The sequence below is a fragment of the Benincasa hispida genome, chromosome 3 (genome assembly GCF_027475165.1).
Source record: "Benincasa hispida cultivar pf3 chromosome 3, pf3_genome.v1.1, whole genome shotgun sequence".
NCBI lineage: Eukaryota > Viridiplantae > Streptophyta > Magnoliopsida > Cucurbitales > Cucurbitaceae > Benincasa > Benincasa hispida.
The window spans coordinates 45,132,000-45,204,088 of record NC_143480.1 but is presented as its reverse complement, the minus strand read 5'-3'; the positions used below and the strand labels follow the sequence as shown (position 1 = coordinate 45,204,088).

The 72,089-nt window shown below is 33.8% G+C and overlaps 1 protein-coding gene, 1 long non-coding RNA gene and 1 pseudogene across 5 annotated transcripts; 2 read left to right on the top strand and 1 right to left on the bottom strand.

Moving 5' to 3' along the window:
- The first annotated feature begins 26,121 nt into the window (after positions 1 to 26,121).
- LOC120074069 (uncharacterized) lies at positions 26,122 to 29,107 on the top strand. 2 transcript variants are annotated; one of them, XR_005480880.2, is made up of 3 exons: positions 26,122 to 26,214; positions 26,316 to 26,430; positions 28,769 to 29,107. It is a non-coding gene; the product is annotated as an uncharacterized LOC120074069 (long non-coding RNA). The 2 variants fall into 2 exon arrangements; XR_005480879.2 differs by lacking the exon at positions 26,122 to 26,214 and having other exon boundaries at positions 26,221 to 26,430.
- Positions 29,108 to 43,323: 14,216 nt separating this feature from the next.
- On the top strand, positions 43,324 to 45,219 carry LOC120072724 (alkane hydroxylase MAH1 pseudogene; annotated as a pseudogene). The gene has a single exon (XR_016528285.1). The product of XR_016528285.1 is annotated as an alkane hydroxylase MAH1 pseudogene (transcript).
- Positions 45,220 to 50,276: 5,057 nt separating this feature from the next.
- Positions 50,277 to 56,461, bottom strand: LOC120073204 (ABC transporter F family member 5-like). 2 transcript variants are annotated; one of them, XM_039025887.2, is made up of 9 exons: positions 55,242 to 56,461; positions 54,697 to 55,038; positions 54,006 to 54,146; positions 53,715 to 53,894; positions 53,396 to 53,551; positions 52,172 to 52,273; positions 51,942 to 52,070; positions 51,091 to 51,195; positions 50,277 to 50,560 (listed from the first exon to the last, which is right to left on the bottom strand). In XM_039025887.2, exons 1-9 carry the CDS (start codon positions 56,127 to 56,129, stop codon positions 50,465 to 50,467), a joined length of 2,139 nt encoding a protein of 712 aa, XP_038881815.2. In that variant the 5' UTR covers positions 56,130 to 56,461; the 3' UTR covers positions 50,277 to 50,464. The 2 variants fall into 2 exon arrangements, with proteins under 2 accessions (XP_038881815.2, XP_038881816.2); XM_039025888.2 differs by having other exon boundaries at positions 53,715 to 53,891; positions 55,242 to 56,459.
- Positions 56,462 to 72,089: the final 15,628 nt, after the last annotated feature.

The window sequence follows — 72,089 nt, the reverse complement described above, 5'->3', positions numbered from 1 at the left end:
GGTACGCTTCCCATTTTGGGGCACCATGCTTTAGTTTTGTTTGACTCTGGCTCTTCGCACTCGTTTATATCTTCTGTATTTGTAAGGCATGCCATGTTAGAGTCAGAACCTTTGCCCTTTGCACTATCTATTTCCACTCCATCAGGAGAGATCATGTTAGCTACAAAAAAGATAAAAGCATTTCAAGCAGAGATAACAAACCACGCATTAGATGTGACCTTGATAATTTTAGATATGCAAGATTTTGATGTGATTTTGATGTGATTTTAGATATGCAAACCACACATTGTTATTGCTACCAGATACTTCAATTAAGTGGCATTTTGGTAATTTTGATGACTTATTTGGTTTTGAAGTTTTTAGGCTTCATTTTGATACCAATTTGGGGTGTTTTTCTTCTAAGTCACTACATTGGTTATCGAGATGATTTTACCTATAAAACAAATATTTTATGCATAAGAAGTGTACAAAATTGATGGAATTAGGGATAAAAAAAAACTAGATCTTTTTTAGAGCTATTTATCGTGATGCTACTAAATCAAGTCATAGAACCAAAATTAAGAATAATGACAAAGGAAAGATTGTTCTGCAAGAAAGCCAACCACAAAATTCAACTTTAATTGCTTCACTGTCTATTTAGCAATTGCAGAAGATGATTGGAAACTCCATCAAGACTCAATATGGTGGACCTACTCAAACTTTCCTCTTGTATTCCAAGCCATATACAAAGAGGATTAACAACCTAAGAATGCCAAATAGATACCAGCAACCTAAATTCTAACAGTTTGAATGGGAAGGGCAGCCAAATGCAACACGTTACTCATTTCATTGAAACATGTGAAAATGTTGACACACGAGGAGATTTGATGGTCAAGTAGTTCGTTCGAACTCTAAAGGAAAATGCTTTCGACTGGTACAATGACCTTGAACCTGAAACTATTGATAGTTGGGAGTAGCTTGAAAGAGAACTACTCAACCGCTTCTATAACACTAGGTGTATTGTCAGCATGATAGAGCTTATTGCCACCAAACAATGAAAAGACGAGTCGTCATTGACTACATCAATCGTTGGAGAGCATTATGTCTTGATTGCAAAGATAGGTTAACTGAACTATTAGAAGCGGAAATGTGCACTCAAGGAATACATTGGGGACTTCTATATATCTTACAAGGAATAAAACCCCATACCTTTGAAGAAACAACCCGAGCTCATGATATGAAGCTAAGCATTGATAATAGAGAAAGCAACGATTTACTGATCCTAAAAGTGAAGAAAGAAAAGAAAGAAGTGAAGAGAATCCAGAAAGTATTGAATGGTGCTACTAAAGAAGTTGTGGTCGTCAATAAAATCCCTTTAAAGTTTACGTCCTAAGAGAAAAAGATCGACAAATGCCAAGATGGGGGCGAGAAACAATGTCCAATGTTGAAGGGGAGACAAGAAAAAGGCTACCCTTTTCTAGACTCTAATCTGGCTAATATGTTAGAGCAATTACAGGAAAAATAACTCATCTAACTTCCTGAATGTAAACAATCTGCAAAAAATAGGGAGTAAATGATCCCAATTACCACAAATATCATCGGGTGTTTAGCCATCCAATTGAAAAGTATTTTGTATTTAAGGAGCTAATTTTGAAGTTAGCTCAAGAGAAAAAGATTGGAATGAACCTTAACGATGTGGCACAAGCATATCACGCCGCAGTAATGATTCATCCTGATATTCGATTATCTGCAATGTGGAATTTGATCCAATTTGGAACTCTTAAGCTGATTATTATATATTCCTTACCAAAGGCCTCACAAACGGCTGACCTCTAAGAAGTTGGCTCCCAAGGAAGAGAAGCGCAGGTGGAAGATGCAGATGAAGGTTGGACGTTAGTAACTTATCGGAAGAAGTGTAAACAAAAATTTTGTTAAAAAAGAATCCCGTTCATACTGAGACCATAAAAGGAAAAATAAGTCTCAAAGAAGAAAAATAAGGAAGAATACGAGAAGACTTTGGTCAATCATTGAAGAAAGCGAGGAGCTTTCTCAACCTCACCAACCAATATCCTTAAAATACTTATTTCCAAAGAATTTTTTAGTTGAATTCGTTTCGTGTCAAGTCGTCAGTACATTTAAAGATGATGATACTCCTTCAAATTTTTTAGAAGTAACAACCAAACTGGAGGAACTACCTTCTTGCAGCATAAGTGATTTGTTGTCACTCCTGCTGGAGACCAATAATACGCTTGTTGAGATATTAAAAAATGATGGATTCCAACTACTTCTGTATCCCAAAAAAATACATGTGCTTCATGTTTTATATCGACATCGTTCATTGATGAAGATCTGCTACTTGGGTCAAAGCTTCATAATAGACCCCTATTCGTGTTAGAATTTTTCGAGAGTAAAAACTTGATCGAATTCTCATTGATAATGGTTAAACCATCAACATACTACCAAAGTCAACCATGTATCAGCTGGGCATTTCAACGGAGGAGTTATTAAGTAGTAAATCGGTGATTGAAGGCTTTAATCAAGGAGCACAACCAGTGATAAGAACAATTCGCCTAGAAATCACCATAGGAACTTGCAAACAAACACCATATTTCACGTGATCGATGCCAGGACCACCTACAGGCTATTTTTAGGGTTTCCTTGGATTCATGAAAATAGAGTAGTAGTCTCCATGCTCACCAGTGTTTTACATTCTATCAACAGGGTATCAACAAAGTTGATACTAACTTGTTGCCATTTCAGAGGTTGAATTTCACTTTTCTGATGCAAAGTTTTATCCAAAAAGTGATAATATTAGTGAAGCTATATAGGTAGAAGTTCCTGTGGCGAAAGGCATTTATAAGCCCAAGCAACAAATGATCACAACAATGAAGTCACGTGAAGTAGATGCTTTCAGTAGCCGAGAGAGTGATGACTGGTCACTCAAATCAAGTATGAGGCATCAAAGAATGAAAAGAAGATAAGCCCACAAGAAAATTTCTCAAACCTTCCTATCTTACGCTATTTTCCTCTTTCTCAATGCAAAAAAGGTGAATCACCATTAGCAAAATGCTCCAAAAATCTGACGATATGAGACGTCAAAATTTTGAAGGAAAGCTTCACCACACCGCTTACAAAGATGAATAAAGGAGAAGTCAAAAAGACTGAGAAAGAAGAGGTGAAAGCAATCTTTCTAGAAAAACAAACAAAAGATGGATTCAATCCAAAGGCATATAAGTTGTTGGTAAAAGTAGGTTATGACTTTACAACTTGTATTAATCTTAAAAGCCTAAAGATATTTGACAAAAGGCTCAAGCTTTCTCGATGCAAAGAAGCTTAAAAAAAAGGGTATTTTATACCTAGTTCAACATTTGGACTTGGATATAAGTCCTCCGAGCCGATTCGCATAAATAGAAAAGAAGAAGCAAAAGTTGCAAACACGTATCACATTACCGTAGAAGAGAGCAATAATTCCAAAGAAGACAAGAGAAGCGAAAGTTAAATAACTTCCATCTTCAGTCTCATTGCTTCTTTAGTGGCATGTTCTTTGATTTTTCATAGGTTAAGTGCACTTGCAGTTGAAAATAAAAATCAACATTCAAATTCTGGCTCTACCGGATTTTCAGCTTTTCAAAGGCTAAATACAATCTCGAATAAGGTAAATAACGTGTGTCCAACTCCAACTATGCAGGCATCTGCTTTTGAGAGATTAAGCATGACCACAACAAGAAGCTAGAAGTGACCTCCCATATCGGTCTTAGACAAAGCATGCATAGTGAAAAGTGACGAAAAGTTCACAGTGTTGTTCCATCAAGAATGAAGAATAAGTTGCTTGTTTTTGTAAATACAGAGGGTTTGTTAAAAGTAAAACAACATGATATCATTATCGCTTAACCTAAAGAGAATGACTTAGAGGATGAAGAAGATGTGATAAGTTCTTGTCATGTCACAAAAGAAGAAGCATCGGATTCTGAGCTACTTGAAGAAGACGTGGAAGAAGCTCAATTATCACTTGAGGATGGTGGCCAATCAACAATTGATGAGTTGAAGGAAGTCAATGTTGGCAAGATAAAAGAGCCTTGTCTAACCTTCATAAGTGCACATTTTGATGAAACAAAGAAAAATAATATGTGAACTTACTCATGAGATATAAAGATGTTTTTGCTTGGTCGTATAAAGAAATGCTTAGACTTAATCTAAGAGTAGTTGTCCATCGTCTTGCAATTAAACTAGGGTATTGGCCAATCAATCAAGCTCAGTGATACATGCCATGAAATGCATGTTTTTGGGCCTTTATTTGTGCACTTTTACTTTGAAAATTGGATTTATGCACGTATTTTCTCCTAAATTTAACCATATTCTGTTAAAATGAACTTATGAGGATGTGATTGAGCTTAAAAGATGTTATTTGCTGATTTAGATTTTTTTTTTTTTTTTTTGTGGATTTTGGTAAGGGATTAAGGTTGAATGCTGATTCTTGGCTGATGTGGTTGCATCAAACTCACTGATGCAGTCGCATCACCAGAGTCTACTGCAATCGCATCAATGAGCCCTAGTTTTCTAGATTTCAATCCAATCAAAAGTAGTTGCGATTTTCACGTCCCAAGCTATTGGGAAGCCCTAAATTCGACTGGTGATCCCTCATAGCATAGATTTCGGCCCTTCTCAACGAATTTAGGGATTATATAAAGAGGAAAATGTATCCATTTCAGTAGGCAACTCTCCACCTCAAAATTCATTACTTTCTTCCCACAAATTTGCCATTTCCATCAGTTCTCTTGGACATTTTCTTAACTTGTCAAGTTAGTAGCTTGAAGAAAAAAAGTTCCTCTGAGGCGTAGCAACTCTTGGTCATCTCATCCCGTGAAAGCATGTGGTGAGGAATGATTCTTCCTTGAAAAAAGCGAAATCAACTTAGGGAAAGACTAGGAATTTGAGCATTTGTCCCAAGATCTCTTGGGTTGTATTTTCTAGAAATTCCATTCATTTATTTCTTGTAGTTCTTTTATTTTCATTGAACATTGAACTCCGCATTGTAACAATGATTTATGATGTAATAAAGTTTGTTATTTTGTCATTTATCATGGGCCAAATCTTCACAGGGATCCAACAATTTGGATGCCTTAGGGTTGTTATGGCTTAAGTTATGTTTCACTTCATACCACTTTTTTTACACATTCTTTTTATTGAGTTTAAAGATAAAAATCAGTAAGTTAAACTGGTCACTTAATTTAACGATGTAGTAAAGCTCTGATGCTTAGAAGATTAGGGTGTAAGCGGATGTCACAAAGGGATATGAGAATTAGAGCCTATTAATAAGAATGTTATGTCACCTTAGAAATAAGAGGCAGCATAGGACAAAAAAATCGAACTTGAGTGAATCTAAGATCAAACTAACCATGGAAACATTAGGTTTAGTTGCTTAGAAATCTTAAAGGAACTTGACATAAGACCAAATAGGTGTAGTTTTTTGTTCATACAATTCATGGTTAAGATATGATGTGGTCGCATCACGTAAGGCACAACACCTGGAAGGTTGAAGCATTATTTGCCTTTGTTCGATTATCATTGTTTACTATTTTTAAAGCTTTTCTCTCACTATCACAATATAAACTTTTCTTAGTAGCCTTGATTTCATTGATTCATAGTCATAGTTAAATTAAAAATCAATCTAGTTCTGTGGGATTCGACACTTGGAATACTCCCTGTTTATTACTTCATTGATAGTGTATGCTTGCACTGAGACCACATTATCCATAATACTTTGTTGCTCATACATTCGGTCAATCAAGTTTTTGGTAGCTTTGTCAGGACTAGCAAAAGTTTTTAGTTTATTGTTGAGTGTGACTGATAAATGCAACCGCATTGACTTTTTTTTAAAGAAAAATCTAACTCTTTTTTGTGCTTTTTTTGTTTTTTTTTTTGCAAAGAGGGGTTGGTGTATGAGAAGAAGGAATTTCCTTTTTCAACCATATCCTCAAATAGAAAGGACCTTCGCCATCCGAGACAAGAACAAAGGCGAAAGCGTCGGAAGTAAAAGGAGTTAAACGCACAAGAAAATGTTGTTGAAGTCATATTTGTGCGACAAATTCAAATGGACCACCCTCTTGAAGATGCTTCTCCAAACCTTCCCATGAACAAGATACAACAAAATGGCAACCAATGGTCACCACAACAACCTAACCCCAAAAATCTTATTTTTGTAGTAGAGGATAAAGATAGAGCCACCAGAGATTATGCACCTCCTGCATTTCAAACCTGGGACACTAACATCCTAGATCCACCAACTGAAGCACCCACATTTGAAATGAAACCTCTTATGTTTCAAATTTTGAACTCAGTTGGTTAACTCATCGGGCTACCTAATGAGGACCCCATAAACATCTAAAACATTTTATGAAATCTGTTGTTCTTTCAAAGTTAACAGTTTTTATAAAGATGCATCACGACTTAAGCTATTTCCCTATTCTATGCAAGGAGATGTGGAAGTTTGGCTCGATTCACTACCCCTTTGAAGGAAGTCTTAAACAAGAGTATCCATGAGCGCATTCGAATCTTTCCTATTTCAATGTGACCGAATTATCACATACACATTCTAACAAACAGGTATGCAATTTAACACTAATTAGCGACATGCTTTAACAAAAAAAATAACAATAGATTGAGTTAACTTAGCAGTTGAAGACTATCTTCACTTTGAACTCAACCCAATAGAAGCAACCCTTTACATTCTTTACTACCCAGCAAATAATCGACTACCAGCAGCACGATCGTCTACACGAACAGTAGTGCACAAACAGGTAGGACCAGGGACGACACCACCACTTTGAGCCCTTGGTATTCTCGAAGTGAGAATCCAAAAAGTGGTCTTTGATGGAATTGGTAGATGAAGGAGGAAAGGGATGATCGTGTTGAATGATAAGCAAGTGGGAGAAGGCTATCGTATAGCGGATGCTTATCGTTTAGAGAAAGCTACACGATCGTGTAGGTTTTACTAAGCGATCGTCTAGTAAAGAGTAAGCGAGTGTTTAGAAAACTCGGTGCGCTAAGCGATCATTTAGGAAAACTGAGCGATCGTTTAGATAACGCATGTGATCGTTTAATACGCGAGGTGTGCGATCGTTTAGGCAATAGGGGGCTATCGTATAGGCTCTCAGCTAAGCGATCATTACTTTCCACACCTTTTGCGATTTTTTTCGAACTTTTTGCAAAATGAAACTAATTTTTCATTTTTATTCTCCAGTTATAATAACCAAATATGATTTTCCCAGTAACGCACGATCTAGGAGAAGTTTCTAGCCAATTATCACATAATTAACCAATTAATTAATAAATGAATATAATCATATTATATTATTAACCTATAGTTTGATATCATATATCTATTATAGTAATTTCTCCTCTACTTGATATAAACCATATTTATATCTATTTTCCTCCAAAATAATATATCTTATACATTTAGTCAATTATATCATATATAATTAACCAGTTCAATTATATCATATATAATCTAACTCCCTCTTGTCAATTTGAACACTTCAAACTGACCCAAAAACTGATTCTCGACTTTATCCAAGCTACCTAGGGAACCTTATAGATTTGTGGCTCAAAGCTCCAACGGTACGTGAATAGTTGACTAAACTCTTTAGCCACGAGATCCGTAACTGCCAGACATTCCACTAAAGACCAACAGCTGAACTCTTCTTACCATAGATATATTTATGTTTCCATAGGGTATAACCAATCATGAGTACGATGACCTTCACAGGTGCTCGTAAGTATAGTTGGACCAATTTACCGTTTTGCCCCTATAGTTACATCTCACTCCTTAAGTACCACTGATTTCTCTAACGAACAATACAACATAGTCCAACTATGTTTGAGCACCTCTCGGACTAAGAGAAGGTGTGTGGTGTCACATCATTCAAGACTTGGAATTAGCCCTTAAGGGAGCTATCTATCTACTTACCCCTATTTTGGGGAAAGAGTGAATTCCATCTTGTGTAGCTGAGTTTCCAGCTGCCAAATCAGACAAATCCCCAAAATGGTAGGTTTGAGTCGGCGATCTGGCCATCGCACCCATACAAATCAAAGGAGAGCCCTCAATGATAGGAGTTCCTAACTCATTCAGGATTGAGATCATGTTACCTATGGTCATCCTAGTGAAGTGAAGTATCTATCATGAACAGTGTTATATAATGAAACGTTAACACGTCGTGGTCAGGTATTATACAAACTCTTTGTATAGGATGCCCCTGCTTGCATGTTCCCTATACAAATGATCAGGATCAGACCATCTGTGACAATTCACAACACTTGTGACCATTCCACAAAGCAGGCCGCATCCATAGCGTTACGAAGATAAGATTTTTCCTCTTATATCCATATACTACAGATCATTTTGGTTATCACTTAAGACATCATCCACTTATATGTCACCACATATAAGCTTAAGTTACATACTGATAACTATGATTTTATGTTTATTGGTTTTTGGTAAAGCAATTAAAACAAGCAACTGAATAAAAACAAGAAGTGAAGTAAAATATCATATATTATACATCACAAGCGTTCATACAAACTGTTTATAGAGCATCACGATGACCCTTCACAAATGCTCGTAAGTACAGCTGGGCCAATTTACCGTTTTGCTCCTATAGTTACATCTCACTACTTAAATACCACTGATTTCTCTAACGAACAATACAACATAGTCCAACTATGTTTGAACACCTCTCGGACCAAGAGAAGGTGTGTGGTGTCATATCGTTCAAGACCTGGAATCAGCCTTTAAGGGAGCTATCTATCTACTTGTCTACTTTAGAGAAGGAGTGAATTTCATCTTGTGTAGCTGAGTTTCTAGTTGCCAAATCAAACAAATCCCCAAAATGGTACGTTTGAGTCAGTGACCTGGCCACTCGCACCCATACAAATCAAAGGAGCGCCCTCAATAGCAGGAGTTCCCAACTCACTTAGGATTGAGATCATGTTACCTATGGTCATCCTAGTGAAGTGAAGTCTCCATCATGAACGGTGTTATATAACGAGACGTTAACACTTCTTGGTTAGAACTTATACAAACTCTTTGTATAGGATGCTCCTGCTGCATGTCCCCTACACAAATGATCAGGATCAAACCATCTGTGATAAGTCACAACACTTGTGACCATTCCACAAAGCGGGCCGCATTCGTAGCGTTACAAGGATAAGGTTTTCCTCTTATATCCATATACTACAGATCATTTTGGTTATCACTTAAGACATGATCCACTTGTATGTCACCACATATATGCTTAAGTTACATAATGATAACTAGGATTTTATGTTTATTGGTTTGTAGTAAAGCAATTAAAACAAACAATTGACTAAAAACCAGAAGTGAAGTAAAATATCATATATTATACATCACAAGCGTTCATAAAAACTATTTATAAGGCATCAACCCCAACACCCTTGCCCTTCCCCCCAAACTCCATTACCACATGGGATGACCTTGTGGACAAATGTCTAGGAAAATATTTTCCCTCTGACAAGAATGCCAAATATAGATAAGACATCATTACATCCAAAGAATCTCCATCTGAGTCTGTCGATAGAGCATGGATTAGATTCCAAAAGTTATTGAGAAATGGCCACATCATAGACTTTCAACATACATCATGATGGAGGAATTTGATAATGGGTTGAACCAAGCTTTAAAGACAATGGTAAATGCATTTGCAGGAAGATCTTTGCTCAAAAAGTCTGTAAACGAAGCTCAAGAAATTAGGGATATGATGTGAACAATAACCAGACTTGGGGAGATGCAAATCATACTTCAATCATGAAAACTGTAGTTGAAATACAAGAAGTGGATACATTTTCATCCATGAGCCAATAGTTAATAGCTATCAAAAATATGATCCAAAATTTTCTGATGGGATCACAAAAAGCATCAGCTGTCCAAGTTAAACCTCAAACTCAAACTTGTGGAATTATGTCTTGCTAATCATTTATCTAATGGATATATGTATAACCCTCATTCTGTAAGTTATGTAGGTTACTAGAAAGCGCAAGAACATTGGGATTCTTATTATAATACTTACAACACAGGAAGTGAGTTCACATCCGAATTTTGCATGGGCTAAGTCTAACAACAGTGCAAGTACATCTCAGCAACCTTACAAGGATACTTCCACTAGGATTCCTTCAAGCACCATGGAAGCATTCGTGAGCACAGCCTCCAGCACCTCCCCCTGAAAAGAGTCCTACAATGGTAGATTTACTGAAAGAGTACATGGCCAGAAATTATGTAGCTCTTCGTAACTTGGAGATGCAAGTTGGGAAGTTCGCCAAGGAAATCTAGAGCAGACCTCTAGGGACTTTTCCCAATAGCACAGAGGCACCGAAATCAAATGGCAAAGAACATTAAAGATTCTCACACTCAGAAGCAGACTAGAATATGAAGGATCAAAGATGCCTAGTGAACAACAACAGAGCCGTGAGAAAGGATCAACAAGTGTTAAGTCTAAGGAAGAAATGACCCCAAAAACTATAAAGAAGAAGAAGATAGATGAAAAAGATAAAAAGAGAGATGAACGTAAAACATCAGTAGTTGCAAAATAAAATTGAAGTAAAAATAAGCTCAAACATTCAACCGTATATTCAATAGACTTTTACATTTCTTTTTCTTTATAGTTTGTTTTTTGTAACTACTTGTATCAGAAAAATGTATAAATATGCATCATTTACAATTTGTAAAAAAACTTACAACAGCTTACAAGAAAGGTAAAAATTTGTCGAACCACGTATATCATCGTGTAGATCTCTTCCTCTTCTTTTCTTTTATACGATTGCATGTTCTTCATCTTCTTCATACTCACGGAAATCACTCGAAATAATTAGAAAGAAAGAAAGGGTTAGTAAAGATTTTCTACAAAACGATAAAGAGAACAAGAAAGAGAGAGAAATTAATTGTTCTAAAAAAATCCCATTAGAAATTAGAGAGTTTTCCTTCCATCAGGCAGAAGTTAGTGGATTATTCCACGTGGTGCAAATCAGCTGGAAGATCCTAGAGAAAAGAGGACTAAGTTTTCTACCAACCAATTTAATTTGGGGCAAAATAACTTGGTGGATCACGATTTGGATCAACAAAAGGGCTAGCATTTCATCATTTGGGCTTTCACAATTTAGAATATCAAGTGTGCAGCCCAACAAAGTGGTATCAGAGCAACAGACTTACAAGATTGCAGTTCTTGAAGATTCAAGATTCAAGTTTTTCACTCCAAGATGTCAGTAGCAAGATTCGAAGTAGAGAAGTTCGATGGCAAAGGAGATTATGGCCTATGGAAGGCCAAAATAAAGGCAATTCTCAGCCAACAGAAGGCTCACAAAGCTCTCCTTGACCTATCAACTCTCCCAGCCACAGTGACAACTCAAGAAAAAGAAGATTGGGAGTTAGCAGCTTATGGTGCGTTAGTCCTAAACCTTAGTGATAGTGTTTTAAGACAAGTTTTAGATCAAGAAACAGCCTATAGGATATGGACTAAACTGGAAGAATTATATACTACCAAAGATCTTCCTAGTAAAATGTACCTCAGGGAGAAATTCTTTACATTTAAAATGGATTCATCAAAATATTTAACTGATAATTTAGATGAGTTCAAGAAAATTGTTGCTGAATTCAAAACCTTAAGAGAAAAACTTGGTGATGAAAATGAGGTCTATATGCTTCTTAATTCTTTGCCTGAACCCTATAAGAAGATTAAAAATGCTCTAAAATATGGTATGGATAGTATAAGTACTGATACTATAATATCAGCCCTAAGAACTAGAAAGCTAGAGTTACAAACTGACAAAAAGGATCATCCTAGTGGTGAAGGGTTATTTGCTAAAGGAAACTTTAACAAAATCACTCAAAGGACAGAAAACCATATAATTCAGAAGATAACAACTCTAAACAGAAATTAACATGTAAGTATTGCAAAAAGAAAGGTCATTTAATCAAAGATAGTTTTATTCTAAAGAGGAAGAACCAAGTGAAAGAAAAGGACTCTAAAGATAAACAACCCGAAGCATCTGTTGTAGAAGGTTCCTTTATCTACTCAGATGTTTTAGCCTCAACCTTAGACAAATCCAACCATGTAAATCCTCTAGGAAAACATGATTGAGTCCTAGATTCTGGATGCACCTATTCACATGACCTCAATGAGACCATGGTTCAATACCCTTAATGAAATTAAAGGAGAAATGGTTTATATGGGAAATGATAACTGGCAGAAATGCCAGTTATTATAAACCTTTTATTTAGGATTATGGGGGCTAATAAATAGAAAATGCGGTGATAATACTTAGAATTTGCGAAAAGTTGAGTTTTGCGTCGATTAGCACCTAAATCCTCACTGACCCAATATTATGCGTTATTTCGTGCCAAAGTATCTATTTTTATAGCTATCACAAGAATCAAACGCATGTGTTTATAAAAAGCAAACACAAACATACACATGCGTTAAAGCCAGGCGACCGCAAAAGACGAATGCAGACGGCAACCCCATGCGTCCAACGTATGAAAGTTGCAGTAAACAAATGCGTCCAACGCATGGAGAACGTGGCGAACAAATAGAGATTGCAGCCACGGATTGACAGCCATAATAGAAGATCGCAATATGGGTAGAACGCGTTGATAACTTCAGCTAAATTCAGCTCGGACGCATACCTTGGGAGTATCAACAAGATAAGGCAATGTGGCAATGCCCATACCGCGACAAAAGCAGCAGTGAGCCATACCTCCATCATTACAGCTATCGGTGTCCAAATTCTATAAATAGCCCTTGAGACCTTCATTTTGAGACATCTGAGCTTCTGTCTCAAGGCAGAAGTTTGTGATCACAGATGAAAGCTTGAACGAGATTTTCAATGAGAGTTCTTCACCTCCATAGACCAGATCGAGTGATGACCGAAGCCTTCGTCGGAGATAGAGCTCGAGAGAGACATCTCTACCATTCAACCATGGCACCACCGGCAGCCTTGATGCAAAGTCCTTCATCTCCCTTCTAATCTCTGTATTGTATTACATTTTAGCTTGAGATATTAAGATATTTTGTGATCAATGCAAATCTTAACTCATTCATTACCGTTTCTTCATCATCTTTATCTCTATCACATTTTTTCTTCAGCGTTTATTTATCAAAGTCAATCGCATGCTTAATCGTGTAGCCTAGAGATAAGACGCATGTAGCAACCCATCGAGAGGTGTGCGTTGTGCAAGTATAAGTGAGTTAATCCCCTTTTCTTGTCTATAAGTTAAATAGCCATGTCTAACTGCCTGAGAAGGTAAGAGATGGAATGCACTAAGAAAGGTTCGCATTGTTCCTAGAGACAGGCACAATCTTATGCTCAACGCAACCATGCACTATAAAGATATAGTCATGCGGCTGACCACCGAGAGGTGTGATCCATTATTGCAATGAGTTGGGATTACTCGGGCTATTTAAGATAGTAAACATTACTATGCGTTATTGGTTGTTGTATTTCTACTTATTCTCATTGTAAATCTCCTATTGCTCAATCTGTTTAGTTAGGAGTAGGAGTAGTGTAAAAGTCATTAAACTTTCTTCGCTTTATTTTTATTCCTCGCCTCAAATGTATCACTTCACAAATATTATTGAGTGACAAGTCCCCATGTTCAACCTCGGATTACTCGAGAAACTTGCGTTTGTGTTATACTTGGTGCAAGTGTAAGAAAACTTGTGATAGGAATGCGCGGTTATTGCATGCTAAGATTAACGAATCATCATTCCGACAGATGACCTCAAACGCATGGGTGCAAACGCATAAGCCTTCTCTAATTCATGATTTCATGTTCAACCCCATCTGTCCTTAACAATAAATAAAATAAAACAAAACCCATTCCTAAATTATATGAACGGGAAACAATCAAGGCTGTAGGATAGAAGGCATTGGCTCTATTTCTATGAAACTTAAGGATGGAACTATTAAACTTCTTAGGAATGTAAGATATGTTCCACTTCTTAAGAGAAACCTAATCTCCTTAGGTATGCTTGATGCAATTGGGTGCGGGTACAAGGGTAAAGAAGGAACCCTTGAAGTGCTAAAAGATTCTAAGGTAATACTAGTTGGGGAAAAGATAAATGACTTATTTGTGATCAAAGGAGTTGAAATGATGACAGGGGCATATATTGCCACCACAATGAGATCACAGAGGCTGATGTTTGGCACAAGAGACTGTCTCACATTAGTGCTAAAGGCCTAGAAGTCCTATCTAAACAAGGGATTCTACCTAAAGGTCTATCAGAAAATCTAACTTTTTGTGAACACTATGTTTTAGGAAAGGCCACAAGGCAAAGTTTCACTAAAGCACAACACACCACAAAAGCTATCCTAGATTATATTCACTCTGACCTATAGGGTCCAGCTCCTACACCTAGCCTAAGTGGCTCAAAGTATTTACTTTCTTTTACTGATGACTTCTCTAGAAAAAGTTGGGTCTACTTCCTTAAAACTAAAGACCAAGTGTTTGATAGGTTTAAGGAGTGGAAACTCATGATAGAGAAGCAAACTTCTAGAGAAATTAAATACCTAAGAACTGACAATGGACTACAATTTTGTAGTGAAGAGTTTAATAAGTTTTGTAAAGAAGAAGGAATAACTAGGCATAGGACTGTTAGATTTACTCCTCAACATAATGGAGTTGCTGAAAGACTTAATAGAACAATCATGGAAAGGGTTAGATGTCTTCTTTCAGATGCAATCCTTAGTGAAAAGTAGTGGGCTGAGGCAGCAAGCTACATTGTATTCACCTTAAATAGGTGTCCTCATTCTTCCCTAATCATTCTAACTCATGAAGAAAAATGGACAAAACATCCACCTAACCTAGAAAATCTAAGGGTATTTGGATATGTTGCCTATATTCACCAAAGTCAGGGGAAACTAAAGTCTAGGGCAGTAAAGTGTATGTTTGTTAGGTTCTCAGAAGGTGTTCAAGGCTTTAAGATGTGGAATCCTATTGAGAAAAGGTTTGTCATAAGTAGGGATGTCACTTTCAGAGAAAAATAGATGTTTATGCAAAAAGAAAAGACAACTTATGAAGTTTCTAAAAGCTCTAGTACTGCTAGGATTGAAGTGGAGACACCTAAAAATTCTTCCACTAGTCATAATCCTCCTAATGAAACTGAAGAAGAAGAAGAAGAGGAAAACTCAAATGAGCATTGAGAATACTAAAGTTCTACCTAATTTAAGTCAGTATTCATTGGTTAGGGATAGATGATAACCGATAGAAATGTACGTTATTATAAGCCTTTTATTTAGAATTATGAGGGCTAACAAGTAGAATATGTGGTGATTATACTAAGAATTCATGTAAAAAGTGAGCTTGCATCGATCAACATTGAAAATCTCGGTTAACCCAATATTATGCGTTATTTTGCGTCTAAATGTCTATTTTTGTAGCTATCACAAGAATCGATCGCATGCGATGTATTCCACCATCACAAAGGCGATCGCATATGTTCGTCGCATGGATTTTGTGACCATTAACCGCATGCGTCCATCACATGGAGATTGCGGCTGCAGAGTAATAACCATAATAGAGGGATGAACACAAGGGTGGTGGAATGCGATGGTACTTCAGAAACCAAGCATGAACGCATACCTCGGGAGTATCAAAAGATGACGTTGACATTTCACCTACCATGCTGCTAGTAGCAGAGATTCATAACAGGTCCATCATGCTGTTAGCAGTAGAAATTCAGAGCAGGACCATTAATGACGTCGGCAATTGAGCTCTATAATAGAAGCCTGAGAGCCCAACTTCAAATTATACAAGCTTCTGCCTCAGGGTAGATCCTTATGATCATAGAAGAAAGTGTGAGAAGACATTCTTTGAGAGTTCTTCATTTCTCCAACCATTCCGAGTGATGATCGGAGCTTCACCGGAGATAGATCTTGAGAGAGACTACTCCCCCGCCCATCCATGGCACCACCGGCAGCCTTGATACACATCTGATGGAAGCAAGACATTGCCTACATCTGGCCCTCCATCTCTCTACTATCTCTGTATTGTATTACATTTTGGCTTAAGACATTAATACAATTTGTAATCAATGCATCTCTATATTTCCTTCGATTCCATCTTCATTTACCTTTTCTTATCATCCTTTACTTTTATTGCAATGACTAAGTAAGATTGCTAGAGTATCACATACTTAATCATGCAGCATAGACATATGAAGCATGTAGCAAACCACCGAGAGGTGTGCATTGCGTGAGTATTGTGAGAAAATCCTCTTTGCTTAGTGTGAGGCTATAGCAATGCTTGTCTATGAGCAGTCGCAATGCTTGTCTATGAGATGATCAGCGGCGACTAACTGCCCGAGAGGGTAAGTAGTGGAACTCACTAAGCAAAGTAAACAGTGTTCCTAGAGATAGGAATAATCTTATGTGAACCACGCTTTATGTGATTACCTTGTCTTATGAGTGCATCACATGATAGTATGTGGTCATATCGCATGCGTCCAGAAGTAGGATACGATGGTATGATGTCACCTTGTTTATGTGTTAGGTCGCATGAGTAATAATAGAGACTTAGACATAAGTCCTATCGACACTATCGCATATGCATCGCATGCGTCTTAGACAATTGTGTACAGCATGATCTCATAACTTGTGTTGATTGGGGTTACCCTTGCGATCAAGCTTATTGATACGGTGAAGTCATCCCCTCCACCATTTTATCCATTTTTCCATGCATCTTATTACGCGTTAATAGTTGTCGTGTCTCTATCAACTCTCATAGACACACTTCCATTGCTTAATCTACTTAGTTAGGAGTAGGAGTAGCACATAGTCCTTAACCTTCATTATTCTTTTATTCTTCACCGCAAACACATTACTTCGTAACATTTAGCTACAAGTCCCTGAGTTCGACCTCGGATCACCCCGAGAAACTTGCGATCTCATTATACTTGGTGAGAGAGGAAGAAAACTTGTGGCAGGAACGCATGGTCATCGCATAGATTCTTAGACATATATTACATGTCTCTTAGTCCAACGCATGACCAGCGATGCATGGAGAACAAACGATAAACACATATTTATTTACTCTATTTTCCATTCATCAATAGACAAAGAAGAGTGATAGTTCCTCCGGCTAGGTATAATGAAACTAATTAATGAACCTAGTCTTAAATGCCACAATAGCTCCTAATGACCAAGAACCAGCTACTTTTGAAGAGGCGGTAAATTGTCCTAATGCTAGGTCTTGGATTCAAGCTATGTGTGAAGAAATGGGATCACTCACTGTCAATGATACTTAGACCCTAGCCCCTCTTCCTAAAGGATGCCTCTTCCTAAAGGGTGCAAACCTATAGCTTCTAACTAGATATATAAACTAAAGGAGGGTTCTACCAAAGAAGAAAAGCCTAGGTACAAGGCTAGGTTAGTGGCTAAGGGGTTTACCCAAAGGGAAGGCATAGACTACTCTGAAATTTTTTCACCAGTAGTAAAATAAACCTCTATTAAACTTCTTTTATCTCTAGTTACTCAATACAACCTTGAACTAGATCAACTAGATGTTAAAACAACTTTCCTTCATGGAAATCTAGAAGAGGTTATCTATATGGTTCAACCTAAATGATTTGAAGAAAAAAGGAAGGAAGACCTTTACTGTCTCCTAGAAAAATCTATATATGGTCTTAAACAATCCCCTAGATGCTGGTACAGAAGATTTATTGATTACATAGAGAGTATTGGATTTCAAAGAAGTTCATATGACATTTGTTTTTATGACCTTAAATAAAATGTAGTTTTGAGGGTAAAACGGTTTTTATGACCCAGCCAAGATTACGAACAACTTGTGAAGGATTAGCTTACTAATCATGGTTATATCAAATGGACACAAATAAATCTATAGTGAGGGGAGTGCAACTACGGGACTATAGTGGAATGACCCGTAAGTTAAGAATGTTAATTAGCTCCGTCTAAAGAGTTTAGCTAGCTAATCTCATACCGTTGGAGCCCATGATCTATAGGTCCATTAGGTTCCCCCACTAGCTCATATGGAATAAACTTAGAACAATATGATAGAATAATTCGAATTGTTCGAATTAGGTGAAGAGAGAGAAACCGACAAGTATATGTGATATAGTTGTCGGTTTTTTTGTTTAGAGATACAGCTTTAATATTTAAATGTGATTTAAATATTAAGAATATGAATACTTTCATATTCGGAAGCTCGAAAATAATGGAAATGGTCAAAGATGTAAAAAGTCAAAGAGTTGACTTTTGACTTTGAAAAATCAAACTTTGACCAACCTTATATTCAAATGTGATTTGAATTTCGAGAAAATGAATGTGGATTCAAGGTCGGGAGGTCAAAATTAGCCAACATGGAAAAAATATAAAAACTCAAAATGTTGACTTTTCGGTCAAATTTTGACTTTGACCAAATGATGTGATGGAAAAGTAGGCATGCACAGAGGAATTGAGAATTAATTTTACTCTAATTGCATCTATTAAACATGCAACCCTAAAAAAACTAATTAGGGTTATTTAGAAACATTACCTTTGAAGCTCCCAAAACTCGTCTATCTCCACTCGAACACGAACCGAACAACCACTAGAGCTGACCTACTATCCTCTAGACTCATAACCGGGTTGTGGGACCCCATGGATGAAGAACCCAAGAGAGAGAGAGAAAAAGATGGAAATAGTAAAGTGAAATTTGGGTTGGGTTTGGATTTTTTCAGCCCAATTTGTAAAAACTAATTTTGCAAAATTTCCAAAAGTTTTAATCCAAAATGACAAGCCCATATTTATAGAAAATGACCATGCAAAATTGCATGAAATAACTTCAGAAAAACTCAACATCTAGAATCTACTCACTAAGTGGGCTTAATGTCTCCACTATAAGCCAACACCTAGCCCACTATTTTGTTAGTGGAATTATCCAACAAAAGTTTGGATTTTCCCATTAACTTTAGTCAAAAGGCAAAATAGTCATTTGGTCAAAGTATAGTCAACATTTTGACTTTTTATGATTTTTTCATGTTGACTAATTTTGACCTCTCGACCATGAATCCGCATTCATTTTCTTAAAATTCAAATCACATTTGAATATAAAGTTGGTCAAAGTTTGACTTTTCAAAGTCAAAAGTTAACTCTTTGACTTTTTACATCTTTGACCATTTCCTTTATTTTCAAGCTTCCGAATATGAACGTATTCATATTCTTGATATTTAAATCACATTTAAATATTAAAGCTATATCTCTAAACTGAAAAACTAACCACTATATCACATATACTTGTCGGTTTCTCTTTCTTCGCCTAATTCGAACAATTCAAATTATTCTATCATACTGTTCTAAGTTTATTCCATATGAGCTAGTAGGGGAACCTAATGGACTTATAGGTCATGGGCTCCAAACGATCCGAGATTAGCTGGCTAAACTCTTTAGATGGAGCTAATCAACATTCGTTAATTAAGGGGCATTCCACTATAGTCTCGTAATTGTACTCCCCTCACTATAGATATATTTGTGTCCATTTTATATAACCATGATTAGTAAGCTAATACTTCACAAGTTGTTCATAATCTCGGCTGGGTCATAAAAATCGTTTTACCCCCGAGACTACATCTTATTCCTTAAGTTCCACTGATCCTCTAATGAAAAATTGGTTTAAGGTCCAACCTATAAACCGAACCCCTTTCGGGCCAATGAGAGGGTGAGACCCCTTGTTCAAGACCTGGATTCAGTACTAAAGGGAACAACCTATCTATTATTCCTATAACGGGTAGGAGTGAATTCCATTTTGCACCCTATGTTCCCAGCTATCCACCTGATCTTACCCCTGAAATGGGAGGCTTATTGAGCCAGCGATAATAGGCTGGCCTCATCTATGCAGATCTAAGGATAATTCCGAGTGAACAAGAGTTCATAGTTAGCTCAGGATTAAGATTAAGTTACCTAGATCATCAATTAACGAAATAGTCAGTTTTATACATTAAACGACATTTAGAACGTAAAAAGTGACTATTTCATGATTCAGTCTTATGTAAACTCTTTATATAGGATGCCCCCATTTTCCTATCTCCACATGAACGATTTAGGATCACATCGTTTGTACTAACTATAAAATGGGCCGCATCCATAGTGTCCCCAAAATAAGGCGTCTAACCTTATTCATATACTATAGACCATTTTGGCTATATATATTTGAACTTGATCCATATTTATGTCACTACATAAAGTTCAAACCTAAACTTAATAGCCTCAGAACCTTAGTTTATTGGATTCATGAATATAGAATTTAAATTTACTAAAGATTTTCAATAACAGCTTTATTGAACAAGAATATGATATTACAAACTACGAGTTTTAGGACATAAAATCCAACAAACTCCCACTTAGACTAAAACTCCTAGTAGGATCAAACGATGCTGAATTTAATTGTGAGAAATTAATATTACATATGAGTACAATAAACATATGAATACAATAAACTAGGCATTCATGCCTAACAATGCTACTTGCTGGGAAATCTAAGGTGGATTTAAAACATGTTAAAGATCTCCTAAAGAGAGAGTTTGACATGAAGGATTTAGGTCAGTCTAAAAAGATTCTTGGGATTGAAATAAGTAGAGATAGGGCTTCCTCTATTCTAACCATTAGTCAATTGAGTTACTACGAAAAGGTTATTAACAGATTTAATATGTCTAATGCAAAACCTGTCACTATACCTATTGCTAGTCATTTTAAACTTTCTTTAGAAAACTCACCAAAGGAAACAAGCATAGAACATTTGACTCAAATGCAATTAATTCCATAGAATCAAGCAGTAGGTAGTCTAATGTATCTAATGATATCTACTAGACCAAACCTGTCCTACAACACTAGTTTTATCAGTAAATACACGTCTAACCCTGGAAAAAGGCACTGGGAAGCAACAAAATGGATATTAAGATACTTAATTTGGTCTAAACAGTCAAAATTAACATATCAAAGTACAAAAGAAATAGATCTAGAACTATATGGATATGTTGATTCAGATTTTGCAGGTGATTAAGATAAAAGAAGATCATTTTCAGGTTATCTATTCTTATATGGTCCAAATTTATTATGTTGGAAAGCAAATTTGTAGTCAATCACAGCATTATCAACCATAGAAGCAGAATACATGGCTTTGCAATAAAAGAAGCATTATGGTTAAAGAGGCTGATGAAGAACTTTGGTATTAATCAAACAGTAGTAAAGATCTACTGTGATAACCAAAGTGCCATTCATCTTTCCAAAAACCCTCAATACCATTTAAGGACCAAACACATAGATATTAAATATCACTTTTTAAGAGACAGAATAGAAAAAGGTGAAGTCGAAGTGTTAAAGGTTCAAACCAGCAAGAATGTCACTGATATACTAACCAAACCTATTTCGAAACTCGAGCTCGTGAACTATCTTAGTCAGATCAGCTTCCAGCTTCCTGAAAAAGGGTGAAGACATGTCAAATATGGAAGGAGAAGAGCTTGCATGTTGAGCTTAAGGTGGAGATTTGAAGTGAATTTAAGCTCAAACATTCAACCGTATATTCAACAGCCTAATATTTCTGTTTCTTTATAGTTTGTTTTTGTATCTACTTGCATCAGAAAAATGTATAAATATGCATCATTTACAATTTGTAAAAAAAACTTACAAAAGCTTACAAGAAAGCTAAAAATATGTAAAGAAAAAGTGTGACTTAGCTCTTAAAGAAAAACACTTCTCCTTCCCGTGGATGTAAGCATCATTTGCCGAACCACGTATATCATCATGTAGATCTCTTCCTTTTCTTTTCTTTTACAAAATTGCATGTTCTTCATCTTCTTCATACTCACGGAAATCACTCGAAATAATCAGAAAGAAAGAAAGGGTTAGTAAAGATTTTCTGCAAAACGATGGAGAGAACAAAAGAGAGAAAGAAATTAATTGTTCTAAAAAATTCCCATAAGAAATCAGAAGGAAAATCAGGCAGAAGTTAGTGGATTATTCCACGTGGTGCACATCAGCTGGAAGATCGTGGAGAAAGGAAGACCAAGTTTTCTACCAACCAATTTAATTTGGGGCAAATAACTTGGTGGATCATGATTTGGATCAGCAAAAGGGCCAGCATTTCATCATTTGTTCTTTCACAATTCAGAATATCAAGTATGCAGGCCCAACAAAAATAATACGGTATCGATATATAAACCACTGATACCCTTCCTCAAAGACTTCCGAAGGCAAACTAGAACACATAGTTCGAGAAATTCTTGGATATCCTGAGCATAATTACATATCAACATTCCATTAGTTGAAACATTGGAGGAAATGCCCAACTACGTGAAATTTCTAAAAGACATCCTATCCAATAAGCGAAACTATCAGAGTATGAAACAGTTGCACTAATTGAGTGTTGTAGTATCTTGGTTAGTAGCAAGATCTCACCAAAGCTGAAAGACTAGGAAGCTTTATCCCGTGTTCTATTGAAAGGCAAATTTTAGGCAGAGCATTGTGTAATTTAGGAGCAAACATTAACTTAATGTCGTATTTAGTTTTTGCTCAGTTAGAAATTAGGGAAGTAAAGCCGACCACTATGATCTTTAAATTAGCTGTCAGATCAACTACGAAACCAATAAGGAAGATTGAGGACATATTGGTGAAAGTAGATAAGTTTGTATTCCCTTCAGATTTCATAATTTTGGATTGCAAGGCTGATAAAAAAGTACCAATAAATTTAGGACAACTGTTTCTAGCAATAGGGAGAACTCTGGTCGACTTGCAGAAAGGAGAATTGACTAAGCAAGTTAACGATTAGAAAACCACATTTAATGTATTAAATGCATTGATATTTCTTGGAGATATGGACGAGTGTTCATTATTGAAGATATTGATGCTTTGTTTTCTCATGTGCGGGATTTAGTAATTGGAGAAGTTCAGAAAGAAGTTCCTGAAGAATTTGAAGAAGATTTAGAGCTGGTCATAATAGCAGCAGTACCACCACTGAAGCCATTGATAATTGAACCACTCGAGCTCGAGTTAAAACCATTACCGTCGCATTCAAAATATGCTTATCTTGGTCAGGAAAACACATTGTCAGTAATCATTGCTGCATAACTGATAGAGCAGATTGAACAATTATTATTGTAAATTCTAGGAAGGCATATGCAAGTAATTGAATGAATAATCACTAACATTAGAGGAATCAGCCTTGCATTCTACATGCATCCTATCAACCTGAAAGAATAAGCGAAGAATTCAGTTGAAACTCAAATGTGATTAAATCCGAATATGAAGGAGATTGTGCATAAAGAGATCATTAAATGGTTAGATGTCGGAGTAATTTATCCTATTGTCAATAGCTCATGGGTGAGTCCAGTCCAATGTGGGCTGGTAATTCTTTAAAAGAACTATTTATTTCCATCTAAATCGTGTTAGTTCTTAGGAATGTAATGTTCTATTGCGTGTTTTGATATTAAAATTAGCAAAAGAGACATTAGACATTTCCGTTACAATTTGGATCGAAACGTAGTACTTAACAGTAAGTAAACGGTGAAAAGACCAAAATGTCAGTGGACGCAGCATAGCGACGCCATGTTTTACACTCTTCCTTACGTGTGAAGGCAGAACTTGATGTTTCATGGAGCGTAGTGATGTTGCCTTGGAGTGTAGCTACGCTTCGAAGTTCAACGGAAAAATGCACAGGTGCATGCACTCACACACTACAACAAACAAAAACCAGTCTAGCTACGCTCGGCCAATTTCTGTCAATACTCTGTTGATTTTTAGGGCTGATTAATATGGAGGAGAAGAAGAATAAATAACCTCAGCTTGATTTTTTTTTCTTTCTTTTTCACATCTTAAATTAGGTTTTTTTTTTTTTTTTGGATTGTAAATATGGATTTGAAGCTCTTTCCTCATGTTTCTTTGTCTATGGAGATTTTAAGGTAAGTGTTAATCTAGTTTTAGGAGTAAACCTTATATAATTACTTGAGATTTATTTTTGTATAAATTTCATATTATGATCTATGCCTCTTTGATTCTGTTTAATTTCTTGATGTATGATTTTGGATGATTTGATGCCCTTTCCCTTGGTTGTATGTCATAGCTAATTGATTTAATAGCTTGCATGATGTCTTCCCTTCATCTAGATATAATCACAAGTAGCATGTAATTGAATTATGTATGTTAGGATTTATAGGCTGAACTTAAATCTTAGAATGCATGATTTAATTAGGTTAAAGGAAAAACTGGTTAATCGGTTAGGTTATCCAACTAATTAATCAACACAATGGAACCCTAAAACTTAATGTGCATGCTCTTAGTTTTAACTAATCACTATCGAACCCAACTAGGACTTAAGACTTGTAGTTTAATAGGGTATGTGTTTTAATTGATAGGTAGGCGCATAATTAGCTTAATCTAATGAGTTTGTTGCATGTAGCATCGAAAAATTTGGTTAGGTTAAGTATGTCGTTGTGCAAGCATGTTCAAATATGTGTTTATTCAAGATAATTCAATGACAGAAAATTATATGCAAACCCCTCCTTAATTACATTTACCCATTTTCTTTACTTTTTTACCTTTTAAATTCATGTCCAATTTATATCCATACCAAACCCCTCCATTTACGCTCTAATTAGATAATTAAATTGATGAAACATCAATAGTGCACATCCCTGTGGTTTGACCCGAACTTGCATCGTTACTATGCCATCGTAGTAATAAGAGTAGGATTCGATAGTTTATCAAATTTTTTTTGTCAGAGAGATGTTTACGATACCTATTCTCCTGACACTATCAAAATGGCGTTGTTGTCGCGGAAGGTGATAAATTTTTATTTCGTTTCGTTAACTTTTTAGTTAGGGTTTTTTTTTTGCTTTTGATTTGTTTTTTTTTCTTGTGTCAGGTTGATCATGGATAACGGAGTGCATAGTATGTACTATTTGGCACACGAGGTAAGCTATAGAACAGTTAGAAGAAAAATCTAAGCAGTTTTCTAAGCTCAAAAGTATGCTTGGTGATCTTGTCTCATCTGTTCGACTATTGGTGGAAAGGAAATTGCAAAGTAGCCTAATGCCAACGAGTCATGCCTTGAGGAGCCATCCTAGTCATTGGGAGCCTGAGCCTTGTACCCATTCTAGATGGACTGCTCGCTCCTATGACTATGGTGATTTCTATGTACCGTAACAATACTGCTACCACCCTATCATCCCTGAGTCGTTGGAGTTTGCTCAGCTGAGGAACCAAGGTATGTCTTTAGAAGATATCATTAGGGAATTGACTGATCACCAGGTCTTTATGCAACAAGAGTGTTCCCGTATTAGGAAAGATTTCCTCTATATATAGCAGGTCAATTTTCAATTTTCCATGGAAACTAGAGCTAAGATGTAGCATTTGAGTGATCAGCTTGCTCAAATTGCTGACTTAGCTAGAAGATTGGAAGAGTCTGAGCTGCATCACCATATCTTTGAGACCACCAAGGCGCCCTATCTTAAGGTAACATATTTTTACAATGAGGACGATGACGAGAAGTTATGCCATGGATAGCCCCAATTGTTGAGTTAGAAGAAGAACCCAACCTTACACACGACGAGACCCAGTTGATGGAGTTAGAGGTTGAAAGTCCTCGCTTGTTCCGTCATTCGGTATTTCGTGCATAGTTGAATTTTCTTCTTCTTGTTTTCAAGAGTTAGTTAAGTCTTTTTCTACTATGGACTCGTTTGAGTTCGTCAAGCCTTTTGATTTTTTCTTTTCCCCTTTTTTCATGAATATAGAGAAATCAATATTCGACATGTTTGACGTCCTCCAAAAGATGGAGTTCTTCAATGTGTTAAGTGCTACATCAACTTAAGTAAGAAGGGGCTAAAGAAATACGATAATTTCTTTGTATCTTGACGGAAGACGAGTCACGTCAAGTAACCAACGTTAAAAATTTGCCCTTCCTAAAGGGAGCAAGGTGAAAATATTTTTTTATTGATTTTTTTTATTTTCTTTAATTAGATTAATTTAGTTAAATTTAAGTTAATTAAATTAGGACTTGTTCAATTTTTATTTTAATTTAGCTTAACTTAGGTTAAAATTAATTTATGCTAGTTTAAATTAGTTTTAATTAATTAATTAATTAATTAAAAGATTAGGGCACAATATCGCAATGCTGCCCTGAAGCATTGCAACGTTGTGAGATAGATCTGCTTTAAACAGTAGATTTGTTACCTGGGGGAGGGGGTATGCTTTCACTTTTAAATTTCAATTTCTATTAAAAAAAATTCTCTTCTCTTCTCGATTATTCTTCATTCACACCCAAATCTCCAATTTTTCTTCCTCAGATCATGCATCCTAGTTCATTTCTTCTCTCTTCAAGCCTTATTTTAATGGGCTTCCTTCAACCTTGCGAAATTTGGGATATTTTTCAACAAATTGGAGTTTTTCAGCCAACCTAAGGTATAATTACTCAATCTTTACTTGTCTAAGAGTTTTTTTTGTTGATTATTACTAGATTTAGGTTTTGTTACTCTGTTTTGTTGAATTGTGCTAAAATTTTGAGGGTTGAATAGATTAGGTGTGTTTGGAAGATTTATATTGCATTTTTGTTTGAGATCTTTCTACATGCACTTTGGGGGTAGGTTAGATTTGAATTTTTTTTGAAGAGTTTAGTCGAGGTTTTGAGTTGTTATTGCTTGTTTCTAGTTATTGTCAAAAGTTGTGGTTGTTTATTTTAGAAATTCTTATGGCCCCAAGGAAAAGTAAAGATAAAAGTGTAGCTAGCACCTCTAATACCCATACTGAGTGATCCTCATTTGACCCTAATATATTTGCCTCCCAAGGACCGTTTGTCATTTCTATCATGTTGTAGCTACTAGGAGACTAGTTCCTGAAAGATCTTTGTCATTAGAGCCTAACTTCTTTCCCCACATCATTGCTGAAATATAGGAGCGTGGTTTGGAAGAATTAGTGGGATGACCTGAGGAAGCGGTTATTCCTGTTGTGCATGAATTCTACTGTAATATCAAGGAGGACAAGAATATCTCCATTGTTAGAGGAATCTATGTTCCTTTCTATCACATAAATGACATATATAACTTGGTCGATTTTAGTGATGATGAATATAAGTGTTTTTTTGTCTAAGTCATTTAACGAGATCAAGGCCGTTGAGGCTGTCTATGGGCCAAGAATTGATTAGGTCCGTTCTGATGGTGTGGCAGTATGGATTAGAGGAACCAATTTACATGTCTCTAATTAAAACTGGCATGCATTTATTTGCTCCAGATTGATGTCAGTCACCTATTTAGCTGAAGTGACCAAGGATAGAACAAAATTATTATAATGTTTTAGCACAGGACGATGCATTAACGTGGGAAAGTTCATTCATACCTGATGCGTTCATACCATGTGATGAAATAAATGTTGAAAATTGGGTTCTAACACACTATTTTATATAGTTAAACCAAAGTATAAGCTCAACTAGAGTCTTGGTGAGTTCAAGGTCGAACTCAGGGATTGTGTTGTTGTGAATGCGTTGACAACTAATGTTCTAATCTTGACACAATTTGAACACTAAATACGTGATGGATTTTGATGCTATTCTAATGTTGAGGTTAATTTAGCAATGGACGCAATGGGATTTACACTTCAAGTGAAATAATGTATACGTTGAATGTGAAATTCAAATGAGAGATGGTAGGGTCGAGAAGAATATTCACTAACACTCCCCAAGAAAATATATCTCATGTGTTCAAGTAGTACACTCAATATTATAACCTACACCTTTCAACGTACATAGACATAATATCTTATTTCTAGGACGCATGCAATGAGTGCATGTTGCAAAAGATATTTCTTTATTTCTGAAGAACTTCTCTTCTTGTTTTATGCGTTCTAAATCTTTAGTTCTTTCAAACCTAGATTTAATCTACTTAGAATAATCTCTCGATTTTTTTAAGTTTTTCAATAAGTATGCATAAAACAAACAGAACACATAGTTTAAATATTGCTTAATTCATGTTAGTTAAATTCTTCTCGACCCATCAATGGTTTAGTGACTCATAATGAGAATAGAAAAGATAGATGAGGAATGAACTGAATACGTATTCATATTGAGGAAAGAGGTCTTTCAACGTTTATACAATATAAATACATTGAGATAAGGAAATAGAGATAGAGAAACAAGTTGTAATGTGCAATTTCTTGCTTTCTCCCTTTATCAATGACTGTTTCACTGGGAGTGTTGAGAATAAGGTTCCTATTCTGCCTCCAGAAGTGATTCTTAAGTTTTCCCTCAAGATTTTCAAATGGTAGAAAGCAGAGTAGAATTTTTGTAGAGTTTTCTTTCTATAATCATTTTATTGAGTAGTTTAGGTAGCTTAATGATTGGTGCCCGAGCTAGAAGTAGGGGAAAGATGGATGGAGGTTGTCATAGGATTGTCCTGAGTCCTAGAGTCTACCTAAGTTGGCTATTACACACACACGTAAGAAATTATAGAAAAAGTATTAAATTGTTCATTGAATTGCAAATTTCTCAATTTTTAAGCTTTCTGATATGTCTGAGTGTTGAGGCTTAAGTTACTTTAAATGCAAACTTTTCTGTTTACTATTTGTATGCTTGTATTTTCACTTGCTCGAGGATTAGAAAGGTTTAGGTTGGGGGTGTTTGATAGCTCTCCAAAAGAGCTATTTATTTCCACCTAAATTGTGTTAGTTCTTAGGAATTTAATGTTTGATTGAGTGCTTTGACAACAAAATGAACAAATGAGACCATTGGGACGTTTTTGGTGCAATTCAGATTGAAACGAAGCATTTAAACGCAACTGAATGATGAAAAGACAAAAATGCCACTGGGCGCAGCATAGCAATGGCATGCTTTACACTTTGCCTTACGCTTGGACCTCTTTCCTCATCTTTCTTTGTCTATGGAGATTTTAAGGTAAGTGTTAATCCAGTTTTGTAGTAAACCTATGTAATTATTTGCATTTTATTTTTGTATAAATTCTATATTATGATCTATGCCTCTGTGAATCTGTTTAAATTTCTTGATGTATAATTTTGGATGGATTGACACCCCTACCTTTGGTTGTATGTCATTGCTAATCAATTTAATAGCTTGCATGATGTCTTCCTTTCATCTGGCTATAATCACAAGTAGCATGTAATTGAATTATGTATGCTCGGATTTATAAGTTTGACTTGTATATTAGAATGCATGATTTAATTAGGTTCAAGAAAAATTGGTTAATTGGTTAGCCAATCCAACTAATTAATCAACACAATGGAACCCTAGGATGTAATGCACATGCTCTTAGTTTTAATTGGTTGTTATAGAACCCAATTAGAACTTAAGACTTGTAATTTAATTAGGGTCTATGCTTTAATTAATAAATAGGGCGCCTAATTAGCTTAATTTGATGAGTTGGCTGCCTATAGCATCGATAAATTTGGTTAGGTTAAGAAGATCATCAACGCTTCAGTAGTCTTCTTAGTGTTGTGTAGATGATATCCTACTCATTGGGAATGATGTAGGTCTACTGACTGCAATTAAGAACTAGTTAGCGACCAATTCCAAATGAAAGATTTGGGAGAGGCTCAGTTTGTTCTAGGTATACAGATCTTTCGGGATCATAAGAACAAAGTGCTAGCACTGTCTCAGGCATCGTACATTGATAAGATGTTGCTCAAGTACTCAATGTAGGACTCCAGGAAGGGCCTGCTGCCGTTCAGGCATGGAGTCACTTCGTCTAAGGAAATGTGTCCTAAAACGCCTCAAGAGGTTGAGGAGATGAGACGGATCAGTCTAACCCAAGCCATTTTAATGTTTCTGGCCCATTTACGAAGGCTCTCACAACTATAGTGTTTGAGGGTCACCTACGAAGCATGGGTCTATAGGATCGCCTGCGGCTGGACTAGGGCAAGTGGGAGATTTTCTTGTACTGGGCTTTTATGCCCTAGTTTTTTGTTTTGTACTAAGTTTTTTGTACACCCCACTTCGCTTTAGGAAGAGTGGGAGTTTGGGGTTGATGCCCTAAAGTCTCGTGTTCTGTAGTTTGTAAACAGTATGTACGAATACTTGTGTTGTTAATATATGATATTTACTTCACATCTTGTATTTTGCTCATTTACTTGTTTTATTTTCTTTACCACAAACCAATAAACATAAAATCCCTGGTTATCTGTATGTGAATCAAGCATGTATGTGGTGACATACAAGTGGATCATGTCTTGAGTGATAACCAAAATGGTCTGAAGTATATGGATATAAGAGGGAAATCTTATCCTGGTAATGCTACGGATGCGGCCGATTTTTTAGAATGGTCACAAGTGTTGTGACTTGTCACAGATGGTCTGATTCTAATCATTCATGTTGGAGACATGCGAGTGGGAGCGTCCTATACAAAGAGTTTGTATAAAACCTGACCACAAAGTGTTAACGTCTCGTTATATAACACCGTTCATGACAGAGACTTCACTTCACTAGGATGACCATAGGTAACATGATCTCAATCCTGAGTGAGTTAGGAACTCCTGCCATTAAGGGTGGTTCTTTGATTTGTATGGGTGCAAGTGGCCAGGTCGCCGATTCAAAAATACCATTTTGGGGATTCATCTGATTTGGGAGATGGGAACTCAGCTGCACAAGATGGAATTCACTCCTTCTCCGAGGCAAGGGTAAGTAGATAAATGGCTCCCTTAAGGGCTGATTCTAAGGCTTGAACGATGTGGTGCCACACACCTTCTCTTGGCCCGAGAAGTGGTCACACATAGTTGGACTATGTTGTATTGTTCATTAGAAGAATCAATAGTACTTAAGGAGTGAGATATAACTACAGGATCATAACGGTAATTTGGCCCAACTGTACTTACGAGCATCTGTGAAGGGTCATTGTACTCATGTTTGGTTATATCCGATGGATATAGAAATATATCTGTGATAAGAAGAGTTCAACTGTTGGTCTTTAGTGGAATGCCTGACAAGTAACAGATGGTGGATCTCGTGGCTAAAAAGTTTAATCAGCTATTCATGTACCGTTGGAGCTTCGAGCCACATGTCTATTAGGTCCCCTGGGTAGCTTGGATAAAGTCGAAAACCAGTATTTGGGTTAATTTGAAATATTCAACATAACAAGAGGAAGTTCGATTATATATGATATAATTGGACTGGTTATATATGACATAATTGGCAAATGTATGAGATACATTATTTTGGAGGAAATTAGATATAAATATATTTATATCAAGTAGAGGAGAAAATACTATAGTAGATATGTGATATCAAACTTAGGATATAAATATAATATGATTATATTTATTAATTAATTGATTGATTAATTATATGATAATTAATCCTTTTTCCACGTTCAGACGTGGGTTAGTGGACAGCATCGGTTATAGTAACCGATGAGTTAAAATGAAAAAAGTTTTCATTTTGAATCGTGCAATCGATCGTCTGTCATTCTCCCAGGATTCAAAAGCGCATTGGTAATTTGTAAAACGATCGCTCGAGAGACTATGCGATAGATCTTCTCCACCTAAAAGATCGTCCACCTCGCGCTAAACGATCGCACACTCTCGCTTACACGATCGGATAGCTTCTCTAAACGATCGTATAGTGTGCCAATTTAACTAAACGATCGTACACTTTTTCCTAAACAATCATTTAATAAATCCTACACGATTGTGTAGCTCCTCTATGCAATTAGCACTTCTGCTATGCGATAGCGTTATTTTCTCTCCCACTTGCTTATCGTCTATACGATTCGTATTTTCTCTGTCCTCTACCAAATTCACCAAAGCCCACCCTTTGGGTTTTCACTCCGAGAATACCCGGGGCTCCTTTGCAATTGTGTCGTCCCCGTTGTGGTCGTGAATTCGCATTGTTCATGCTGCTGCAGTCGACGTTTTTCGTTGGGCATTGGTAGAACATTTGGAGGGTTCCGTTACGTTGGAGTTTCGAAGATTGAAGATAGTCTTCGACTGGTATGGAACTCTTTTCCTTTATAATTTTGTTGTTCATAGCATGCCATTAATTAGAGTTTATTTGCATAACTGTATGTGTTGAATGTATAATGTTATATTTTGGTCACGGTGAGATCGGAACGATCGGAACGCGCTCATGGAACTTATCGATATGAGATCCTTCAGAATCATCATTCTCCACTAAACAAGTCTCTAAAACAAGTAAATCATATTTACCTTGCTTGGCCTTCTTTCTTGCCAAGTACTTGGGACAATTCCTCTTCCAATATCTCTCCTGGTTGCAATGGAAACAAATTCCCTTTGCAGCCTTGGCACCCTTGCCCTTCTAGGCAGCAATTGGTGGGTTAGCTTTCCCTTTTCCACTTTCTTCTTGCACTCTTTAGTGCCGAAAGAGGAAGACACAAACTTAGATCCATAGGTCGAACCTTTGAAGAACTTTTTAGAGGACAAGGCAACACCTCTCCCTTCTGTTCCTTGACTTTCATCAAGGATTGGAAAGTCTGTAGCTCATTAAGCAAGGTGGTCAGATTGTAGTCAATCCTATTCATAACAGCATTGCTACAAAACTATAAGAGACTTTCAGGTAAAGTTTCTAGGATTAAGCTAACCTAATTGGCCTCATCAATGACAGACTCATTCATCTCTGTCATGATAAAGTAGACCATCATGTTAAAAACGTGTTCCCAAATAGATGCCCTTATTGCATACGGGCAATGAAGATGTATTTAAGAGTGTCATGCCTGAGCTTAGCGAACAGTTGTCTTAACATTCACAGCAGGGACTCCATGATCTCACGAGCAGTGAGCATGGGCTCATGCTTCTTGGCCAAGACTTTAGTAAGATTTTCTAGGATATACACTCGGACCTTTTCATTTGCTTGTACCCAACACTCATATGCATCTGGAACATTTTGAGCGGCACTTTGAGCTGGTACTGGAAGACATTCCTCTACCAGGACAAATCTCTGGACATTGATGATTAGAACTGTGTTATTCGTGTTTTTCCATTTTATGAAATTATCGCTTATTAACTTATCAGCATTGAGCATGTTTAATATAGCAGAAGTCATTTGTAAATTTGCTAAAACATACAATTTATTTATATTAGTATTCAAGCATTATCCAATTGAAAAAACCAATCAAATTTTATCAAAATAATTTAATGCATCCAATGTGACATCTATTTTACAATGTTGTTTCAGTGAGACAAGGTAAAAGACACCGTAGGGTGATCAAGTAACCCTTCACTGAAATGAGACTATCTCGACCAATATACAGAACAACTTCTTGTTACTATAACTATTAGTCACCATTGTTCGGTCCAAAAACTATTAACTAGCTTAACATTTTCTTGTAAGTGTAACCCCTCATTTTAGATTCTAGAGTTTCGCCCCAATGAGCCAACTAGGAAAAAACCAATTTGGGCAAAAACTAAAGCAATCTTATCTATTTTCAGAGTTTGAGTAAAGAGTCATGCAAATGTCATTGTAGGGGGACACGAGCAATGGTGCCTCGAGATCGAGCATGAAAATTTACTATAAACTAATTAAAGAGACCGTGGAATGTATTGACACACATCCTGCTCCCACTTAGTATAAACACTCTCTCTATTCACCTTGGTATTGACCTATACAAACATCATCCGTAGGGGGACACAAGCAAAACTGCCTCAAGGCCTAGTATAGATCTCACAGTGTGAACTTTGAGGGAGAAATGTAAAAAAAAAAAAAAAAAAAAAAAAAAAAAAAAAAAAAAATGAAGTATCATACATCTCATTTTCCTCCCAAAAGTAACAATTATTTTTTGGGTTAACTTAACTTAGAAAAAATATGGTTACTTTTTTTACTAAGTGATTGTTTAAATTTTCCTAAAAGTAACACTTATTTTAGATAGTTAAACAACTTTGATTAATGTTTATTAAATATTTTAATAAACTTCAATCAAACAATTGCATGTTTATAACAAATCTATCTAATTCACTTATTTAAGTAATATATTTTCAATTATTTAAGTAGTATATGTGTGTGTGTGTGAAAGAGACTTTTGGATTTTTGTATTTTGACCTATAGTGAATGAAATTTTCATTCTTTTTTTTTTTAAACAATATGTAAGGTGAAGAATGTAACATCTAATATCGAAGTTGATGGTACCAAATTTTACATCAATTGAGTTAGGTTCATTGTGACTGAAATTATGATGTTATTTTCTCTTTAATAATTAAAAATAATTTTCTCTTATTTGTGACGGACACATAAATGACTAAACATTAAATTCGAATGAGAGAAATCTAGAAGAATATACTACATCTGTCAAAAGAATTGATTAGATCAACTTGCTTTCTTGATAGCAATCTTGTTTAAAGATAATTTACATTTTTTTTTTAAGAAAAATGTATCCAACAAAGTGATGGATCTAAGTCATAGAGGAAAGATTGAAACTATCTGTTAGCATAATTACTTTATATCCATATTAAATAGATAAACCCTAAGATCATTCATGCCAAATTGTCAAGAATATATATGTACCAAATTCCATTGACGAACTGATAATGACTCCAAATTAATAATGGCTCTAAATGGCTATTGTCTTCCTCAACCAAAACTCTGAATGCCCTAAATGGGATACTCTAGATGGGTTTCAAGAAAGATTGCTTGTTGTTTTGGTATATGGGGACCATAGCCTAAGGTCTCTTTATATACTAGTTCAATTATGGTTCCCATTAAACCCTAATTAACTAGGAAAGGGTTTCTAGCCATTAAGTTCATACTCAACTAGGAATCTAGGGCCTTAATTAATTAGATCATATAATATGGCCCAATCTAATAAAATAACCCAACGTAATAAATTATTAATCCACATACATAACTCATACTTTAATAAAACATATTATTATTTAAATATATCTAACAATCTCCCACTTGGGCTATGTTTGTGTACCTGATATAATTAAATCACATAAATCTTAAGCGCGCATAAACAGGTTATTTCAATAATAGAATTCCCTTTTAGTTCAATCTGATCCATCTCATGCATTAGCGTAGAATAAGGCGGCTTTTGTCACTACCCTCGTAACTAAACCTTTCTTCATCACCAATTCTAATACATTCAATGACATAGATCAAGTATGGATGGATAGCATGGAAACTATATGCAAGGTGATCTAGATCATGCCTGTTTCTAACTGGTCCAGATTCCTTAGTGAGATCATCCTTAAAACTTTATGCAAAACTGCATGCATGATAAACAAGTTCAGATAATAAAACTTAAACCATCAACTTTATTCTATATAGAAAATAAATAAATTAAGGTCAAAGAACATCCTTAATAACAAACTCCCACTAAACCATGGAATTAGAATAGCGGTTGACACCCATGCGAGCAATATGCTCATAAAAACTTTAGATGGTAAACCTTTTTGTCATTGGATCTACCACCATGGAGTTTGCTCCTATATGTTCTATCGAAATTTGACCATTCTAAATTATTTCTTTAACAACCAGAAATTTTACGTCTACATGCTCTAACTTTATATTGCTTCTATTGTTGTTGGAATACATTACTGCTGACTTATTTTCACGAAATAATTTTAATGGTCTTTCTATGCCAACCACTATCTACAACCTAGTGACAAAATTTCGCAACCATATTCCATGACTGGATGCCTCATAACATGCTATAAACTCTGCAACCATGGTATAAAAAGCCATAAATGTTTGTTTAATACTTTTCCAGGATAAAGCTCCTCCAACCAACATGAAGATATAGCCTGAAGTAGATCGCAAAGTGTCTTGGCATCCTGCATAATCGAAATCAAAATAACCAATTATCTCTTAAACTTCTGATCTCCGATAAATGAGCATATAATCTTTTATTCTCTGTAAATACCTTAAAACCCGATTGGCTGCTTTCCAATGATCCATCCCAGGGTTGCATAAATATCTGTCTAACACTCCAACTATGAACGCAATATTTGGACGCATACACACTTGAGCATACATTAGACTTCCAACAACCAATGCATAGGGAATCTTCTGCATCTCCTTAGTTTTGAGTGTGGTCTTGAGGCATTGACCTAAATGAAATTTATCACCTTTAGCGACCGGGTTATCTCTTGGTGCACAATCTTTCATGCCAATTTTACTCAAAATCTTTTCAACGTAGTTCTTTTGTGACAATCTCAAAATACCTTGACAACGATCTCGTAGTATTTCGTCAATTCCTAATACAAAAGAAGCATCACCAAGATTCTTCATCTCAAAATTTCTTTTGAGAAATCTCTTAGTGTCATGCAATAAACCTACACCATTACTTGCTATGAGTATGTCATAAACATATAACACCAGAAAGATTGATTTACTCCCACTGAACTTGTGATATACATAATCTTTCACTATATTCACCTCAAAATCAAAGGAGGTTATGAATTTATGGAATTTTTTATCCATTGACGAGAGCCTTGCTTGAGACTATAGATAGATTTCTTCAATTTGTACACCATAGATTTTGAATTACCAAACACAAAGTTTGTAGTTGCACCATATAAATAGATTTCTTCAATTTGCACGCCATGCCTTCATTTGGAGTAAAACCCTTTGTAACAAGAAGAGTCTTATATCTTTCGATATTGCAATGTGAATCCTTTTTGGTTTTAAATATTCATTTACAACCTATAAGTTTCACTCCTGATGGAAATTCGACAAGTTCCCAAACGTCATTGTCTTTCATCGATTTATTTCCTCTTCCATAGCATTTATCCACTTTTGAGAGTTAGAACTTTGTAGAGCTTGTTGGAAGTTGATTGGATTATCTTTCATTATGTCCACATCATTCTGATGTTCTTGAAGAAACAAAATATAATCATATGGAATAGCACTTCTTCTCTCTCTATTAGATTTCCTTAATGGCACTCCTTGAGATTGTTAAGTTTGAATCTCAGGTTCAACAATGGGGACTTCAATGTTGTCTTGATCTATAATTGGTTCAACAGTGATGTCAGGAATTGGAGCCTGAACATAATCTATAACCACATTAGGAAAAGAAACTAATTCCTTTTCAAAGACCCTCCCCCCCCCCCCCCCCCCACACACACACACACACACAACAAACTCAACATCCTCAAGGAATCTAGCATTTTCTGTTTCAAACAATGATCTAAAAATGGAATCATAAAACTTGAAAACCTGAGAACGCTCAGAATATCCAACAAAATAGCAGCAAATAGTTCGAGTCCAATTTTTTCTATCATTAGATCTGTAAAGCCTAACCTCAGTTGGACAACCCCATATGTGAAAATGCCTAATACTAGGCTTCTTTCGTGTCTACGGTTCGTAAGGGATTTTAACTATTGCTTTACTAGGTACCCTATAGAGGATATATGCTGCAGTCTTTAATGCCTCACCCTAGAGAGATTCTAATAAACAAGAATGGCTAATCATACTTCTTACCATATTCTTAAGTTTTCTATTTCGTCTTTCTACCACACCATTCATGCTGGGTTTGCCCCGCATAGTATATTGTGGGACAATTCCACATTTCTCTAGGTATTTGGCAAAGGGACTTGGACGTGTTCACATAATCCATCATATTTATCGTAGTATTCACCACCACAATCAAATTTAACAGCCTTAATTTTCTTTCCAAGTTGAAGTTCAACTTCAGCTTTGAAAGATTTGAAAACATTCAAAGATTGTTACCCATATTTTGAACAGTCGTCTATAAACGTAATAAAATATTGTTGTCCATTCCAAGAAGCCGTAAGAAATAGACCACAAATGTTTGTATGTATCAGTTCTAAGACGTTTGAGCATCTGTTGGTACCTAAATTTATCTCAATATTAAATGCCTTTAATTTACCTACGAGATTAGACATTTCCATATTGTACTCCCTTATGTTCCCTTTGCCCTTATACCTCATGGAAGTTAAAGAAGAAAAAATAATACTTGCTTCCCCTTTTTCATTTTTAGAAAAATATTTCTCAATTTGAGCTAGGAACTTATTGGCATTTTCACTTTCCTGACAAAGCCCCAAAAAGACTCTAGAATGGAGTGCCTAATGATCATCAGACACATGCGATTTGACTGTTCTACTTCTCTATATGAGCCGCATTTTTTTGTTTCTCAGTAGATGTAAGTGTATCGATCATTAATGCAAGGTCCAAATCCATACACCCGAGAAGTATCTCTAGGTTTTCTTTCCAAATCTTGAAGTTCGATCCATTTAACTTAGGGATTGAACTCAGATTTTCAAATATTTGAGTAAGACCAACTGAACAATAAAGAACAAAACATATGCTCACAATTAAATTATAACAAAATAATTTCACATATGTGGTGGGCCCCTTTAACAAGATACCTAGTACAACATTGATGTCCAGCCTTTGGGCAAAAACCAACTATAAATGGTACTCTCAACGTAGTAATCAAAGTACTGACAATAAACTCTGTCAAAGAATAGTCTTTCTTTGGACCGACTATTTTTCACATGAGCAATTCTTATAATTGTCACATACTCATTACACATGCATACCTACAATTTAGCCAAATAGTTATCTTCCTTTGGGCCGATAATTAACCTCACAAATTCATGAATATGCGCATCTTATATTTTATAACTAAACCGATCTAGATAATAAAAGCTACTCTAGTAACATATTATTTTTTACCAATTCAATCTAAAATATAAGACACAATAATATAATAATATTATTGTACAAAAATAAAGTAGGAAGAACATCAAATAGTCTTTACCAAAAGTTCACTTAATAATTGCATGCACATAATACAATTAAAGCAACATAAACATGTGAATATCACTAAAACAATCAAATTGTAGATTTTAATTCACAAACTTATCAATCAAGATCTAAGAACTCTTTTCAAGAATGTCACCAAATTATTAATCAATAAAACTTAGAAACGCGGGCAAGAATTCAATCAGCAATTAATCCAAATAGTTGACAAATTTAATATATCAAATTATTAAAAAAAAAAATAAATTAACTGAATTCAATCAGTTATTTTTTTAAACCTTAAAAAAACCACTGATATCCAAAATTATCAATCACAATTGAATTTTAGAAACTTATATTCATCAATTAAGCATTAACATAACTTTTCAGTTAAACAAAATAGCGACAACACTAACTTTTCCATTAATAATAAAATATAAAACTGAATTCATAAAGTCATCTGTTAAGAATTAAAGAATAAAAAAAAAAACTGATAATTACAACCAAGAACTGTTGACAAGACTTTAATCGGTAATTGACCGATACCTTCGTCTGGCGGTAATTCCAGTCGATCATTAACCAAAAGTCTTGATAGGCAAAACTTGCAGCGGCAAGAGACTCAACTCCTTCAATCGATCTTTAACCTTTTCCAGTGGATTTCATCACATTGGTGGACTCTTGTCAAGAATGTTGAACTGAACATCCTCAATTTTGACAATAATAGAACTAAGATTTTTTTAAAAAACTTTAGGAAACCACATTCAATCAAAATAATCAACAAAAAAAATCACTTTAATCCACCACTAGCACATCATTCATAATTGGTGATGGGTATGCCAAATACCACCGACAAGAACACAGGTTACAAGAACACATATTGCCAAAGAAAAAAAATGACTGCAGAGATTTCCAACCTACCGCCGGTGAGATTTACAATGTTGTATAGTAAGCCGACTATTTTTTTTTTTTAATTCTTTAAATTCTTTATCGAAACCAAAATTTAATCAACAATACCAATGGAAAATGCATAAAACTAACAATCCAACATGAAATTCATGTTCTGATACCACTTGTTAGCATAATTACTTTATATCTATATTGAATAAATAAACCCTAGGATCATTCATGTCAAATTGTCAAGAATATATACATATTAGATTTCATTGACGAATTGATAATGACTCCAAATTAATAATGGCTCTAAATGACTATTGTCTTCTTCAACCGAAACTCTAAATGTCCTAAGTGTGATCTTTCTCTAGATGGGTTTCAAGAAAGATTGATTACTTATTGTTTTGGTATTTGGGAACCATAGCTTAAGATCTCTTTATATACTAGTTCAATTAAGGTTCTCATTATACCCTAATTAACTAAGAAATAGCTTATACCCATTAAGTTCATACTCAGTTAGGAATCTAAAGCCTTAATTAATTAGATCACATAATATGACCCAATCTAATAAAATAATTCAATGTGATAAATTATTAATCCACATACATAACTCATACTTTAATTAAACATATTATTAGTTAAATATATCTAACACTATCATCCGCCAAATTTGTCACCATCTTTGAAATTTTGCTTCATTGCCAAGTTTTTCTATCTACCTTCTTTTTCAAGCAAATTTCCATCTCTCACATCTTTCTGATTTTGGTAATGTTTTGATAATATTTCTTTTGCTTACACTAATGGTGAGATGTCTTAAATAAAATGAATAGTGTTGGGATAATAAATCTGTGAAAGTATAGTTTGAGAGTGAGACATGTACTCTATGATTGCTATGTTTTAATATCATATACATGTAAAATCACTATTGTACTCCCCAATGGTGTTGGAATGAAATTAAATGGTTTTAAATTTTTGGTATTTCACTTTTTTATAAAAATCATAAGAGAATTTGTTTGGCCATGCATGCTAATTTTTAAATTATCTTCTCAAAATAATATTTTTTGTCTACTCTGATTTAAGTCTTTATATTCTTAAATGTCAATTTTATTTATTCTTTACTTGCCAATTTATTTGTTAAATTCTTTTTTATAAAAATATTGTTACCTATTATCAATTTTACTATAAATTTTGAAAATATATTCACATATTATATTTCTTTATAAAAAATATTATTAATAATAATATTTTAGCCGATTTTGACTTTAAAATTAAATTAGATTTTATTGAAAATTCAAATATTAAAAATAATTGGACTCAAATTGAATAAATCCTAAACTACCAAGCACTAGAATAGTATTTGAACAAAAAAAAAAAGAATATTATATCATTTATTATTTTTATTTGTTCTATTTCATATAATTCTCAGTTATTATTTTGAGTAACCGAATTTAAAATGTTTACTTACATTATTGGAAAAAAGTAAAAATATGTCATGCTAATGTGTCTTTTGGATTATACAAAAATCCAAAATGAACGAATCGAGAGCTCATTAAATTGTCTACGTGGCTTTTAGTTCTCCTCACAACACACAATTTATTTTATTTTTACTTTTTATTATTCTTTTAAATAACAACACACCCCCCTTTTTTTTTCTTTTTGAAAGTACACCCCACAATCAACTAATAATTTGATATGGGCCCAAAATCAAAAGACATATCCAATACTCATAACATGTTTGGAATATCGTGATTTTGAAGAATTTGGACACGTAATGAATTTGAAATAAATTTCATCCTTTGGTATGGGTGAAAATAGAATAAGTTTAAAATCCAAATTATTTCAAATTTCGTTTATATTTAAAAAGAAAAAGAAAAAGAAAAAACCGTTTAGTATTTTACAAGATTTTATAGGATTAAAATTAAATTATTTAATTAACTTTATCTAATTCTAATTTTCAATTAACCTATCATAATTATATATAAGTAAATTCTCAACGTTCTTTTCTTTTTAAGTCATTATCCAAACACAAAATTTTAAATATATTCATTTCAAATTCTTTTCGTTCCAAACAAAATAATTAATTCAAAATCATTTCTCATATTTCAAATCACCGTATTTAAAATCATTTCTTGGATCAAAATAATCAAAGAATCTATGTTGGAGTGATTTTAATAGTTTAAAATAAAGGAAAATTATTTTAAATGACAAAACTATTGAAAATATTTATAAATATAGCAAAATAGCATCGTCTATCTGCGATGGACTGCGATAGACTCCTATCTGAATATTCTAATTCATTTTGTTATATTTAAAAATAGCCCTAAGCTAAATTTTAATATTTACAAAATCAATTCAAACAAGTTCTTCGTTGAATAATTATCTAGATTTTTTTGTTTTATTTCCTTAAATTAATTCTATAAACATTACTTTTATATATAATATTGTATTATCTAAGATTTTAAAAATCTATACAGAAGTTTTAAAAAATAAAGCTTTATTCAGTAACTATTCAATCTTATTATTGAAATTAAACTTAAAAATCTTACTTCCACTTAAGTTTTTATTTTTTATCTACATTTTATATATATATATATATTTTTAATCGTAGTTAAACTTTGAAAACTACAAAATAAGTTTATGAATCTAGTTTGAAAACAATTTCACTTTTTGGTTTTTTGTTTTGATATATATATGTGTGCGTATTCTTCCAAATTTCTTATAAGAAAATTCTAAAAAACTTTTTTTTTTTTTTTAGTTTTCAATTTTTTAATGGGTACTTAATAACATTTATAGAAAGTTATACCAAAACAAAGAAAATTAAATTTTAGAAACGAAAAATTAAAAATCGAATGTTGAATGTTGAATAGAAAATAATTTTTAAAGCAAAAACTTACTTTTTATTCTTTGAGATTTAGATAAGAATTTAAACATCTAAGAAATGAGTAAATTACAATCAACACCATAATCTTCAAACTCATAAAATAAAACAGAATGTCATCAAATTCACCTAAATATATGTCAAATTAATTATATCTCGACATTTGAGTGTCCGAAAATCAAATCCCTCGAAACCTAATTGTAAAATAAATTTTTTTTTAAAAAAAAAAAAAGTCACCTAAATATATAACCTAGTTGCCAAGCCTAGAAATCCTACTTCTAAAGCGATTAGGCACATGGGATGTATGGTATGTTTGTGGTATTTTCAAACTTTATTTTTTATTGAATCATTGAATCTCATTGAATCATCCAATCATTATTTGACACAAAATAAATTCTTATTTTTTTAAATTACAAATTTAGTGTTTAAACTTTGAAGTTTCTGTCTATTTAATTTATGAAGTACTTTTAAAAATGTCTAATAAGAGTTTCAAAGCTTTTAATTTGATATATAATAGATCTTCATATTTTCAATTTGACATATTCAAACTTTTTAAATATTAATTTTGAACTGTAGATACGATATTTGGTCCGACTTAATTTTTACGATTATGTTTAATTTTATTCTTAGTTTTTGGTAATTTTTTAACTATTAATCAAAATTTGAAATTTAATCAAAATTGGAAATGTAATGATTAAAAAAAGTCTAAAAAAAGGTTTTCTTTAGGTTTTTTAAAAAATATATATTATAAAAGAGAATATTGAAGTAATTAAAATAATTAAGAAAAAAGTAACGGTCAAGATCTTTCTATTGCATCCATCCATTGTATAATTGATTATAAAGATTCATTCCTAATAATCCCATCTTCCACTATGTATATATATATATATATACATCCACCCTAATAGCTATCCTCTACCAAGTTTGAGTTTCAGAGCTCCAATGGCTTCCATCAGCTTTTTAGAAATTCCTCTCGTTTTCATACCCTTTCTTTTGGTAATTTTTCTTCTCTCTCTCAAGTGGAACTCTAATGGGCTTCCTTGGAATTGGCCTTTCTTCGGAATGACTCTCAATATTTTCTTCCATTTCCACCGAATTCATGATCATCTCACTCAAATCTTATACCAATCTTCTTCCACTTTCCTTTTCAAAGGTGTTTGGTTTGCTGATCTTGATTTCTTCTTCACAGCCAACCCTTCTAATATTCACCATATTTTGAGCACTAAGTTCGAGCGATACCCCAAAGGCCCTGATTTCAAGTATATTTTTGACATTTTGGGAGATGGGATTTTCAACTCTGATTCAGATGTTTGGAAAAATCAACGCAAAACCGCTCATTCCTTGGTTCGTGATGAGAATTTTCTTCAGTTCTTGGAGAAAATTACATTGAAGAAAGTGAAGGAAGGGCTTGTTCCGATTCTTGAAAGTGTTTGTGAGAATGGGTCGGTGTTGGATCTGCAAGATTTGTTTCAGAGATTCTCCTTTGATTCAACTTGTATGTTGGTCACTGGCTTCGACCTCCATAGTTTATCTCTTGAACTCCCTCAAGTTCCTTTTTCCAAGGCCATGGATGATGCAGAGGAAGTGATTTTTCTCCGACATTTTTTCCCTAAACCAATATGGGAATTTCAGAAGACAGTCCATATTGGTCAACCCAAAAGGCTGAAACAAGCTTGGAAAATCATAGATGAAACCATCGCTAAATTGATAGCCTCCAAAAGGGAAAGCTTGGGAAATCAGGTGAAAGAAGAGGGAGATCATGAGCAAGGAGGAGTTGATTTGATTACATCCTATATTACAAATACAAACAAAGATGATAAGTTTTTGAGAGACACAGTCCTAAATTTCATGATTGCAGGTAGAGACACTCTAAGTTCAGCTCTCTCTTGGTTTTTCTTTTGTCTTTCGAACAATCCCATTGTTGAAGAAAAGATAAGAGACGAGCTCAAGACAACGATTCCATTAAATGAATCTCGTGATGAATGGCGGATATTTTCCATTGAAGAGTTGAAGAGGCTAGTTTACTTTCATGGGGCTTTGTGTGAAGCACTTAGACTGTATCCTCCAGTTCCATATCAACATAAGGTTGCTGTGCAGCATGATACTCTCCCAAGTGGCCATCACATAAATCCCAAAACAAAGATTGTGTTTTCTTTATATGCATTGGGAAGGATGAGTGATGTGTGGGGGAAAGATTGCATGGAATTCAAGCCAGAGAGATGGATTACAGAGAAGGGAAGTATCAAACATGAACCATCTTACAAATTCTTGGCCTTCAATGCTGGGCCAAGAACTTGTTTGGGGAAAGAAGTGGCTTTTATTGAGATAAAACTAGTTGCAGCTACTATTATTCATAACTACAACATTATTCGACAGATGGGGTATAAGGTTGTTCCAAATCCTTCCATTATTCTTCATATGAAACATGGATTCAAGGTTAGAATTACAAAGAGATGGTGTTGAAACTATTTGAAATGGCGTGCTAAAGAAGCAAGTTTCTCCATTTCTTCAACTCTCAGGTCAACCACATCCTAGTATTGTGTATTAAAAATTTATTTTTTAAAAACCCACCCTTCTAAGAAATAAGAAGTTAGTATATTATCTAGAAAAATACTTACATGTAAACTCTTCTTTCCTTTTTTTTCTTTTTCTTATTATTTTTTTTATATATATGTTATGTAATTGGAGTAGAATGAAAGAAAATAAGTGCATGCAATCCATTGGCTTTAAATTGAATAAAATAAAATAAAATTATTTTTATGCGAATAAATGTGGTCTATTACATCTCATAAATATATTTATGATATTGCAAAATGACAATTTTACTTACCTAGGATCTCATTTTTCCTACCTCATTAATATGATACTATCCTAGTCATGGTCACAGCGAAATATAATGATATGGTGTTTTGTTTTATCTAATTATTGTTTTCTATTTTCGAGGTTATTTCTAAGTAGTGCAATCAATCGTTAGTTTAATTTGCTATCTGTTACAATTCCTAAACTAAATAGTAGATAAATAAATAAAATAGTTTTAGTCTTTATTGTCATGAGATCAATCAACAAAGTACACAGTAGAGAGATCGACACATAGAGATTTACGTAGTTCACTAATAATGTGTTAGCTACGCCCATAGTAAAGAGAGATTAATTGTATTATTAGATAGAAATATCAGATAATTCAGATGCGCCAATAGAGTTCGAAAGTATATATATATACAAAGAACCTTTAAATTCTAGGGTTAAAATTGTAAATAACATAAATACGAATATAACTTAGGTTTTAAGAGCATGGTCCCGAGCCTACATCACGGTGTGTTCCTCCTAAACCCCGATGTCCACGGAGGAGGCAGGGGGCAGGGGCAAGGAAGTCTTCCTCGTCCCCGTCATTGCCCCCCTACTTCAATCCTGGAAATTCCCTGGGAAATCAGGGCGGGGTTATCCACGAAAAAAAATTTCTCATTTGTATTTTTTTTATTTATTCACTTTTTAAAAAATTTATGCTAAACCTTATAAAATTTTCTATATTAAATGGGTCCTTCCCAATACGTTTTTATTAAAACAAGCATAATATTTTCTGATAAAACAATAATATTTTATTTGAAATTATATAATTAAAATACTTAATCTTATAATTTTAAAAAATTTAAATTTAAATATTATTAGTTTAAACTTTCCATTTAACTATTATAATATTTAGGTTTTAAAAGTGATGAAGTCTTAAATATTAAAAATTATAAACATTGTATAAAAACAGTAAAATGAAAATTAGAAATAATTGTTGAAGCATTTTAAACTAAACTAATTAAAACTAATTAGGAAAATTAATTAAAATAAATTTACTCGCTGTGAACTCATAGAATAATAGACTCACGTAACGTGAATTTACATAAATATATAAGAAAAAAAATATTTTTACATAAATATATAAGAAAAAAACATTTTTTCTCGTAAGAACGAGACATGGTTGGAGACGGAAAATGTATTCTATTTAATTAATGGAGAGAAATTTCTCCCGTTCCCTCCCCTATTATCTATTGAATCGGAGATTCCCCACTTTTTTAGAACGATGATCATTCGAAGTACCAGATAATAAATTCAAGACATTTCAATATTTATTATCAATTTTTATAAATTCTAAGCAGGTATGTTTTTTATTTATTTACTATACATTAAAGTGTTTTTATTCTAAAGATAGGGATTTGAATCGTAGACATGTTGGTCACTAACTAACACATATTATATGTTAGTTGAATTACGCATTTTGTCTAGTATAAAACCGTAGGATGTGTATTCGTGTAGTAATCTAAGAACTATAGTTTGGAAACATGATTAATGAAAAAACATAGTCATATTTCATATTTTCACTACTCTATTTTTAAATTAAAAAAGATATATTTTTGTTATTTTAAAATATAAATTCCGTTGTCAATGTAAACATGGAAGACATGAAACGACGCTATTTCAAAATTTTCACTTTGTAAAGTACAAAATTCAAATACAACTTAAAAATCATTTCAAATAGTTAAAATAAATTTAGTTCAACAATAATTGATACACAATTTCTTATTTAAAATTGAATGTTCGATCTTCCCATCCTTATCTTTAAAGCTTCCTTGGAAGTTTCCACCGATTAGGGCTCCGTATCTTCACAAATATCTTTAAATTTATCAAATGTCCTATTTTTTTTATAAAAAAAATAATTTTAGAAATTTAACCAATTAAACCTCACAAGTCACAATCTCCTTTTTTGGTTTTGTACGTTGTTTCAAGTTTTCAACTTTGAAACCAATAATTCATTTGGTAGTTTCACTTTCACGATTTCCTTTATGAATTAAATGCAATAGCTACTCTGTTTGTTCACTTCATAAACCAATTGAATTCGATGTATTTAGGTGGAATTATTTTAATTTTTAGTCTTTTGATTGATTAATAATGTATATTTTAAGGAGATTAAACTGTGTTTAGGTTGACTTGATTTAGTGATATACGGAAATATTTCCTAAACTAATTACCTTGAAATTATTATGAATACATCACACATTCAAACTTTCAATTGATGATCTATCATCCTTCTAATTTTACGAAGTTTTACAATTTAGATATCGCAAAATGCATAAATTGCTCTTGAATTATAAGGCTGTTCGGTATACATCTGCTTTGGGTACGTTCACGGATAATATTACTAATTTCATCTGCTCGAAAGAGAAAATACCTCGAGCCAATGTTCGGATTTTCATAATCCTGTTGTGCAAAAATGGGATATGCATTTGAAATGGGTGGGGAACTACACCTTTAATGGGTGTCGAAGGACGCATACCCAGACGGAAACTACAAATAACCTCTGGGTTTTTTCAGCTGTGGCGAGCATCTGGAATAACTAGTGAAGGTCACGGCGAGATGAGCCGTTTATCATTTTGTATTGTAAAAAACAACGAAAACAAATGAATTGGACTTCCTCATACATTTGGAAACAGATATTCGAAAGAAACGAGAAATCAATATAGGCGCAAGAGAGCCAATCAAACTCTGGAACTATAAAATTGTTGTTATTTATTTTTTATTTTTATCAGTTTTTATTATTATTATTTTTCTTTTTTCTTTTTCTTTTTTTTTTTTCTTTATAAAATCAAAAACTACACTAATAAATAAATTAAATAATATTTTTTTAAAAAAAAAATTGAAAATGAGTTGTTTGTCATCTCAATTTATGAAAGAAAAGGAAAAGAAAATAGACAAGACTTCACTGGTAACTATTTGGTTTTTTGCTTTTCGTTTTTAGAAATTATGTTTGTTTTCTCACAATTTTCTCACTCATGATTTTCGTATTTCCTATATAAGCATTCAAATTCTTAGCTAATTGCTAAAATTAAAAGCGATTTTGTATAGTTTTTAATTTTTTGCTTTTATTTTGAAAATACTTCTAAAAAATGTAGATAATAAAACATGAAAATCAACATGCGAGAATGGTGCTTACAAGCTTGTTTTTTAAAAACATAAACAAAAAATTAATGTGTTATTTGATAATCATTTGATTTTTGGTTTTTAATTTTTGAAAACTAAGCCTATAAACACTCTTCCAGCTCTAAATTTTTTTATTTGTTGTCTTCAATTACCAGTATTTTTAAAAATCAAGTCAAGTTTTTAAAACTAAAAAAAAAAAAAAAAAGTAGTTTTTAAATACTTGTTTTTGTTTTTGTTTTTAGAATTTAACTAAGATTTTTACTTTGGTATTTAAATAAATGTGCAAATCATTATAAGAAATTGGAAAAAATTAGTCTTAATTTTCAAAAATAAAAAATCATAAACGAAATAATTATCAAATTGGCCTATTTTGAGATGTATCGTAGCAATCCAATAGTGAGAATTTGATCCAAACAACTACTATAGTTTAGGAATGATTTGTTCATTTTACAATGCTTAAAAGTTTAATTGCAATGATTTTACGAAAAAATAATTAATGTCTATTTTCCTTTCCTCTATAAACTTCTGACACATATTTACGTTGTGCATTTTTTTTTTTTTAATGAAAGTTATTGTTATCATCATTTTATAAAGTTGGATAAAAATTAGATGAAGATTCATTTTAAGATTTATTAAAAATACGTGAATTAAATTTAAATCGTTAAAATTACATAGACTAAAATGGGATGGATCTTGACCACAATGGATAAAATGGTATCTTAACTAAAAATATCATGAGAGTAAATCGTAAGGTCAATCCATATTATTTTTCTATAGTTATTTTAAGTAAAAAACTATTCCTCACTGATGTTGGCATTTATCAGACAACGTTAATCAAATCTAATAAAACATCATGAATCTAACATTGTGTAAGGGAAGTATGTCTCTTTGACCTCCTGATTCCTTCAAGGTAAATACAAATGCGACTTTCAATATCGATAGTAACATGAGTTTAGGAGCAATTGTTCGTTATCCAAATTGTGACGTCATGCTAACTATGGAAAATCACAAATACTATATTTGTTGGATCTATTAAACTTATGGAGGTCATTACCCTCCGTGAAAGCATTTCTAAAACTCTTAAAGCTAACATCTTCTCTCTGGACTAAAACAGATTCTCTGATAATTTAGAATCTCTTGACAGGAAAAGCTAGATATGCTAATAGAGTTCAGTCTTTGTCGACTCCTTTCGAGATGTGTTGCATAGTGGTTCGATCCAATGTTTTCTCCTTGTCAATGTCAACCATGTAACTCAATTGTTCATGATTTGGCTCCTCATACCCATAGATAAAGATTCAAGACGATTTTGCTTGAATACCACCGATCATAGTTCCTTTTCTTTTTCTCTAATTATCATGTTCCTTAAGTTTATTTTATTCTATTCGTCTTGTTACATTTTACTCAAAAAAGAAAAAGAAAAACCATGAGTGTACTTTTGAATAATAAAAGTAATTTTCATTATTTGGAAAGTCTCATCGTTGAAACAAACACACACAAAGAAAAAAAAAATCATCTCTGAACTTTGCACATTACTGAAAACTACTCAACTTAGAACGTTGGAGTAATGACCCAAAATTGAAATTAGACTCCAAATGCTTCTACATTATTCAAACCATTACCAATCAATTTTCATCCAAAATTCTAACAGATATCTATTTTACAAATAATTTACAAATAATTTTGAAACGTTAATGAAAGGTCATGTATATCATTATAACTCTGGAAAAAAAAATGGAGTCTTTTCTAAACAAAGAGCAACGAATACTTCTGTTAGCTAGCCAAATATAAATTTTCTTATACCACTGGAGGGTGAATTAAAAAAAAAAAAAAAAAAAAAGAACAGTATGTATCTAACACCATGAATTTACAGGATAAGATTTTCCATTACAGAAATCTAAATAAAGAACTTATGATTCTGTTTATACATTATAGACAAGGTGAGGAATCTGGCTCACAGTGTGCTACACCTCCTAGGCTTTCTAATTTCTATCAGTAACATTAATTTCAAGAAATAACGTTATCAATGAGAGTTCTTTAAAAACAAGTCTCATTCAGTTCCATCTCTTGGCATTCTTTAGTCCTTTTGATTTAGCTTTCGCTTGCTGAAATGCCTGCATCTTCTGTTTCTTTCGTGCTTCCTTCTCGGCCTGTGGAGTGGCAAAAGATAAAGGGAAGTAAATCTACTTTATCATTCACTAAGAAACTGAAACCAAACACAATCACATGATTCACATCTGTATGTTCGAAAAATGATTTCAAACGCCATTGTGATTCTAAGATCTCTAACATATTTGAGAATAATTTTGAAATTATTAAAATCACTTTTGTCATGTTCGAAATCTTTTCAAAACATGATTTTTAATCATTCAAAATCATTAAGCAATTTCCATTTGATCAAATTTGGTTTTAAAGGATTCAAAAGCATGTTTTGCTCTAACATACATATAATCCTCCCAAGTTACTTTTGACTTTTTCCCGAGGCAACTTTGCTGTAATTCCTACATTCTTTCTATTCCTACTAATATTCTACTAATACTTGTACTTGCACTTGCTGAGCGAGAATTGAGGGGGTCGATTGTAAGTCATAAGTCCAGCTTTCATTTGATTTCATGTCAGAACGAAAGGCTAACACAATTGGTAATTGGCACTAATTTAAAACGTTACTGTCTTACTGTACCTTAGACATCTTGGATTTGGCTTTAAGCTTAGGAGCCTTTTCTTCAAGCTCTGCCTCACGTTCTAGCTCTCTTTCCCTGGCATCCAGATTCTTTTCCAGATAATACTGTTGTAAACCACAGAGCATCGAGTAAGAATCTACTGACATAATTCATAACTGTACCAACAGCAACGCTTCCACAACATGCTAAGTAATGATCTGGTATTATAAGCAATTACACGACATGAGGAGTACTTGGTAGAGAAACTCATGAATTTCATGCGAACTCTACTATGGCTAGATAAATGGTAGAGGAGAAATTTGGTAAAAGAGGTTTTTGGATGAAATCATTCATATCAATCCCAATGAATGCAAAATATTTGGAGGAATTTTCATCCATTAACATTTACATTCAATTGAAGTCTCAAGAGATTGGTTTCACCATATGGGGTTTAGATTTTTTTTTCTTTTTTTTTTAAAAAAAAATCTTTCTTTGAACCTCAAGAACCAAGATCTGAAGCACTACATTTGTTTTTGGAAATAGAAATGTCATTTGATGAATGAAATCTAGAATGAATCCAGCAACAAGACCTCAAGCACTAGATGATAAGTGCTTGTTTATGAGTGATTTTGAAACTGTTAAAATCACTTACGTCATTTTCGAAATTACTCCAAAATACACCCTTTAATCACTCAAAATTAATTTAATATTTAATTTTACACTTTTAAATGTAATTTTTATATTTATCAAAATTGACTTTAAATGCTTAAAAGCTTGTTTGGGAGTGCTTTTGAAAATGTCAAAAGTGATTTTAACTATTTCAAAATCACTCCCAAACTTGCCCAAATAAGTAGAATAGAAGCAGCCTTACATTGTAGTCACCCGCATAATCCTGTAAATTTCCATCTTTAACTTCAATGACTCTATTTACAATTTGCTTTATGAAGTATCGATCATGAGAAACAGTGATGACAGTGCCCCTATATTCATTTATTGCCTCCTGATAAGATAATCAGAGATTGAGATTGCAATTGATTGTGATATTTCAAGTGTAAAGGCATATCAGATGTACTAATATTCAATTAAAAAAAGAAATTGAACCTCGAGCATCTCTTTAGAAGGTATATCCAAGTGATTTGTCGGTTCATCCAATACCAGCAACGTTGATGGTTTTACCATGAATTTACAAAACGCAAGGCGTGCCTGTAAAAACAGAGTACAGATTTCAATTATCGTGCCACGTCTTAATCAAATGATACAGGTATACATGCCAGAGGAATTAGACAATATAGCAAAGAGAAAATGAGAAGTGAAGATATCTAAAATAGGAATTAAGTAACAAAGGAAGAAGGGAGAAACAGAATTGGAGGGAGGGAAGAAGTGGGAGAGTGAGAGAGAAGAATGGAAGAGATTCAAATAACTCATAGACTTTTCAACTATCAAGTCCGCCAGTTACATAAAGGCTAAAAGATCATACGACTGCAAAAGACAATACCAGAGCAACTTAATGAGATGAGACGATGCCAAAATGAACTCAGAATATGATTACGTATGGAAATCTAAAAGGTAGAAATCTCATTCCTGATGATCTCAATAATTAGAAGTCTAACAAATGCTTGATGCTAAATGCCTGTTTATAGCGGCCAAAGAAAACCAACCTAACTAAACATATAAAATTAGTTCCTAAATATTATTGGGAGAGTATCCAATATAATACTATTTTAGACGTTCAAAAAAATTAAACTTAATTGATTGATAATATATTTTCCTATTCTGCAGCATTCTTGCAGACTTCGAGAAATACAAATCCAATGGGTTCAAAGTTTGGTAGTGTGGAAAAATCTTCATAACAAAGTATAGTTCACATCCATTCACCATCTTGGTGAACAAATATGATTGGAGTGAAGATTGAAGAATAAGGATTCACCAGCAAACTTTAACGAACAACATCCATTTGATACCCAAAGAGGGAATGAAGAAGCCAGAAGGACTACCTCATAATCGTATAAAGAAAAATCTAAACTTGACCAAAAAACTTCGACCACCTGAATCAGACTAATCCATTATAAGTGATCCTGTTTTCTGGTAAACCATCCATGATAAGAAAGTTAAGATCTATATTAACTGGACCCTACCATAATCCCCAGGATATAAACAAATATGCAACTAACTCTAAGAGCTTTAGTTAATTGTTGAGGCGACGTACAGTTAGTCGCCCCAAAATTGTTTTCCAGGCATCAATCATACAATATATGACTTTCCAGACTTTACAAGGTGCTGAGAAAACAAACATAATCTCAAAGATAGTAGCTAACTTGAGATTACCTTCTCCCCACCACTCAATAACGAAACCTTCCTATCAAGCATCTCAGTTTTAAAATTACAACGCCCAAGGAGACCTTTTATATCATCAACTCTCCAGTCCTCTGCAACTTCCTCTACTGTCTCAAGCACTGTCTTCTCCAAATCAAGTGCCTCAGCCTGAACAAGAGCAAAAACACTTCAATCGGCAATACATTTTCAAAATAGAGATTAGGCCCATGGGATAAAATTGTTTGCCATAAATATTAGATGTAAGCATTGACAATGAGAGAGACGGTTATTATAGATCGATAGAAGTGATGTACGAGTAACTGCAGCATACCTGATTTTGTTCAAAATAGTTAGGCAACACGTTGTGCTCCCCAAGCAGAACTTCACCTCCTTTTGGCTTTTCCAAACCCATTATCAATTTTAGTAGTGTACTTTTTCCACATCCATTTGGGCCAAGAATGGCAATCTTCTCACCCCTTTCAATGATAAGATTTGCTTTAATGAACAACTGCTGCCACACCAATACCAAAAAAAGCCGTATGAATATGAAGATTGTTAAATTAAAAATAACACCCAAACACTCTGAAGCCTCTCTATTATCAATAGAACTTTATTAACTCACCTTATCTTCAAAACCAAATTCCAAATTTTTTATTGACACAACAGATCTCCCACTCTGCCCACGTTCAGGGAACCTAATCTTCATTTGTTTCCTTTGAAATGGCTTTTCTACAAGATCCTCTTCTTGAAGCCTCTCCAACTTCTGTTGTTATAAGTGAGAAAAAGCCAGAAGAGGGATGTTATCAGAAAAGTTGAAGTTGCTGAAAATAGAATTTGGCCCACCCAACATAGATATAAAAACTCGCACTCAATGCCAAGTGAAACATGCAAATTTGAGGCAAATGAACTCTTTTTACTGGTATCTTGTAGAAGAAGAAGAAAGTAAGCAGCAAACAGCACGCAGGTTCAATTGAACAAGTAATAAGCTCATGGCAGCTAAGCATACTGATACAGTTAATGAAGTACGATGAACATGGCATGTGATCTAGATGACAAGATTTCCAATTAATTGGCACACTTCAAGTATATCACATCTTACGTACTTGTGTAAAAGAAGACTTGCCGAACTCTTACAGGAAAAGAAGAAATTTATAAGCTATTGCAAGAAAGTTATGAGGACAGGGTACCTTAAATGGTGCCTGCTATAATGAACAAGTTATTTAGAACATAACTTTCACATGATAAACATAGCCCGTTGGCATGGCTTCTTATCATATCACATTTATACCTAAATACGGAGGATGCTTATGTACCTTTTCGGCTGAGGAAGCACGCCCGGAATTTGCTCCAGCACCTAGTCTACTTATCAAGTCTTTTGTCTGTTCAATTTCCTTCTGCTGCTTCTCCCATGCTGCATTTTGAGCTTCAGTCCACTCAGCTTTTGAAATAACATATTGTGAATAATTTCCCTCATATGTTCTCGATACACCCATATCAGTTTCAACGATTTTTGTACACAGCTGATCCAGAAAAGCTCTGTCATGTGAAATGATAACCATTGGCACATCCTGCTTGTTGAGATAACCCTCAAGCCACTCTATAGTGTCAAGATCAAGATGATTCGTAGGTTCATCCAATAGTAGCAAATCTGGCTCCTGCAGAGAGAGGCAGAAGACTATAACTCACTTGATATATTGCCAAACTTGACATATAATAATCATTAATCAAAGACAGGTATAAAATAGTGCATTAAAGAAGCTTCTTTGTCAAATGGAAACTTTAAACAGATGGTTAATGATAATTTATAAGCAAGGATTAGACTTATAATGTCAAATTATAATCGACCAAGTAAACATACCTGAAGTAAGATCTTCCCAAGCGACATTCTCATCTGCCACCCCCCACTAAAAGAAGCCACCAACCTGTCTGAGTCCTCCTCAGAAAACCCAAGTTCCGGCATCAGCTTACTGACCTTAACATCCACTTCATCTAAGTCAATAGCTTGTGCTCGCCGCTGAAGCAAATCAAACTCATCCAATAGCCTTCCCATCAACTGCAAATCCTCCACAGAGCTTTCCAATGCCTTCTGAACCTTCTCCAACCTTGTTGCTATCTCCATTTCCTCTTTGAATGCACTCAAAAACTCCTCTCTCACTGTCCTGCTCAACGAAACCTCAAATTCCTGGCTCAGAAATGCAATTTTCATATTGGCCTTTGCCTTTATCACATTCCCTGAATCAGGCTCTTCAAGACCGGCAATAATCCGCATTTGCGTCGTTTTCCCTGCACCATTTACACCAACCAAACCAACTTTTTCGCCTTTTTTAACTTCCCAACTCACGTTCTTCAATACCGTCGCACCCTTATAGCTCTTACTCACATTTTCAAGCTTCACGCCTGATGAAATTCGAGAATCGCCAGCATTTGACTGTTTATATACACGTTTACCATCAAATTCACTGACAGAATCGCTCGAAAACAAAGATTCGATATCATCTTTGGTTGAAGTTTCCGCAACCGATGCTTCTACGGCCACTGCTTCAATTCTAGAATTTGCTCTTCTAGGATTGGGTAAACTACTAGCTCTAATACTCTTGAAGTTACCTCCAATGGATTGTGCGGCTGTTCGATTCGAAACCTGATGCTGACAAGACCCAAATACAGTCTTCCGAGAATCCAACAGAGGTGAGCCGGTGAGAAAGCTCGAGCGGAGATGAAGATGATGAAGCTTGATAGTCAAATCCATGTCTGAGAAATCGAAGTAACAGCAAGAAATGGAAATGAATAGAGAAGAAATTTATGTTCGTGTTCGTGAATGGAAGGAACTCGCAAATCAAAGAAGATTGCGAGACGGAAAGGAAGTGCGAGCTCCTTCAATGACAAACTCAGAGCACCGCTCAGCCCATGGTTCATCTAATTATCGGATTGTCTCATTTTTATGTTTTTTTCGTAAAACTTTTTTTCTTTTTTTGACAATCATTTTTAATAAATTTTAATTTTTAAAAATAAAAATATTCATATTTCTTTAAACAATTGTTACATTTTCTTCCCCCAGATTATCATAAAAAGTAGCAATGTACGGTACTAAATGGTAAAAAGAATATATAAATGCAGACCTTGATTAAGGTTAGATTAATTAGGAAAGAAATTTCAATTCAGTATAACTAAAATGATCATTATTTTAAATGACAAAACTATTGAATATATTTTCAAATATAGTAAAATGTCATTAAATATAAATGATGGAAAGTGAGAGACATCTATAAATATCTATCACAATGACATTTTTTTATATTTGTAAATAAGTTTAATCATTTTTCTATATTTGAAATCCGCCCTAATTCTATATATAAAAAAATAATAATAAAGTTAATTATACACTTATTTATTATTTTTTATTTCATTATGTTCTTATGGTAACATTAGCAAATATCAAATATATTAGATGAGCATTTAAAATTTGTACAAGCATCTCATCTTTTTATATATAATTTTGATTTTGGCTTTAATTTGATAAGTTTATTTTTTAAAAAAAAAATAGTTTAATAAGGTATAGGAATCAAAATTCGAATTTTTAACTTTTTCTTAAGGTTATAGTAATTTAAAATATATGCTCAAGTTGGCTGTTATTAATGGTTTTAATCGACTTTGAGATTGTTTTTAAGATTAACATATCACTTTATAAATAAAAATAACAATAATGACAATAATAATAATAATATTTATGTTTTTAAATAGAGATGAAAAATTTATGCTAAAAACCAAAATTAGAGACGATTGCATTTGTGTGGCCCGCGGGAGAGATAAAGCCCAATTCGTCAAATATGAGTTTTGTGGTGCCCGTTGCGCTAGGAAGCTTTCCGTGGTCCATCTCATCCAGTGAGATTATGCCACGTGTCACCTTATTCGTGGATCTCTGCTATCCACGTATTTACATTCGTAGACGGCTTGATTTTTTTTTTGCTTTTGAAGAGTTTCTGTTTAATTAGTGATTTTCATATGTGTATAATCCACGCCTCAATAGTCAATACAAACGAAAATAAAATGATTGAATTTTGGTTTAAATATTATTTAGATTTTGTTAATTCTAATCTCTTCTTATCTTAACCTTCAACTAATAATAAAATTTTAGGAGGTGTTTGGGGGCAATAAGTTGGTTATTATAGTCAGGTTATGATAGTTTGTGGGGTGTAGATTATTTTAGTTTAGATTATAATAGTATGTGTTTGAAATGTGAACTATTTTAGTTTGAGAAGGAAATAGTAAACACCGTAGCAAATAATAAAGATAAAATAGTAAAAACGATAGTAAATAGAAAATACGATAGCAAATGAAAGTTTTGAAATGGTGTTGACGGCAGTACTGTTGATGATAACTCTTGCCCCAAACGCCCCTTGAATCTCACTAGGCTAAATTAAAAGTATAAACTTTGATATCAATTTCAACATAGTCTAATAACTAAAACATTAATTATAATTTTAACCGTCCATTGTTCAATTTTTTTAGTACAAAGGTAGGAAGAAAACAAAAAAAAAAAACTTAAAAGTAATAAAATTTTCAAAAATTTAAAAAAAAAAAAATAAAAAGAGTATAATCCAACTTTGGAATACGGTCTTCAAGTCAGATAGTCGAATATCTCAGCCTTTGTGCATGAAAAGCTAAGTTGTGAACAATAATTTAATAATTGCAATTGACAAAAAGGAAACCTTGAAATTTGAACGTATCGTCACAAATCACAATGGAACCAACAAAAATTTGAACCTCATTTGCAATTCTAGCTTTAAGAGTTATGAAAATTTCTTTATACATGATAATAACTTCAATGGGTTTAGTAGAACCACTCAAAAGAAAATAACTCTCCATAGTAAGCCTAATGTCACCATTGGATTGTGAACTATGGCTCCTATTCTCAGATCATCATTAAAGATTATCACACCTAGATAGACCAACAGCAAACATCCTCAGGATTTTAAGGTTTCGTTTGAGATTGTTGTAGCTTTTAAAATAATTGTTGGTACCTGTGCTCGTAGAAAATTAGTTGTGGATAGAAGTAAAGGAGTATTTAGTAAATTTTAGTTTTAAATTAGAAAAATTAGTTAAAGTATTTGATAAATTAATACTAAATTAGTGTTATTTAGTTATATAATTATTTGAAAATATATATGATTTGAATTTCAACCATTTTTTTAATTAAAAAAGTTAATAATTTTTTTAAAAAATAATTGTTATAAGAATTTAAACCAACTAAAATTTAGAATAAATTTGAGAAAATAAATTAAGAAATGAAAATTTGAGATGGGTAAAGGAAGATACCAAATTTTTAGGAAAGTTAAAATCTAAAACGTCCATCAAATAACTTTTATAGGTTAGAATAATTTTAAAAGTGATTCGGGATAAATCAATAAATAAGTTGTTTTTACAAAAACGATTCTCCTAAAATAGGGTTTTAAGATTTTAAAAGCAATCCAAATGGATGTTAGAAAGGTCTATCAAATGCATTACAAGGAAATTACTAACGTCCATGTTCAATTTTTTACCATGCAAATAGTGAACTAAACAAAAAAGAGAAAGTGTAGAATATGTCTAAAATGAGAAGGTGATTTTGAAAAATGTCTCTTTTAATTTGAAAAATATCTAAATATTTAAATGCGTGTTTATTCATTTTGTATTCTTTACTATTCTACAGCCACTAATCCCCATGGCTGACCTAGAAGAACCCCCATTTTTTGTGAACAATTTTCGAAAGCGTCTCAAATTTAGTTTATTATAATTGAGTGTCGTTGGGGTTCTAGGTCCTTGATATGGTGGATCATGATGGGAATGGTGAAATTCACATTGTTGGATTGTGGGTTGGTCATGTCTATGAAGGAAGAATCCTAGTTTTCAACAAATTGATGAACATTGGGAGTACATTCGACAATCCAATTGAAGCATAGTTGCATTTAATATATACTAAATTTTGTTTGTTGCATGACTCGATCATTAGTGTATAATATAACATAATATAGGTATTTTTTAGTACAAGTAGTACCATGATTTAACTTAATAAAAATTCTAGTTATTAAGTATAAGGTATTTGTGTGGTGTTGAGTGTAAATTAGGACTAACAAAAAAAATTAATTCAGTAGTATAAAATATTTGTATGAGAAAATCTAAGAAGATTTCAACTTGTATTTTAGTACAAGTAGAAAGAATTCTCAATTTAAGAGGAGGGTGTTTGGAAGAGTAGATTGTTTTCCATATTGTGTGATCGTATAATTGATGATTGCTACATATGATATTAAGAAGTCGTGTAAGAAAGGGGAAGAGGAAGAGGAGATGGAAGGGGCAATATTTTTTAAGAGAATTTTTAGGTGCTTTAAAGTACAAGTATTTGTTAAGCATAAAACTTGAATGAAAAAGTGGGTGAGTTTATTTTCTAGATTTTGGATGGGGAAGTATGTTTGACTAATCACAATCAATTTTTTGGAATACATTGTATTTTTTGTCTCTCGATTTTATAAATTTATAGTAGGATAGAAAGTATTTTTGTTGGAACGGCTACCCTTCGATAGACAGGATTTGCTGGCAACGAACAATCACGAACGGCAATCGTCAAGTAAATGTAACCTGCAAAACAGAAATCTCGCTTTCGGCGGATAAATGGTGAAGATGTCTACCATACCCACATTTGTATATCTTCTCACTCCCTTGAGGCTCAAACTCATAACCTCAAGTGAATATCCCTTAAGGCTTAAACCCATAACCTCAAGTATAAGTATAAAATGGAGATTCCTATTTCAAAATTAACTAACGTGAGATTCTTAACTAAAGGAATGTTTTTCTTTTTTCTTTTAAAACTTGAATTTTCACCCATAGTTCTATTAGAAACACTATAATTAGTGCTGTGTTGATTTTACGATTATTTGACTTGATTGTTCTTCTATTTGCAGGAACATATTAATTTGCATACTAGTTAATTTGTGCCTCAACACTAAGTTTAAGGTTTTTTTTTTTTTAGTTTTTGGAAACATATTAATAAGTTTTAATTTTTTTCACTGTCCCTCAGTTTACGTTGTTTCATTCTTGTGTTTATATTTATTTTAGTTAATTTTGAAGAGGCAGATTTGATTTAATTTTTATTTATTTCCATTATTTCTTCATTAATTTAAGGCTTAGTTTAGTTTGAGCTGTTATTAGATTAGATTTTGTAGGTTTGGATTTTTTTTTATTAGATTCCACATCTAATTCGGTTGATTGCAGGAAGGGTATATTTGTCCACATTTTAAAATAGTTAAGAGTATATTTTAATTAAATATTTTACTGTTAGATATTTTTATATGAAAATTGGATTTAGACAATTTTTCATAAAATGACCAAAATAAAATGAGAAATGACCAAACAAATGAACAACTAATTTCGATACTATTTAAAATTTAAGAGTATACAAAAATACCATATTACCAAATCCCTATGAATATGGGGTATTAAAAAAAAATCTAACTTAAAGAAGATCTAATAAACTAAATCACCCTAAATATCTCATGAATTTGAATTCCGAATATAAGTATTGTCAAAAAAATAAAAAAATAAAATATATCAAAATTAACTTTAATTCTTTGAAAAGAAATATCTAAAAATAACATATACAAAACTAGATATATATAAAATCTAAAAATGATAATTAGAAATTAATGATTAAAATAGTTTAAATCTCATACAAGCACAGTATAATAGCTTACAAAAAATTTGTCCACTATACCACGCCTATACTAAAACTTAAAGTGTTTGATGCCTAAGTGCAACAATTTCCCTATAGATATATAAATTCTTCAAATGCCCAATTCGTCTTTCAATCTAATCATCATCATTTGAAAATCTCACAAATTAATATGTAAAAATACTTTAAAATCTTAATTAAAAAATAGATTACATTACTAGTTACAAGACATGGATTTCGACTGTGGCATCCTTTTTCAAGGCAACCAAGAAACGTTGTCATGGTTTTGGCTGACTCGTTGAGGAAGATGAAGTTGATAATCCAAAAGAGATTTATTTATTGTTAGAGATGAGAACATAAACGATAAATATAATCTAGAGATAGAGATAAAGATATATATAATATTTTTGTTGAAAATATAACAAAATCATTTATTTAATTAAAAAGATATATTTTTAAATTTCAAACCTAAATCAAATGTACAACCCAATATTATTTGTAAATATCATTTTAAAACTATCTAAAAAAAGCATGAGATCACATATCCTAGGTAAAAATTTGTAAAAGTAAATATGGAATAATATAACGAGTGACGGATCTCTTCTCAAATACTAGTGTCCATATTTCCATATATTAAAAAAAATGATCACACTCACATTTCCGCCATTTACGACCATTTCTTCCATCTTTGGAAATCTCGAGACTAGGTAACAAATGGGCTAGTAGTATTTGTTGTGAGTATTTAGCAAAGGCCCTTGACCCAACTGGTGCTTCTTAGCCCATTGCATCCAAATTCCTATTAGATTTGGTTACAGACAAAACATGGTCAAGTCCAGGATGTCTTTCTTTATTCTCATCTAAAATTTAATCACCCTCCTCACCTCCCAACAATGATTGGTTGAATCATGAGAAATTCCCTACTTATTTTATATATATATATAATGTTATCATATGCATGTCACACTTTTATGAGTTGTACTTTTGCATTATTATAGCTTAGTTTTTGTTAGTCAATATCATATATGATCTAAATTAATACATATTTAAAGAGATTGAACATTTAATTTGAATAAGATTGATGAATTTAAAAGGTATTTTGAATGGTACGCACCAATACTTAATATCTTTTTTTAGTGTTATTTTTGTCATTGTAGATATATTATGTTGCTATAATCATAAAGCTAGAATACACTACAAGAAAAAGGGACTCTCCCAACGCCTAAAATAACCGTCGAAAAATACATCGTCGAGAGAGAGATTATCTCCCGATTACGTAAGGGTGTCGCCGGGAGTGCTCAGTAACTCGCGAAGTGGTATGTGCCTCGTCGACAGTTTATAAGAACTCTCGACTCCCTAAAAGCAGACATTGAGAGTTCAACAAAACTCTTGACGTCTTACCATGCTCGTCAGGAGTTAGGAATGAAGGTCAATCTAGACGGGTCGAATTCCCGACGAATTAAATAATTCATCGAAGTTGTGTAGGAACTCCCAACGGTTACGATAATCCATCAGGAGTTTCGATTTAAAACCCCAAATTCAAACCCCCAATTTCAGATATGATTTATTCCTTTCTACGAATCCTAAACATAAAACCGAAACCACCAAATCGAACCAGCTGATTCCGCCCGTCATCCATCGCTATTCGTCCTTCAATTGTTCGTTCGTCCGCATCGTTTGTCAACCAAATTGAACCAATCATTCATCCGTCGCCCATCATCGTTCGTCCATCGTATGTTGTTCGTCGTCCGTCTTCCATCATCCATTCGTTCTTCAATCTTCAAGGCATCCATTGGAAACTACTTTTGGGTGAGTTAAACTTTGACTCTTAAAGTTGTTTGTTGAATATATTATGTTTTATATCCTTGATGTTACGTTCCATATTTATCATAATGGATGTCTTGGTACCATGAATTTCACATAATTAGAAATTATTTTCAATTAACTTTTGATAATTCATTATGATTGTATGGATATAAGTATTAAAACGTTGGTAATAAATGATTTGATTTCTTTGCAAAAACAAAAAGTAAGTAAGCAAATAAATAAATTGATTTCTATATGAAGGGTTTTGTAAATTAATTTAGCATTAATAGTTTTGGCATTGAATTTGGTGAATAGGTTTGTAGGATGAAAGGATAATGAAAGGAAAGAATAAATGGGATGGGTCATACTTGTTGGGTTGGGTGATTTTCTTATAAAGTTGTAATATTACCTCAACCTTATAGTTGTGAATGACTTCGGCATAGGAAAAAAAAAAGAAAAAAAAAGGTATTTTAAGGGTAATGTAGTAGTTTATATTCATCGAAATATTTTGATTTACCAAAGAGGTATATATACAAAGGCTTTTGAATGATCTTTATCTTTTGTGTAACGTGTTCTCTCTATCTCTATCTCTTGAAATTAGGAATTTGGAAGTGTTATGATGTTCCTAAAAGATGGTTGTGCTTTTGACCCTCCCCCCAATTTCTTTTGCTATGTTATTGTCCTATAGCTTTGTTGAAAAGGTGTTTGTGACTTCTATTGAGATTTATTTCAATGTTCATTAATGAGTTTTATTTAGTTTTCTTGTTGAAATTTATTAGCCATTAATGAAAATGACATTTTCGGCTTAGATTGATATATTATTGGGTTTTATGTCCTAAAACTCGTGATTTATAAACAATGAATGCATTTTGTAAATCGATAAGGTTGTTATTGAATATATGAATTGTTTATTTCGTTTTAGAAATAAATCCAATAAACTAAAAGATCCATGACTATTACATGAATACTTGAATTTTATGTGGAGACATAGAAGTGGATCAAGTTCGAGTAAATAGTCTATACGAATAAGATTGGGTGTCTTATTCTGGTAACACTATCGGATGTGGTTCACTTTGTGGTTGTTATAAGGGGTTGTGAAGTGCTACAAACGAAGTAATTCTGATTCGTTCATGTGGTGATATGAGAAGTGAGGGCGTCTTGTGCAATGAGTTTGCATAAGATCGGACCAAGAAATAAGTCACTTTTACTTTATAACATTGTTTACTGATTAAGACTAACTATTTCAAAACGATAACCTAGCTAACATGACCTAAATCCTGAGCTCACTATGAACTCCTATTTATTCGAGATTATCCTTAGATTTGTATGGGTGAGGGTTGACTCAACAGCATCAGCCCAATAAGCTTCCCATTTCAAGGGTAAAACCGGGTTAGCTGGGGACATAGGGTGCAAGACAAAATTCACTCCTACCTGTTTTCAAGGATAGTAGAGAGGTTGTTCCCTTAAGTGTTGACTCTGGATCTTGAACAATGGGTCCCACTCTCTCGATTTGATGATCGGATCACAAACCAATTGTTCATTAGAGGAGTAGTGAGACTTAAGGAACAATAGGTAATCTCGAGGGTAAAACAACCTTTTGACCCCACCGTCATTACGAACAATTTGTGAAGGGTTAACTTACTAATTATGGTTATATCGAGTAAACACAATATATCTACAATGAGGGGAGTGCAACTACTGGGCTTTAGTGGAGTAACCCGATAGTTAATGAATGTGGGTTAATTTGGTGTAAAGAGTTTAGCAGATTAATCTCGGATCGTTGGAGCCCATGATTTGTAGGTTCATTAGATCCTCTACTAGCTCATAAACGGATTAGCATTAGAATAGTGTGATAAGTTGATTTGAAACGTTTAAATTCGAATTAAGGGAATTAGTAATTTTATGTGATATAATTACATGTTTAATTTTGGAATTAAACGTAATTAGAGAATCCATTAATATATAAATATGATTTAAATATTAATTTCATGAATAGGGATTTATGGTAATGGAATTGGTGACATTAATTTAATGTTTGATATTAAATTAATAGAATTAGTTAAATTATTTAATTAATTATTAATTATTAATTTTATTAGAAAAATTGGTTATTAAATTAATTTTTATAAAATTAATAAAATTTCAATTTTAATTAAGGAATTAAAATTGAAAAAAGTTTTGATTTTGAAAATAAATTTCAATTTTTTTTTAAAAAAAGGAAATTGAAAATGGAGAAAAATCCCAATGTGGGATTTCTCCACTTTCAAGCAAGAAGATTAGTCACCTTCTTACACACAATTCTACCACCAAATTCAATGAATAGTTGGAATCACTTGAAGTGATCAGTTTTGCATAAGAGTCATATAATAAAACCACTATTGAGTGAGTGGAAAAGCTTATGCAATTGGTTGAATTGTTGAGTTTTTTAAGGTTGAAGAAGTTGTTCTTCAACAAGCTGAAAAACCAAAAAACCTCTCCTCCAGTTCCCTAAGTTCAAGCTTGTTTTGAGTCCAACAACTCAATCTCAGGCTCCTAAAGAATAGTAGAGAAGTTCTAGTAGTGGTCCACAGCAAGGATTGAAGAAGATTGCAGCTCAAATTCGTGTTTGAAAAGGATTTTCAAAGTTTTGTATTGAAACCCTCTTAATTCTCTGTGAACATGCTTATTTTGATGTCAAAATTAAGGAATTAAAATGCTTAATGATCCTATTTTCTTCCGCTGTATGTTTCTGTATTCCAACATATATATGTAAGTAAGAAAAATTGTTAAAACCTAAGGAATGTAACTTTTTATTTATTATTATTATTTTTTTATAAGACATAACTTTGTTCAAAGAAAGTAAGGTTTAGCTACATTTTACCTTGAATGAAAAGATGATATGATGAGATTTTATTCCTCATTCTCTTTATTTATGAACCACCACCTATTAAATTGTTTCAATTTAATTTTTGTATTATTCATTATCTAAATAATACAGGTTATAATTTGTTTTGGATTACAAGTTGGTCAGAAAATGTTTGTTTTTAAGGATGAATAAAGAATGGATCAAATTTAGGAATAAGTTATCAGTGAAGTATAGAGAAAGAGTATAACAGTTTTTAGATGTGGCTAAGTTTCATGTTGATGATTCTGGACGAAAGAGATACCACAAACTTATTCGAAGACTTAATGACCGAAGCACGTAATAAACTGTATCCTGGTTATTCGCAATTTTCGTCCTTGAACATTTAGTAAAGTTGATGATATCAAAGTTCTCAATGACTAGAGTAACAAATCGTTTGACATGTTGCTAAAATTGTTAAAAGGAATGTTTCCAGTCGACACTGTTATACCTACTTCCTTTTCTGAAGCTAAGCAAAAAATTTCTTGACTTAAGCCTAAGTTATGAGTCTATTCATGCGTGCAAATACGATTGTGTATTGTACTGGGAAGAATTTTCATATTTGCAACAATGCCCCATTTGTGGTGAGTCTCGGTACAAAGTTAATGATGACAAGAGTAACAAAATACCACATAAGGTATTACGTCATTTTTCATTGATACCGAGATTAAAGCGATTGTTTGCATTAAAAGAAGGCGCTTCCGACATGAGATGGCATAAAGATAAGAGAGTTGATAAGTAAGATGACTTCATAAACGATGATGAAGAACAATTATCTCCCAATAACAGTTCAAGTGCTGACGAATAATTTGATTAGGTGACGATGATGACTAATCATGTATCTACTCGATTCTCTTTCTCTGTTTACACATATTTAATATTGATTTTATGTTGTTTTGTCTTTTTTGTGTTTGTATAGATACGATCTCAACCCCTAATAGGCAACATGAGGCAGAGGAAGAATTCCGAGAGCAAAAGATATATCTAGGCAATACGGGATCTTCTGTGGGTGACACTTCAGGTTAGTATTCAATACATCCTAAACTGTTTTAAATTTTTTATTCCTCAGACAGTAGCTCTCCATCCACTCAGAGGAGACACAAGGATTTTCTAAACACTAAGTTGGAAAAATACGTCCAAAAACATGGAATAATTCCAATCGTGATCAAAAAGGGGAAGCACAAGCCGATTTGTCAACATTCGATATGATTTAGTAATGCGGTTGGTGTTGTCATCAGATTTGCATTTCCAGTACAATGTCGTACTTTTGCTGATGTTTCAAACGAATTTGTAAAATAGGCTAAGAATCAATTGTTGGTAAGTTTATAAGTTTGTTCTTTTAGATTATCATAAACATCATATATGCTAATTATTTCTTAATTCTTTTGTTGCCTATGTTGGAGATCATGGGTGAAGGAGTATATCAGCATGCAACGGAAGCAACAAGGATCAATAAGCATTCTAATTCATTAATTTTGGCTGTAAATAAAGCATGCTCATATAATAATAAGAGGGTTTCAAGTCATACCTGAAGGAACTCTTATTCAAAAGAATCTACGAGCGGAAGCGGATCTTTCCAATTCATTGTGACAGAATTACGACATATACATTCAAAACATACTAATATGCATTCATAATGCTAAAGAGATCAAGAGAACATACCAGATGAAGATTTCTTTTTCACAACGAGTCTAAAACCCAACCGTCTACCTCGAAAAATCACCACTCGGACAGAAGGAAACGGAGATGACACCACCACTCAGAGCCTTCAGTATTCTTGGAGTGAGAATCCAAAGTGTGGGCTTTGTTCGGATTTGGTAGAGGGAAGGAGGAAGAGAGACCGTACACAATGATAAAGTAAGTGGGACATGAGATCGTCTATCACATAGACAAGATGCTTGATCGTTTAGGTAAAGTATATGATCGTGTAGGAAAAAGTAAGTGATCGTCTAAACGATTGTGTAGGAAAAGTCAACAATCGTATAAATGATCGTGTAGGAAAAGGGTGAGCTATCGTCCAAACGATCGCGTAGGAAAAACTAAGCGATCATCTATACGATCGTTTAGTAAATATCGGGAGCTAAGCGATCGCTTAAGTAAAGGTAAACGATCGTTCAGTTAATAGCACGTGGCGGTGTAATCGGTAAACGATCGCTTAACAATATCGTATATGTAAGCGATCGTGCAGTCACTATCATATAGGCACTGATTTTCTAAACAATGACACTTTCTTTTTCATAATGTCCGCACACACCAAGATCAACAAATGGTCAACTATTTATAATGCACTCATCCGTTATTTAGAACAGAATAGACGCCTTCCCATTTCCTTTATAACCGTCCAATGAATGTGATCTTATCATATTTATAACATATAAATTAATATCATATATTAATTATAATACTTTCCTCTACTAGATATAAATCATATTTATATCCAATTTTCTCTAAATTAATGTATCTCATACATAAAGTTAATTATATCACATTTAATTAATTCGTTCAATTATATCATATATAGTCAAACTCCCTCTTGTTAATTTGAACATTTCAATCTGACCCAAAATCTGACTCTCAACTTGTATTCAAGCTACCAAAAGGGACCTCATGAACCTATGGCTCGAAGCTCCAACGGTATGTGAATAGTTGACTAAACTCTTTGGTCACGATATTTACCATCCGTTAACTGCCAGACATTCCACTAAAGATCGACAGTTGAACTCTTCTTGCCATAAATATATTTCTATATCCATTGGATATAACCAATCATCAATACGATTACCTTTCACAGATGCTCATAATTACAGTAGGCCAATTTACCGTTTTGCCTCTACAATTACATCTTCCTCCTTAAGTACCACTGATCCCTCTAATTAACAATACAACATAATCCTACTATGTGTGAACAGTCTCGGGCCATGAGAAGATGCGTGTGCCACATCGTTCAAGCCCCGGGATCAGCCCTTAAGAGAGCAATCTATCTACTTACCCCTACTTTGGGGAAGAAGTGAACTTCATCTTGTGAAGTTGAGTTCCCAGCTCCCAAATCAGACGAATCCCCAAAATGGTTGGTTTGAGTCGGCGTTCTGGCCAATCGCACCCATGCAAATCAAAGGATTGCCCTTAATGGTAGGAGTTCCCAACTCACTCAAGATTGAGGTCATGTTACCTATCTTGAACGGTGTTATATGACAAGACATTAACACTTCGAGGTCAAGTCTTATACAAACTCTTTGTATAGGACACCCCCGCTCGCATGTCCACTACACGAATGATCAGAATCAGACCATCTGTGACAAGTCACAACATTTGTAACAATTTCACAAAGCGAGCCGTGTCCATAGTGTTACCAGGATAAGGTTTCCCTCCTATATCTATATACTACAGATTATTTTTGTTGTCACTTAAGACATGATCCACTTGTATGTCACTACATACATGCTTAAGTTACATAAAGACAACCAATGATATTAAGTTTATTGGTTTGTGGTAAAATAAAAAACATCTAAATGTGCAAAGTCAAGTAGTGAAGTAAATATCATTTATATTATACATCTCAAGTGTTCTTACAAAATTGTTTACAAACTACAGGACATGAGACTTTAGGGCACAAACCCCAACAATCTCCCACTTTTCCTAAAGCGAAGTGGGGAGTACAAGTAAACAGGCACAAAAAAATAAACTAGGGCATAAAAACCCAGTGCAACAAAATCTCCCACTTGCCTTAGTCTAGCCGCGGGCTGTCCCATAGACCCATGCTCTGAAGATGACCCTCAAACACTGTAGCTGTGGGAGCCTTCGTAAACGAATCAACAACGTTTTACTCCAAGGTGATCTTCGTGATGATCACGTCTTCTCGATGCACTATCATGTGAATCGACTTTAACATGGCAACATGTGAGAAAGTATCCTCATAGTTGACTCCCTCTACCTAGGTATAACCCTTTGCCACAAGTTGAGCCTTAAGGTTTGCACCTTCCCATCAGCACCCTGTTTACGTTTGTAGATCCATTTACAACCTATAGGTCTTACCCCATCAGGCTGATCTACAAGATCCCATACAGAGTTAAAGTACATCGACTCCATCTCAATATTCATGGTATTGACCTATTCATCCTAGTCAACATCCTCTATTGTCTTTTTATAGGACAACGGATCCTCAACGTCGCATCTGTCACCATAGCTAGGATTTTCATGAAACCCAGATAGTGATCAGGCGGGTTCATAACCCTCCCACTACGTCGATGTTCCCTAAACTCTTGAGGTGGAACCGACCTATCAGATGAACTATCATCAACAATTCTGGTTGATGAAGCAGGTCTTCCAACAACTCTTGTTGAAGTTTCAGTAGTTTCTTTGGAAAGCTCACTTAACACGACTTTACTACGTGGACTATGCTCCCTAATATGATCATCCTCCAGGAAAGTAGCATTCGTGGAAATAAACACCTTATTTTCGGATGATTCATAAAAGTAACGTCGTCGTGTACCTTTGGGGTAGCCTACAAAGAGGCACAACCTCGATCGTGATTCCAACTTCTTGGGATTTGCCTTAAGCATATGTGCTGGGCAACCCCATATGCGGAAGTGATGTAAACTAGTTTTACGCCCATTCCATAACTCCAGAGGTGTTCTTGCAACACTCTTAGAAGGAACACAATTGAGAATGTAAACCACAGTATCTACTGCGAAACCTCAAAACGAGTTCGGTAAGGAAGCGTAACTCATCATGGAACGAACCATGTCCAACAAGGTTCTGTTTCTCCTCTCTGCTACACCATTTAGCTGAGGTGTACCCGATGTCGAGAGTTGGGAAACGATTCTATGTTCTAATAAATAGTCCTGGAACTCAGAATCCAAAAACTCTCCACCTCGATCTGATCGAAGTGTTTTTATTCGTCTATCTAAAGCATTCTCAACTTCTACCTTAAAAAATTTGAACTGTTTAAAAGATTCAAACTTTTTTTGCATTAGATAGACATACCCATATCTCGAGTAATCATCAGTAAAACTGATAAAGTACTCATAGCCTCCTCAAGCTCGTACATTCATAGGACCACAAAGGTCAAAATGTACTAATTCAAGAGGCTCTTTGGCTTGATAACCTTTTCCAATAAAAGGTCGTTTAGTCATCTTACCTTCAAGGCAAGATTCGCACACTGATAAAGAATGTTCCTCTAACTTGCTTAGAAGTTCATTCTTCACCAATCTCTCAATCCTACTGAGATTGATGTGGTCTAATCGAAGGTGCCAAAGTCGGGCATTTTCTTTTGGAGAAACTCATTGGCGTTTAGATTGAGTTACGGCAGATTTAAATATCTCTATGTTATGGAGGGAACTTAAGGCTAAAGGTTTTAACACAAACAAGTTATTTTCCAGTTTAGTTGTACAAATTTCAACACCATCCTTACGAATAGTCGCTTTGTTCAATTTAAAAGAAATAGTGTAATTGTATTGTAACAGACACTTTACAAAAATAAGGTTCATTTTTACTTCAGGAACTACAAAGACATCTTTTAATATAAGAAACCTATTATGTAAAGTAAACTGGATGTCTCCCACTGCCACAACTGAAATGACGTGCCCGGTGCCTATTTGCATCGTCATCTCACCAGCCTCCAACTGTCGCCAGGATCTAATCCCCTGAAAAGAAGAACATACATGATTAGTGGCGCCCGAATCTATTATCCAAGCAGAATCATCATTCTCCACTAACAAGTTTCTAATACAAACAAATCATATTTACCTTTGTCTGCCTTGGCCTTAGCGTTGGCAACCTTATTTTCCTTCAGATAACGAGGACAATTCCTCTTTCAGTGTTCGTCCTGGTTACAGTGGAAATATTTTCCTTTTTCAATCGGTGGTGGACGCTTCTTCTGGGCGACAGGTGGCGGGTTAGCAGGCGCATTCCCTTTCCCTTTACCACCCTTCTTCTTCTTCCCCTTTTCCAAAGTTAGAAGTTGAAGGTGCAGACTTTGTTTCTGAGGTCAAACCTCGATAGAACTTTTTAGAGGAAAAGACAACATTTGCCTCACCTTCCTTTTTCTCCTTAATTTTCAGCAAGGATTGGTAAGTCTGCAACTCGTTGAGGAGAGTGGTGAGGGAGTAGTCCACTTTGTTAAGAATCATATTGCCAACAAAATGGAGGAAGCTCTTCAACAATGAATGCAGGATTATGCTAATTTGACTGCCCTCATCGATTTTAGATCCATTCATATCCGCCACATTAAAGTGGACCATCATATTCAGCACGTTTTCATGAAAAGAGGTGCCTTCCTCCATTTTGGAGCTGAAGATGTGTTTCAGAGTCTCATGCTTGAGTTG

Excerpts from the sequence above, each read along its gene's own strand:
- LOC120073204 (XM_039025887.2), bottom strand. The coding sequence starts at position 56,129 with ATGGATTTGACTATCAAGCTTCATCATCTTCATCTCCGCTCGAGCTTT. Across the intron at positions 54,147-54,696 it reads GTGCTTCCTCAGCCGAAAAG|AAGTTGGAGAGGCTTCAAGA; the intron begins GTACATAAGCAT and ends TTATAACAACAG. Across the intron at positions 53,552-53,714 it reads ACTATTTTGAACAAAATCAG|GCTGAGGCACTTGATTTGGA; the intron begins GTATGCTGCAGT and ends GCTCTTGTTCAG.